The following is a 72,089-nucleotide window of genomic DNA, read 5'->3' as shown; positions in this document are numbered from 1 at the left end:
TTCATCAAAATTGGAAGAAGAGAAACTCAGGCTTTTGAGACCAGGCCTCACAAACTTATGCATATACAAGTTAAGCCACAGTTGTATTAGCCACCAGGGGCCACTGATAGTATGCACTGGTTCATTCTTCAGTAATTGAGCAGCCACCTGGTACATTAGATGATAAGTAGCTCCTAGCAGATATTTTCTAAGAGGGATATCCTTGCCTAATGTTAGGTGCTCCGTCATGAGTTTGTGATTGTAGGTTGGACCACAAGATGACCCATAGAAAATAAATTTTTCCATCCACATGCTTAGAAAAGCCACGTATTCCCTTTCGCTGATAGCTAATCCATCTTCAATGTGGTTCAGAATGTAACCGACCCATCCTATGTAGTCTGCTATTTTGGCTAATTTCTTGGAGCTAGCACTCAAGTACTCGTAAGGTTGCATTGATCTAGTTATTCTAAGGCCAGTCAACATGTAAACATCGGCCAGGGTGATGGTCATTGGGCCGTGACCAAAGATGAAAGCATTCAGGGTATTGGACCAAAAATAAGATGCAGCAATCAGAAGTGAGTCGTTCCTCTCCATCCCGAACAATGAAAGGGTCAAGCATTGATTCAGATCATAAAGTTCCCAATCTCCACCCTTTTTCTTGGACATCCTGCGGAACCAATTTTTCCATCTCTTAGGCATCTTTGGCCAATTTCTAAAGAGAGTTTTGGTATTCCAAGAGGACAAATTCACTGCAGAATGTTTGAAGGGGATTTGGTTGATTTCTTGGTGAATGAAATTGGATGGATCAGGACCACCCATAGGCCCAAGAAAATAAATATTGGGGGAAACGGCTGATGGAATCAGGATTTCGTTCCTCATTTCCTAAGAAATTGGACAAAATAAGTTTGAGAAGAAAAGAAATACAAGGTAGCGGCCGATAATTGGAGAATGGAAACTTGGAGACATACCATAGGGACATGGTCGATGGTTGCCATCATGGTCGAAAATTGGTTTAAATCTGGCAAGGATCGCTTGGATGACGGATTGTTAGAATAGATGGTTTGCTAGGGTTTGGGGCCTTGGTGATGATGGTGTCGACTGTTAAAGTTGGCTTGAGGAAGAAGGAGAAAGCGAACAGGCTGAGTAGGTTGCAAAAGATATTGTTGGGATGTTATATAAAACTCAGGCCAAAAAGTCAGGAGTCGTGCGTATATCTCGGGATAGTACAGTTACGGCATGGTAAACTAATGAACTGAAATTTTATTTTATCCTAAAATTAGGGGGCATGTGTTTACACCAAAATTTAGGAGAAGAGCATGAGAACTCATAGGCTTCCAAGATTATGCCAATCAAGGAGTCGATTGAGTAAGGATTGATATCTACTGGGTCGAATGCGATGCTGGGATTGGTTCTCTCCGAATGACGTCAGTAGATAACAATGATGAGATATGGTTGGCATCGAGAAGATACATATCGGACTCTACAAAAGGGTAAAGATTAGAGTCCAAGTTACCTTAAAATATGAATGTTTTCTTTGTACCAAAGATTGTACTGAGTCATACTCAAGTAGGATTCGTTTTTAAGCTTCGGGTATAAATACCAAACCCCGGCTATTGTAAAAGGACACACAATTAATCAAATACAAGTTATTTACTTTTTTGGCTCTGGCCACCCCTTAGGAGTAGGAGTAGAGTAGATCTCAGTGAGTTCTTCAACAAGTATGGCTGCATCAATCCGGTCGACCTCCACTACTTGTCTGTAAGTACCATCATGGCTTATACCTCTGTTCGTACGGCTGCATCGATCCGGTCGACCTCCACTGCAACTCTGGTATGAGTTAGTTATCGACTCTTGTCTAGTTCAAGTATGGCTACATCGATTCGGTCGACCTCCACTGCTCAAACTAGATTAAGGTCAAGTTATCAGCTCTATCTAAGGGTGGCGTTCCTTTAGATATATTCATTAAGCTACCGATATTGCTTATTGCTTCCATTGTTTATTTAATTACAACAATATCACTTCGCCCGATTAGGACTAATCTAGATTAGCCTTACATCTTTGTTAACCCATTGTTTGTTAATCTAAACTGATTTAATCTGCACTTTAAACAATGAGTTATGTTTTATCGGCTGTTTTGTGTCAATCTTGATCATGCATAGCGTGCGGTTAAGGCGTGTTTGATCTTGAGTAGATCTATTGGCTAGCAAAAACTATTCCATGGCCCGTTATCATGGCTTGTGTGATTCTACCTCACACCACAATGTTAGCACCATAGAGTGGGGATCATTATTTGGTAGATCTGTTCCTGAGAGAGCACGGCCTTAACTGTGTGTTATGCCTGAATCGGCTATTTTAGCCGATATCGAGCGCTTTCATGAACGGTTCGTATCATGAGATCATTGAAGTAGCGATAGGTTGAAAGATGTGTTACCCCATGATCTTATTATTGTATTACGGCCTGCATGATTCTGCCTCATGCCCCACTGATATTAGTAATAAGTTAGGGTCATCGAGTCTATTGTTTATGGCCTGCATGATTCTACCTCATGCCCCACTAGTCATAGCAAAAGATGAGATCTAACATGTTTATTAGATTTATCTCTATTAAATGGTTGAATGATGATGAATTGTTTCTTTCATAAAAAAGGGGTTCGGTTACTTACAGTTATTGGCTTAGCATAAACTAATCACTATTGATATCTTTTTGCCAGTGACCAGTATTTGTTTAAACAATGATATTCATAATGATAACCGATTCTTCTTACACAACCCCATGAGCTTTAACCGATTTATTCTTACGAATATGCTGGAATCAGCTATTTAGTCGATCTCCTTCCATATCGGCTCTCAGAGCCTCACATTCAGGACTGTCTAGCAACACCGGCATGTTCCGCCCTTAATTACTCATAAGCTTTCTCTCCTTGTCAATTACAGGGTCAAATTGACTGGCACGCCTCAGGAGGAGTACGTAGGATCGACCACCCTTGCATAGAAGCTAGGCGGATCTCCAGCTCCATCGAGTGGACCCTTCTGGCTTGCTACGTGTGTCCTCGGCATGGGACAAAATTCCGTGTCGACAAAAGCTTAAATTTGATGCACCTCGGAAGATGAAAATTGATGATAATCCTTTCCTAAGAGATTAGAACGTGGTTGATGCTAAGTTGCTCAAAGGGAAGACTAAAGTCATAACATCAAATAGGACCAAAGAAACTAGAACAGTCAATCCAGAGATACAAATATCGGCTGATGAATATAAAGAAATTGAGAGGCATTGTGACCAACAGAAGAGACGATATGAGCAGGGTGAGACATCGAGGAACGGGGCGATAAGGCCACGTGTCACATCTCGAATTTTGTTGAATAAATGGCAACGATAGAAGGAAAAGGATTATCAGCGTTGGTTAGAAGAGAAAGAATACCAACATCAACAAGAAGAAGAGAGGTATGAAAGAAAACAAGTTGAATCATATTGGAATTGTCCTTTCTTTAGACATTATTGGAATAAAGGTTTAAAATTGCCTACTAGAAATAATTGCCCAAAGTGCAGTGAGCAATATTGGGAGTTTAGGCAATCTCAAGCCAACCACCATTCTATCCATGCTCGAGATGAGTATCGTCATAATAATATGGATCAGCGCTTAAAAATAGAAGTGTTCATGATTGGCTTGGTAAGTGAGTTGTTGATCAAAATTAGGCTGATTATGAAGAAGAAGGTAATGAGGAAGAGTATGTTTGACAAGAAGCTAGAAAAGAAGGGTACAATGCCTAAGGAGAGAGCTAGAATAGGTTCAGGCATCTAGCAGACCTCAAGTATGGCGTGCTAAACAAATAGCCGATAGGGGTCAACCATCGGCTAATATTCAAATGGCTTTTCTGTTGTCGTCAGAATTTAGAGCTCCAGCAGACCAAGAAGTCTATTCAGATTTTTGATGAATCAGAGTATTAGGAGATAGTTGCCAAGTTGACAGTTATACAACAAGCTATATTCGATAAGTCGGTCAAGCATTGGCACTTAAAAGCTTTATACATAAAAGGTTTCGTTGACGGGAAGCTGATGAGCAAAATGTTGGTGGATGGAGGTGCTTCTGTTAATCTTATGCCTTATACTACTTTTTGCAAGCTTGGCAAGGGAGCAAGAGATTTGATTGAGACTGACATGATATTTAAGGATTTCAGAGGTAATGCATCCAAGACCAGGGGGTCAATAAACATTGAATTAACGATTGGAAGTAAGACTTTACTTACCACATTCTTTGTCATTGTTGGAAAGGGTTCATACAGTTTACTCCTTGGTCACGATTGGATTCATGCAAATTGTTGTGTACCATCGACTATGCATCAATGCTTGATTCAGTGGCATGGAGATGATGTTGAGCTGGTTCACGCTAATGATTCTGTAAGTATCGCAACAGCTGATCCAATATATTGGGAACTGGAAGACTTCGAGTGTTTTTCTAGCAAGCTATGGGAAGGAGGCTTCATTAAGATCAATGATGAAAGCCAACAGCCGATCCAAGCAGTCGGCTCTGAGAGTTTATTTTAATGGATAATCCAATAGATGGTACAGATGGTAAACTAGGACATGGCTTTACATTGGTCGATGAATTAGATGAGATAGATATTGGTCTAGGAGATAAACCTAGGTTGACATATGTAAGTGCTAAGTTGAATCCTGAGTATAAGCAAGAGTTGATAGATTTATTAAAGGAATTTAAAGATTATTTTGCTTGGGAATATTATGAGATGCCTAGTCTAGATCAATCAATTATTGAACATTGGTTGCCAATCAAACCTGGATATCGGCCATTTAAACAAGCTTTGAGGAGATTTAACCCAAATGTTCTTGATGATATCAAAAAGGAGACTAAAAGATTAATAGAAGTGAAATTTATTTGACCGTGCCGATATGCAGAGTGGATATCGAGTGTTGTTCCTACGTATAAGAAAAATGGGAAGTTAAGAGTTTGCATTGATTTCAGAGATCTGAACAAGGCTACCCCATGGATGGTTATCCGATGCCAATAGCTGATATGTTGGTGGATGCAGCAGCCGGGCATAAGGTTATTAGTTTTATGGACGGCAATGTAGGATATAATCATATTTTTTATGGCTGAGGAAGACATAGCAAAAACAACTTTTAGGTGCCCTAGCATAATCGGTCTATTTGAATGGGTTGTGATAACCTTTGGTTTGAAGAATACTGGTGCAACTTATCAGAGGCCGATGAATTATATTTTTCATAAGTTGATTGGTAGGATTGTTGAAATCTACATTGATGATGTGATGGTAAAATCTAAAGGGTATAAGGAACCTCTAGCTGATTTATGGGAGACTTTGGAGTGCACAAGAAAGCATGGTTTAAAGATGAATCCCAATAAATGTGCCTTTGGAGTATCAGCTGGACAATTTTTGGGTTTTATGGTCCACGAAAGAGGAATCAAAATTAGTCAAAAATGTATGAAAGCAATCGATGAGGCAGTGCCCTCGACTACTAAAACATAGCTACAGTCTTTGCTTCGAAAGATTAATTTTATCACGAGGTTTATTTCAAATTTGTCAGAAAAGGTTCTGTCATTTTTTTCCTTTGTTGAAGTTGAAAAATGATCAAGAATTTAAATGGGGTGACGTACAACAAAAGGCGTTTGAGGAGATAAAAGAATATATGAAATGTCCCCCCATGCTGGCCCCTCCTCAGCAAGGTAAGCCTTTTAAGTTGTACGTGTCGGTCGATAACCAAACAATTGGATCGGCCTTAATGCAAGAGTTTGAAGCAAGAGATCGAGTTGTTTTCTATCTAAGTAGAAGGGTTTTGGATCTAGAAACAAGATATTCTCCTATTGAAAGTTATGCTTGTGCTTATATTTCTCTTGCACTAAGTTGCGACATTACTTGTTATCGGCTGAGTGTACTAAGTTATATTTCTCTTGCACTAAGTTATGCTTGTGCTTATATTGAAAGTTTCTAAGGCTGATGTGATCAAACACATGCTATCAATGCCAATATTAAATAGGAGAATGGGGAAGTGGATCCTTGCATTGTCGAAATTTAACTTGAGGTACGAATCGGCTAAAGCAATCAAGGGGCAAGTAATAGCCGATTTTGTCACCCAACATCATAAGTCGAGTATTGGCTATGTAGAGCCGATACCTTGGACGTTATTCTTTGATGGATCATCATGCAAGCAAGGTGGTGGCATTGGTATCATTATTATTTCACCTCGGGGGGGGGGGGAGGTTTTGAGTTTGCTTTTCCAACTAAACCAATGACTACCAACAATCAAGCAGAATATGAAGCTATTATTAAGGGGCTTCAACTTCTTCATGAAGTAAAGGCCGAGGCAATTGAAGTATTTAGAGATTTATAGTTAATTATTAATCAGTTGATCGGCCTATATGAATGTAAAGATGATATTCTGAAGGGATACTATGATGAATGCTAGAGGTTACTCAAGGAGTTTCCTCATATTTCTCTTTAGCATATTCCAAGAGCGCAGAATCAAGTGGCTAATCGGTTAGCTCAAAGTGCGTCAGGTTATCGAGTGTTTCAAGAGATCCTAAGTAGTGAAACCTTAACTAATGATTGGAGAGTTGAAATAACTGATTACCTTAAGAATCCATCATAGAAGGTTACCAGGAAATTAAGGTATAAATCGACCAAGTATGTCTTGCTAGATGATCAGCTATATTACAAGACAGTCGATGGGGTGTTGCTTAAATGCTTAAATCAAGAAGAAGTTAAAGTGTTGATGGGTGAAGTACATGAAGGGATATGTGGAGCTCATCAATTGGCTTATAAGATGAAATAGATTATTCGTAGGACCAGATATTTCTAACCAACAATACTAGAAGATTGTTTTGAATATTATAAGGGGTGTCAGGAATGTTAATGTTTTGGTAATATTCAGAAATCGCCCACATCGGCTATGAATCCGATAATCAAACCATGGTTGTTTTGAGGTTGGGGAATTGATTTAATTGGCCAGATTTTTCAACCTTCAAGTAAAGGACATAAGTTTATATTGGTAGCAATAGATTACTTCACTAAGTGGGTTGAGGCAATTCCTTTGAAGATGGTAGCCTCAAAGAACATGGTTGATTTTGTCGAGGAGCATATTGTGTATTGTTTTGGGATTCCTCAAACTATCACTACTGATCAGGGGATAATGTTCACATCAAGACAGTTTAGATATTTTGCTGCTAGTATGGGAATTAAGTTATTAAATTCTTCTCCTTACTATGCTCAGGCTAATGGCCAGGCAGAGGCATCCAATCAAATTATGATTAAGTTGATCAAGAAAAAGATCAAAGAACAGCTAAGGAAGTGGTATTCAATGCTTAATGAGGCATTATGGGCATATAGGATGGCCTATCATGGATTGATTAAGGAGTCACCTTATGAACTTGTGTATGGTCATAATACAGTGCTTCCTTGGGAGATTCAAACTGGATCAAGGTGTATCACGTTACAAAATGATTTGTTAGCCGAAGTTTATAAGAATCTTATGATGAATGACTTAGAAGACTTAAGTTGCCATCGGCTACATGCTCTTGAGAATATCGAAGCCAATAAGCTAAGGATTGTTAAGTATTACAATAAGAAGGTCCAGAGTAAATAATTTTCTGAAGGAGACTTAGTGTGGAAGGTGAAATTACCGATCGAGTCAAGAGATAGCAAGTTCGGCAAGTGGTCGCCTAATTGGGAAGGACCTTATCAGATTAAACATTGTGCACCTAGCAATGCTTATATTTTAGAAACACTAGGAGCAAAATAGGAGTTTGATAGAGCAATCAATGGAAAGTATCTAAAGAAATATTATCCTAGTGTTTGGATTAATACTTGATAGCCTATTTTGTTAAGTCATCGGCTCTAATAGCCGATACCAGAAGGGTATCGCCTCTAGTTCAAAAATAGACCCGAAGGGGTAAAAGTCGATACGATATGTATCACCTATAGAGCAAAAACAAACACAAAAACAATCATGATGTACACAAAAATATTGCAGGAAGTTCACTGAGACACGATCACAGAAAAATGGGGGTTTCATTCATTGATCAGTTTGTACTAGTTACAAGCTAATCAAACACCCTGTTTACAATGTCCTGAGCTAAAACGGTGTCCACGATGGCCATTGTGGTGTCTTCAAAGTCCTCGATCTGGTCCTCATGTGTGCCGGAGTCATTGGCCATTGGAAAGCCCAACTCCATGGTGCAGAGATCATGCCTGGTCTCGACCTGTGCCGCTACCAGAGCTATCGCCGTGTCACAGTGTACGCCATGTAGGGCGATCTCCTGAACGCACGTCGAGACGTCCTGTAGGTGGTTGTTGAGTAGAGGGCCCCGGGCGTTGATGGCCATCGTAGCCACGTTGGCTGCCAGTTGGAGGTTCTCCAACTGCACCATCAAGGCTAGAAATCATAGAAACAAAGGAGCTATCAAGACAAAGACAGTGGAAATTGAAACAGAGGTTTTCTTGGAGTTCCTCTTACCCGCCACCATGGCATCAGACTTAGCCAACCATGCTCGAGCAACATTGGCTTCTTCCTCAGTGGTGAGGAGGGTAGCTTAAGAAGCCTCGAGGCAGCTCTCAAGCTGACCATTCTCCCGAGTTGCCTTAGAGTAACAGTCCTTGGTCGCCATCCACTCCTAGAGGAAAAGCCGGGCGTCATCGCCGTTGTAGGAATCAGAGGAGTTTGACGACGAGTCTGGCATGGCAGCAGCAGATGCGGTGGTAGAAGGCCCACCGGTCCTGAGAGGAAGCGGCTAGAGGCTGTCATTGAGGATGAGCCTACAAGTGTATTAGTAGATGATTCTTGCTATGGACGGGAGAGTCTAGTCTTACCTCATGCAGCAGAGCCGCTGGCTGACCAGGACCTCTTCCTCTAGGAGATCTTCCGCTACACGCTTGCCATGGTGATCTTCTCCTACCATGGATGCTAGCCTAGATCATGGAAGATGAAGGGAAACTGCTATGGGGTTTGTGAAGGCAAAGAAGTATATAGAGAAGAGGCGATTGTAGGTGTAGATGTGCTTGAAGCCAGAGTCCTTAGCCGGTGTTTTTAGCCATGGAGACAGGATGGTCGATATCTCGGGATATGCAAAGGCAAGCCCAATTAATGGAAGATAGAGCACCGTTCTACCAATACCAAGGAAAAAATGCAACGATTAATGTCCAGGGAGGAATTTGAAATGTTTTACCATGAGATCCATTTCAGATTTAATCAAGTCAGATCGAATCATAAGTTGAAATCGGCTAATCCAAAACAGCTATTCTACTGAGCCTTGAGGAAACACGCAATAGGCCTAATAACTGCTTACAAATTGGTACATGGAACATGAGTACAGGGCAAAAGAGGAGTCACTTAAAGCTTGGAAATTGTTTACTAGCTTCTCCTATTACAAACTAAGGGCCAGAGAACACTTTGTTCACTATGTCTTTGGCCTAGGAGTCGAGGGATATGGAGTTGGTTGTGTTGAAGAAGTCCTTGACTAGGTGCTCATGGTCCTTAGGGTGTTTAGTGGCTAGGAAACCATGGGGAAGAAGTCAAAGCTCATGACCAGAGCGAGCTTGCGCAACAACCAATGCCATGGCAGCACCATGATGAACACCATGAAGGGCAACTTCTCTGACGCGGTTTGGGACATCATACAGGCAAACCACCAGCGCGGCACCCCTAGTGTTGATGAATCCTGTCACATACTCTATAGCTGATCGAAGGCTTTCCAACTAGGCCAATAGGTCTAGAAAGATTCAAGGAAGGGATAATCAAGATTTTGAAGATAGCACTAAAGGAAACGGAGAATTGTGGTGAATATCTCAACTATAATTCTAGCCTCGGCCTTGGCTAGCCTCGCTTGAGTGGAGTTGGCCCCATGTTTTGAGATGATGAGAGCATCCTGTAGCGCATTCAGATAAAAGTCCATTCACCCAAGATCACGGGTTGCATTCTCCTGGTGATGAAGATGCTGGTGTGGTGGCACAGACTCGTCAAGGGCCTCTTCAGTAGGCCTCTTACCGCTCTCCATATCTTTGAGCCTATTAGAAAGCAAATTGCACCAAAGGCATAGAAGGTTTGGGACAAAGTAGGTTGTTTTTTGATCCACAACCATGGCCCGTATATATAGCCCGAGGGATGATAAGATAGACTTCATTAGGTGTATGGAATTAAAGTCAATTATGGAAATGGATCAACACTCTGGAAATTCAGGGAACGATTCATGGAAGCACAATGGATTCAGACTTATCGTTTCCCCAAAATTACAGATACCATGGGATTGATACAAAAGTTTACATTAACCAACGATCAACCCACTAAGACTTCCTTGGATTGAAGGGAGCCCGGATCCCCACAAGGCCAAAGGTCATCATGGACTGAGTCATATTGGCCCACTGATAGAAGTAGCATCAGGGGAGAGAAAAGGCCGCCTGCTAAGAAGATGCCCATATATCCAACTGATTTCATGGCATGAGCACTTGATAGAGTGAACAAGGGGAAGGTGTCCACACATTTGAGCCCTTGTAAACACTAGAATGACTCTATGCTGATGGTGAGAAAACTCAGGTGACATCACAAGAATTCTTCTAACCACAACAGTTGATTCTCTTGCTCGATAAGGTGCTGAAATGAGCGACACAATCACCCTATGCACAAGAATTCTTCTAACCACTCAAGACCCTCATAGTAAGGAATTAGACCATGGAGGGTCTAGCAGAGCTAAGGGCACTTGAGGAGGCAAGCAGAAGGGAAACATAACTGTGTCATTGGGTTGCTCTCGCTAGGGTTGGATAAGCATTCATAGTCGGAATGGAAGATTGAATCCAAGCACCCATGAAGCAATAGTGCTCTCATGAAGCTTTAAAGTATAGGCTCATAAGCAGGAAAGGACATTGGTAGGCCCTATATCAAGGTTCTCTACCCATGACTACGGACCCATCAGGGGTACAGACATGGTAATTTTGGAATAAAATTACTTTTATCCCAAAATTGGGGGGCATGTGTTTACACCAAAATTTGGGAAAGAAGAATGCAAGAACTCAAGGCTTATAAAATTGTATCATCATGGGATCGATCAGGTGTGAATCGAGGTCAGCTGGTTTTGATGTAGTGTTGGAATCGGCTATTTTATAGATGATGTCAGTAGACAATATTAATGGACTATGTACGGATGGCGTCGAGGGGGAAAACATGTCGGACTCTACAAAAAGGGAAAGTTTAGGATCCAAGTTATCTTAAGTTAGGAATGTTTTCTCTTATACCAAACATTGTAATAAATCGTACTTGAGTAGGATTCATGTTTAGGTTCTGTGTATAAATATTGGACCTCGGCTATTGTAAAAAAATCAATACCAATTACTTTTTTGGCTTCATGCCAACCCTTAGGAGTAGAAGTACTACAGATCTCGGTGAGTTCTTCAACAAGCAGGGCTACATCGATCTAGTCAACCTCTGGTTTATCTGTAAGTACCGTAATGGCTTAACTCTTGCTTGTAAGGCTGCATCGGTTCGGCCAACCTCTTATGAGCTCTAGTATAAGTTAGTTATCAATCCTTATCTAGTTCAAGTACGGTTGCATCGGTTGAGTTCGACCTCCACTGCTCGAATTAGATTAAGGTTAAGTTATTGGCTCTACCTAAGGGTGGCATCCTTTGGGTAGATTCATTAAGTTACCGATCTTGCTGATGTTCTTGTTGTCATTGGTTTTCAGCAATATCAACTTGCCTGATCGAGATTGATCTAGATCGGCCTCACATCCTTTTAGTCCATCATTTATTTTGTCATATTGCGATGATTCTTACTTTAAACAATGGATTATGTTTTATCGGCTGTTCTACTTCGATCTTGATTGTGCATAGTACGTGACTAAGGCATGTCTGATCTCGAGAAGGTTTACTAGCTAGTTGAATCTGGTCTATAGCTCGCTATTATGGCTATAACGATCCGGTCGATCCCCACTGATAGCACTTTAAATCGGAGTATGCTAGTTGTAGATTTGCTTTCGACCAGGCATGACCTTAGCTGTCTGCTATGCCCACATCGGCTAAATAGCCAATTGCTCGTACTTTAACGCTTATAGCTTGTCTTCATGATTCTGTTAAATATGAATAGGTCTATTTACTTTAAAGGTTTGATCTATTATCTTTATCATGGCTGCCATCTATTCGGTCGAACCCCACTGTTAAGGATAACCGGTTAGATTTGATGAGTTTATAGATCTGTCCGTATTAAACAGTCGATTGTTCACTTGCGGTAATCCATTTTCCACTTGAATCGGCTATTTTAGCCGATTCGCCTGTGCTTTCACAAATATGGCACACTTTCATGAACCTGTTGAAGTATGGTTGGTTCTATGGATTTTCTGGTTCTAGACTATCATCACCATCATAGCTGCATTGATCCGGTCGAACCTCACTGTTGATGGTAATAGGTTAGATCTAGATGGTTCGTAGGTCTGTCTATATCAAACAGTCGATTGTTTGCGTGGCATATCTCTTTTCACCAGATTCATTGGCTCTACACCACGTATTGATCAAATCTAATTTAACTAGTGATGTATCTTCGACGCATACATGTTAATAGCTTAAGGTAAAAGATCATTAAAACTAGGTGTATTGTATTCGTAACTATAAAATCAATCATGACTTGCGAGCTTTATAGTTCTCAATGGCCGATTTCTTCTCGTATCGGCTATTTAGTCGATTTTTCCTGTCTGGCTGCTCCCGAAGCGGCATACTTGGAACTATCTGGGCAAAACCAGCATGTTCCACCCTAAATTACTGATAAACTTTCTCTCCTTATCAATTGTAGGTCAAATTGACTACACGCCCTTGGGAATTCATAGGATCGACTGGTCCTACATTGAAGACAGGTAGATCTCCTTATCATTTCAGCTTGCTGCATGTCCACCCGGCGCGGCTACCACGTTTCTATGCCAACAACGTCCCCTTGATGGACGTTCTACATGTACCTTCCTACGCCAAATACATCAAGGACGTCATCAACAACAAGCGACCACTACCATCTATGGAGGTCTTCAAGCTGACAGAAGAGTGTAGCGCTGCTATACTCGACTTCCCTAAAAAGAAGAAGGATCTTGGGTGCCCCACAATCTCATGTTCCATTGGGATCCAGTATTTTGACCAAGCCTTGTGTGACCTTGGGGTTAGCATAAGCATTATGCCTAAGGCTATCTTTGACAAGTTGAACCTCATGCAATTGATGCCAACACCGACGATGATTTAGCTGGTCGATTCAACGGTCCGTTACCCGGCAGGAATAACCAAAAATATTATGGTGAAAATCCAAGATTGGTACATCCCTATCGACTTCATGATGCTCGACATGGAGGTCACAAAAGAATCAACCCTCATCCTTGGGAGACCCTTCTTGAGCACTACAGGAGCCTAAATTGATGTTGGAGCCGGAGAAATCCACTTCAATATCCATGGTAATGAAGAAAATCACCTTCTGACCCAGGAAAGAGCAATGCTCCATGATTCATATCAAGTATGGGCCAAACCCACAAGGCCTAAGGGAGGTTCATATCCAACCTCAATTGGTGGATGGTATGGTGAAAAAGAACAAAGAAATAAAAAAGAAGTCAGAGCAAAAGAAGGTTAAACAAATGACAAAAGAAAAGACCCCAAAAGTCATTCCCACACCACCAAAGAAGAACAAACTGGTGTGGAAACCAAAAGAAGCAGCTCCAAAGTCCACCACCACGCCACCGAGAACAAACAAGATGGTGTGGAGGCCAAAGAAAGAGCAGCCCTTTGCATCCACTTCTTCGAGATCGGGCGCTTCATCAAGCAAGAACTGAACGGGGAAGGGTCCTACTCATTGGACCTTAAAAGGTGTGTCCTTGCCAAAGGTAAATTGGTAGTTATCGTTATAATCATACTAAAATTTTGAATTTCTAGTTTATACGTTAATAAAGGACGATACAATAATACTAATAAAAGGGTTTGCCTAAAAATTGCCTCTTCCCATTTTTATACAAAGCATGTTTTAGTTTGGGTATGATTTTCATTTGCAATCATACTTTCATAGGCTTTTTAAATTATGTATGGTACTTAGATTATTTAGCCTACCTTGATTAAATGTTTAATCAATGAATCAAAAACTGCTAAGTATAGACATTGGAAGAGTAAACAACATAAAAATTTTGGCAACCCATATAAAACAAATAACCCACCTAAAATTTACCTTTCAATAAATCTTGGTCATCTACCAATGTTCAACAAAGTATATTTTGGTTTGAGGTGTGATTACACTGGCAATCATACTCTCATAGATTTTTTAAATTAAGCATGGGGCTTAGGTTAACCAGTCTACCTTAATCAAACGAAACACAAAGTCAAGTTTAATCATTGTACCAAAATTACTAAGCATGAACATTAGTTGATACACTAAATAACATACCTCGGAGTCTTCACGTGGCGACGAGCTAGCTTGGGGGAGGACCCCCGCAGAGGTAAGTAGTATCTTTTATTTTTTGCATTTTAATTTTTGTATTATTTATTTTCTACATTTGATTATTAGCACTTAAAAATCAAAAAATATAAATGAAATATGATAAAACAACAAAAATAATTATTCCACTCTCATATGTGATTTAAGAATGCTTTAGTTTCTCCTATGATAGAAATGATGAATAGTTGCTCTATCTATAATTCATCTGTGCCTAGGCTATAACTTAGTATTCCCCAAGATTTAAGTTTGTTGGCCAAAATATCTCATCCTAAAACTTGAAACTTGTGGGTTGCAAAAGCATGATCCTTTTCTAAGTTGTTGCAAGTTATGATATGGTAAATAAAATATGTTATGACCTTATTCTAAGAGAAATTTGACATCATGAGTTTTTTCATTTTAAAAATGCTAAAATCCAAAGTTCCTCAATGGTTATGAATTCCTACCATGGCCATATGACATGATTCAATTCAAAATCTTAGTCATATGCTACTTATATTCACATTGAGTTTTGTCAAATTATTGTGACCCTTGTAGAGATTCTAGTCATGCACCATGATCAAGATTCATGAACACTCACAAATAAAATGCTAACTCTTACACTAAGAGTTACGCAAAAACATGCTTTTATTTCCATTCACCAAATAAAAACTCCATTCATTTATCATGAGTCTTTCTCTCCAAAGTTTTCATATGCCAAAAGGAAGTATGGGGCTATGCTAAAAAAGAAAGAGACACATGAAGCTCTCAAAATAGCAAAAGAAAAGAAAAAATATGGAACACATAAAGGTTCCAAAGTATTGAAAAAAGAGAGAGATAGCCCTATACTTCCAAGGCAATTATCAAAAAGTGAGAAAGTCATGATCAAAAGGAGTACAAAAAAATTAGAATTAGGGAAATGTTCAACACACTTGCACATCTTGATCAAAGTGTATGACGTGCATCTCCTTGGATCCGGTTTTTGACTTAGCAATATATGTGATGTAAGTATGCCTATCATACATACCTACCTAAAACTCCACTCAAAGCCTTTTAGAGATAGATGAAAAGAAGGCAAAACAATCAAATGCCTTAGTGAGGATCATACACATTGATTGATCAAGTGAATCATTTGAGAAACTTATGTTCTATTTTGCAAAACTCATAAAACCTCCGGATAGAAGGTTGATCAAAGAATGAATGGTTGGTAATTCTGTTAAAACTATTCTATCTTGCAACCACCTAAGACTTGGAAAAGCAATAAGCCCCACAGGGATTAAGTTAAAAGGGTGGATAGAAAGCCAAACTTATTTAAATTGAGGAAGAATACTTTGCTATAGGCATAGCACTTGTGAATTATATCCGGCATAGTAGCAACTCCTGATCAACAACCAATAACTTAGCTATTTGCTCAAAATGAGCAAAGGTTAAGCTTGGGGGATCTTGTTGGTGGTCATTAACGATCAAATCCGACCGTCAACTAAGGTACAAAAAGAAGAGAAATTGGCAATCTTAAAACACATATGCATTTACTATTAACCAAGTTCCACATGTATTTGGAGAACGTTATTTTGCAGGTCACAAACACAAATACATGGAGAAATTCACCGAAAGGCGCTTTCCAACGCTGATTTACACAGGAACAAGGGAGACGCCATCAACTTAGTGCAAATCCGGCAAAGCACCACCAGGCTCTGATCTAGGTCTAGCCTAGAGCCTACCACGCAAAGGTGGTGGCGAGGTGGCTTAGTCAGGTCGGCGCTGCTCAGCCACCCCTTCGACAGGCCATGGCATGCTCCCATGCAGAGGCAGTGGAGCTCCTATTTCGCGCCAAGTATAGCTCATAACACCACCTTGAGCCCTGTATAAATAGAGGGGTACCCCCTCCCTCAACTACACTCACATTGAGAAACACCTCACTCCCTCACTCTCTAGTAGTAGCTTTACTTTCTTTTAGTAGCTTAGAGCAAGGCAAAGCTACCTTAGAGAGCTTGGCTCCTTGGAAAAAGTGACTCTTGGGTATGAATAGAATTATGAGTTCTTCCAAAATTATGCTCTCGTCTTACATTTATAGTCATACTTATGAACTAGAGTATAGTTATTGTGTTATAATCTTGATATATGAACTAGTCTATAGTTTATGTGTCATGAGAGTAGCACACTTAACTTTATGTTTAAACACTCATATAACTTATATAATCGAGATTAGAGCTAAGTTGAGGTGGTGGTTCATCGTGCCGTCAGGTGTACCCAAGTTCTTTACCTGTCGATCTGTAGGGTCTAGGACCTCAAGGGATTTGGGTAGTTTCTGTATACGCAAGTGTGGTGCTTGGGTATGAAAAGACAGGTGAATGCATTGTCCCTTTCCATAGTTGAGGGGTAGGCGACAGGTGGTGACAGCCATGTTTGTTCCTTGTAATTCCCCATGTTCAATTAGGGTGTAGGAGTCTAAATTATCACATAAGGTTGTTGGCTGACCAGTACTCGGTGGCTTCCCAACCTGCTTCACACTTAGCCCTAAAACTAATTATGTAATTTGTATGATCATTAACTAATCTTTGTATGACTATACTAGACCAATGCCTGCTCGACGTAGGATTATTCTTTTATTCTTTCTTTTCTATTTTATCCTTTGAAGAATGCCAAGTGTGTGTCCACTATCTTGAAATCACCATTTTTACCCCTACTATAACATTGGTGTACTTGCAAGCATTATTATTCAAGTTCATATCCATACTAGACTCTTAATCAAATGCCTTCCTATGGGAAAAATATAAATAATGATACCCTGAATACTTCCAGGTGAAATGCTACAATGATAGCTCCGTGCACTTGCGGATAAATATCTAAAATTGTTAACGAGCTATCAAAGCTATTACTTAGTGGCATTGTTAATCATTAGTGATGACCCTAAGAAATACCAACAAGCACTTCTGTCGCAGTTGCCGGGGATACAAACCTAGTAGCTACGCTAAGAAGTGTCAACAATGATCTTGGACTTTTTGGAAAGCTAATGAAGAGCTCTTTAACTCTGAACTAGTGTCATGTAAATTTGAGCTGATCCAAAATCACAAGATAGCTCCAATTCATTCACATATTTGTCTCGGCTTCGGTGACTTCAATTTTGTTCATGTCTTGGTCCGGGCTTCTTAATCTTTGTGTCTTGGACTTCTAGCTTCACTTCTATATTGATCACACATCCTCTTAGTGTCCTCCTTAAAGTGTTGATCAATTCTTCATATTCCACTCTCGGTCCAAGTCTGCTATGCAGCCTACTGGACTACAAAACATACACTTGCAAACACATTAGTCCAACTTGGTTGTGTTGATCATCAAACACCAAAATTCAAATTAAATGCGACTAGGGTCCATTTTCCTTACAATCTCCCCCTTTTGGTGATTGGTGACAACACGGCCAAAGCAAGCTAACAATAATAGATGTAAAAATTTAAAAAGTATCTACTTGCTAGGATGCAATGCAAAGGCAAGTTTATATGATGCTAAAAGATGACACTTGTGAAAAATCTTTGGAAACATGTATTGCCCTTGTAAATGTCCCCAAGTGACATTATGGACTTAAGCCTCCCCTTAACTCCATAATCCACTATTCTCCTTTTCTCAGACCATTACCACTTGTAAAATTGTTATGATCGGGCTTGCCTTTGGCCCTACAATTTCTCCCCCTTTTGAATCAAACACTAAGAAGGAAGACACTAGTGGCACAAGGGAGGGTCAAATTTTGTGATCCTTTGTAGGTGAAGTGGAATAGATCACAAAACTTGACTCTCACATTACAGACTAAGATCCCCCTAAAAATATGCATACATATGGTGGAAGGTGAATTATATGTGTAATTAGCAAATTAATGCACAAGGGAGTTTAATCTATATAATGCATGGAGAAAGCGTATAAATACCAAATTAAAAATGACACAATGATATTGGTTTAGAAATACCACGTGTAGAAATTAATTGGATTATCACCACTCGTTATGATATCACTTGTAATTGGTGGTGGATTAAGAAAGCATGATGTTTATCTCCGGGGACTCCATTTTCCTTGCAATGAGACTACTACATCCATGATATGCTTGAAAAGATATTAGTCTCAAAGCATCCAACTTGTAGAATAACCTACCCCAAAATTTGTGCATACAAGAATAGAATACTTGTAGGAGACATGCACATTGACTTTTGAGGTCAAAAATATCACTTGAAAGATGACATCGCATGAATGTGAAAAATCATTTTTTAAGATGATATTCGGGGAAAATTATCTGCAATTTGGACTTTGGCAGATATTAGATATAAACTTGTAAAAAAATAAACTACTTATAAGACAAGCTATGTGTCGTGCTCCTAAACATTTTAAGCCCATGTAGGTTTGCTCCAAGGGTAAGAGTGATAACGAGCAAGCCTACCATAAGAAATGCCTAGTGCATGCATGACAAAAGATTTAAACATGCAAATACAAACCAGGGCATGAAAAGGAACTAGATGCTAATTGAAATTGCAAAAATTTAAATCTAGTTACCTAACAAGGGAAGGAAAATTTGGGTCCAAAGTATTTACTAACCCACTTGGCAATGACTATGTCCATCATGATGCACCCCATGAATTGCACCCAAACTTTGCCAAGTCTCCAAATTCCCCAAATTCCATTGGACTTCTTACTTTCCCTTCGGGACACAAACCTTCTTGGTGCTCTTCATGTTAGAAATAATCTCCTTTGGCACCCAAATGTGTTTGGCCCCTTTGTTGGTTGCTTGTTCACCTTGATGGCCACCACCTTATCATTCTTTTTCTTCTTCAAGAGGTAAGGTGTGGAGACATTCTTGTCCACCTTGTTGGTGTAGGTGTTGGAGAGCTTGCTTGTTTGCTTTTTATTTTTCTCTTTCTTCTTAGCTCCTCTCCCATTCTTCACCTTACACTCATAGGACATGTGGCCTTCCTTGTGGCACATGTAGCAAACCATGGTTTGTCCTTCATCAAGCTTCTTCACTTCCTTGACGGTGTTATCTTGATGAAGTTCAGTTTGCTCTGCCTTGCCTTGCACTTGAGTCAAGTCCTTGGTGAGGCAAGCCACTTCTTGCTTGAGTTGCTCATTCTCCAATGCAACCTCTTGTGTACATGTTTCTACAACAACTTTCTCAAAACAAACTTGGTCATAAAAGGGTGAGTCTAAAACACATAAATCATTGCAAGAAGTAGAGGCATCCTTTTTAATTATTTCATTTGATTCATCAATTTTAGGATCCTTGGGGGTGCTACCGATAGCTTCAAGTTTGCCAGTGAAAGCATCTAGGCCCCTAGTTGGGTTTCGGTGATTAATAACTGTAAGGAAAATGGACCCTAAGACCATTTACTTTGGATTTTGGTGTTTGATGACCAACACAACCAAATTGGACTAATGAATTTGCAAGTGTTTGTTTTGTAGTTCAATAGGGTGCAAGACGTGACTTGGACGAAGGCGACGTGGTGATCCGATGATCAACACCTCAAGCAAGACCTTAGGAGCACAAGAGAAGACCCAAGAGATCAAGCAAAGTCCAAGCATGAAGATAGGAACCAAGCCGTACGCAAGATCGTGAAGAAACGAGCTCACAGAGGCGACTGGACGCTGGACCGGACGCTGGCGGCAACCGACCGGACATAGGGCATCAGTGTTCGATCGAGTACAAAGAGGTTCCAGGCACGCGAAACTATGACCAGATGCGTCCGGTGGTAGGCGACCGGACGCTGGCAGCGTCCGATCGGTGGTTCACGGCTGCAACGGTCGGGACGACCGGACACGTCCGGTCAGGACGATTCAGCGTCCGGTCAGTAGCAGAATTGCGGGAGTTCGACCCCAACGGCTACTTTCTCAGTGGGGCTTATAAATACAACCCCCAACCGGCCATTTAAGAGGTGTGGAGCTGAGGAAACATACCAAGGGTGTTGATACACCATTTTAGTGATCTCCACATGCATAAGTGCTTAGTGTCTTATTAGGTGATTAGCATAAGTGCTTTGCGAAGTGCTTAGGTTGATTAGGCCACCACTCATGCGCTTGCTCTAGGTGTTTGCCTAGTGTTTAGTGAGGTTTGCATACCTCTTGCCACCCCGTGCTTGCGAGCACAAGTGTTGTACATCGGAGGGGCTTGAAGTCTTGCGAGATCACACCAACCGCATTTGTGGTGTGGCCGCCACCGTGTACTGGAGGGAACAAGGCCCGCGGCGTTTTGGCCAGAAGCTTGATAGTGAAGACGGCGGGGAGCATCCGGGAGAGGCTTGCCGAGAGGCACATCGGAGACCCACTTGCGCGTGGGGAAGGCCCGAGGCTATCCACGGAGTTACCCGACTGGGAGCTTGGCCCTTGCGAGGGATTCCTTGCGAGGGGCTCCAACGAGGACTAGGGGGAAGCTTGCGCGCTTCTTGATACCTCGGTAAAAATACCGGAGTCATCGATGGGAGTTTGCATATCTCTACCTTGCTCTTTAGCTTCCACATTTACATTGATTACTTTACTACGTTTGCGGTAGAGATAGCAACATATTAGCAAAACCATAGTTGCACATCTAGATAGCTTATCTATTGCATAGGTTTTGCTAGGGTTAGGAAAAGAGGCCATAGTTTAGAGTGAGAAATTTAAGTTGCCTAATTCACCCCCCCCCCCTCTTAGGCGTCATGGTCCCTTCAATTGGTATCAGAGCCGGTTGGCTCATATTTGGACCTTTGGCTTAACCGCCATTGAGCCGACGCTATTGTAGAGTGGTTGGGATGGATACCGCTAGGCCTCCACAATTTGACGGCACTAACTTCCCATACTATAAAGCTAGAATGGCTTGCCACCTTGAGGCGGTTGATTTGGGTGTATAGAGAGTCACTCGTGACGGGATGAAACCCATCAAGAATCCTGAAAAACCCACAAAGAGTGATGAAAAAGAAATGCATTTCAATGCAAGAGCTAAGAATTGCTTGTTTGAATCCTTTAGCATGGATGTGTTTAACCAAGTGTTCACCTTAAATACGGCACATGAAATTTGGTTAAAACTCCAAGAGCTCCATGACGGCACAAGTAATGTCCATGAGCAAAAACATTGTCTAGCTAAGCAAAATTATGATTCCTTTGCTATGAATGATGATAAGCTTGTTCGTGATATGTATTCTCGATTGAATCTAATTATCAATGAGCTCCATTCAATAGGATTATTAAAGCTAGATGATGCGGACATCGTAAGGAAGATCATCTCCGTTCTACCACAAAAGAAATATGCAAGCATCATCACCATCCTTCACAACATGGAGAACTTGAGCACCATGACCCCGGGTAATGTCATTGGTAAGCTAGTGGCATTTGAAATGTCATGTAAGATGGGTCAAGGAGAAGCATCTTCATCAAGCACAGGCAAAGCTCTCGCTTGTAGCGAGAAGAAAAAGATGAAGGGCAAGAAAGTTGAGTCAAGCTCAAGCTCAAGCTCCTCAAGTGAAGAAGAAGATGAGGATGATGATGATGATGAACAAGAATCAAGTGATGATGATCAATCTTCCTCCTCCACCTCCGACCTTGATGAAGAATCAATCAAATTACTCAACAAGGTGGAGAAGATGATCCAAAGGCTCAATGTCAAGGGTGTGCCCATCCAAATTCAAGACCTCATTTTCACTAATCAAAGAAACGAGCAAAGAAAGAGGGGATGCTATGGATGCGGTGAGTTGGGGCACTTTGTGGAAGTTTGTCCAAACAAGTCCACACCCAAGACAAAGAAGAAGGCGTGCAAGAACAAAGCCCTCACATCAATAAGGTCATGGGATGATTCTTCAAGTGAAGAAGATCATCACAAGAGGCAAGGGTGCAAGCACTCATCATCAAACTCTTCTCGTGTGTGCCTTAAGGCACAAGGTAATGAAAGCTCATCCTCTAGTGAGAGCGATAGTGATGATGATTTGCCTTCTTATAATACAATTGTGCAACAAAATCTTAAATATGCTAAAGTTTGCACTAGTCAACAGAAGAAGCTCAAATTTTTAAAAGAAGAGCTAGATAGTTCACAAGAAGCATACAAGAATTTGCTTGAACAATATGAAAACTTTGCAAATCTCAATGTTGAACTATCTACTAAAATTGAGCAACTTGAGGCTAGTGCAACAACAAGTGCATGCACAATTAATGATAAGCAACTTTAAAAAAAATGAAAAATTAAAAGAAAAGTTAGCTAGCTCACAAAATGATTATCAAAGTTTGCTTGCTAAAATGGAAATCATGTGCAAACATTGTGATGAGCTAACGAATAAAGTTGCTAATCTTGAGGCCGTCAAAAATACCCCCACCAAGGCATCTAAAAGAAATGACATAATTAAAAAGGATGCATCTACCTCTTGCAATGATTTATGTTTAGACTCACCTTTGTGCAACCAAGCTTGTGTTGAGAAAGTGATTGTAGATACATGCACACATGAGGTTGCAAAAGAAAATGAGCAACTCAAGCAAGAAGTAGCTCGCCTCACCAAGGACTTGACTCAAGTGAAAGGCAAGGCGAAGCAAACCCAACTTCATCAAGATAACACCGTCAAGGGAGTGAAGAAGCTTGATGAAGGACAAACCATGGTTTGCTATGTGTGCCACAAAGAAGGCCACAAGTCCTATGAGTGCAAGGTGAAGAATGGGGGAGGAGCAAAGAAGAAGGAGAAAAAGCAAACAAGCAAGCTCTCCAACACCTACACCAACAAGGTGGACAAGAAGGCCTCCACACCTTATCTCTTGAAGAAGAAGAAAAATGACAAGGTGGTGGCCATCAAGGTGAACAAGCAAGCAAACAATGGGGTCAAATGTTTTTGGGTGCCAAAGGAAATCATTTCCAACATGAAGAGCACCAAGAAGGTTTGGATCCCGAAAGGGAAGTGAGAAGTCCGTCAGACCATGGGGAATTTGGAAACTTGGCAAAGTTTGGGTGCATTACATGGGGTGCATCATGAAGGACAAGGTCATTGCCAAGTAGGTTAGTGAATACTATGGACCCAAATTCCTCTTCCCATGTTAGGTAACTAGATGTCATTACTTTCAATTAGCAGTTATTTCAATTGGTATTGTCTTTCAATTGGTATACTCTTAAAGCATCTAGTTATCTTTTATGCCTAATGTTTGCATTCACATGCTTAAATATTTTGTCATGCATTCAATAGGTATATCATATGGTAGGCTTGCTCGGTTTCATTATCAACCCTTGGAGCAAACCTACATGGTTTTAAATTGTTTAGGAGCACGACACATAGCTTGTTTTACAATTAATTATCTAATATGTGCCAAAGTCGAAATTATAGATAATCTCTCCCAAATATCATCTTTCAAATGGTATTTTGACACTTAAATCAATGTGCACAAATTTTACAAGTATTCAACACTTGTGTGCACAAATTTAGGGGGAACTTAATCTACAACTTGGATGCTTTGAGACTAACACTTTTTCAAATGGTATCAAATTTTCAAACCTATGTGTAGTAGTCTCATTGTAAGGAAATTGGAGTCCCCGGAGTTAAGCATCATTCCTTAATTGGCATCATCATGTTGTTTTCATTTCATATTTATATGCTTTCTTCATGCATTATATAGATTAAATTCTCTTGTGCAATAAGTTGCTAATTATGCATATGCTTTGCTTTCTACCATATGTATGCATACATTTAGGGGGAGCTTAGTCTATATAATGTGAGAGTCAAATTTTGTGATCCATTTCATTCTATACACAAAGGATCACGAAATTTGACCCTCCCTTGTGCTACTAATGTCTTCCTTTTCGGTGTTTGATGCCAAAGGGGGAGAATTTGAAGGACCAAAGGCAAGCATCAAGTTGATGTCTACAAGCGGTAATGGTCCAAGAAAGGGAGGAAAGTGGATTATGGATTAGACTAAGTAATGATAAAATTTGTAGGAATCCATAATGACACATAGGGACTTTTGTAAGGGCAAGATGGTCTTTGATTGGTATCTAAGTAGGATTTTCTAGCATCATATAATCTTGCCCTTTGCATTGCATCCTAGCAAGTAGGCAGTTTTTAAATTTCAAAATCTCTATCATTTGCTTGCTTTGGTCGTGTTGTCATCAATCACCAAAAAGGGGGAGATTGTAAGGAAAATGGACCCTAAGCCCATTTACTTTGGATTTTGGTGTTTGATGACCAACACAACCAAATTGGACTAATGAATTTGCAAGTGTTTGTTTTGTAGTTCAATAGGGTGCAAGACGTGACTTGGACAAACGCGACATGGTGATCCGATGATCAACACCTCAAGCAAGACCTTAGGAGCACAAGAGAAGACCCAAGAGATCAAGCAAAGTCCAAGCATGAAGATAGGAACCAAGCCGTATGCAAGATCACGAAGAAATGAGCTCACAGAGGCGACCGGACGCTAGACCGGACGCTAGCGACAACCGACCGAACGCAGGGCATCAGCGTCCGATCGAGTATAGAGAGGTTCTAGGCGCGCGAAACTGCGACCGGACACGTCCGGTGGCAGGCGATCGGACGCTGGCAGCGTCCGATCGGTGGTTCGCGGCTGCAACGGTCGAGATGACCAGACGCGTCCAGTCAGGATGATTCAGTGTCCGGTCAGTAGCAGAATTGCGGGAGTTCGACCCCAACGGCTACTTTCTCAGTGGGGCTTATAAATACAACCCCCAACCAGCCATTTGAGAGGTGTGGAGCTGAGGAAACACACCAAGAGTGTTGATACACCATTTTAGTGATCTCCACATGCATAAGTGCTTAGTGTCTTATTAGGTGATTAGCATAAGTGCTTTGCGAAGTGCTTAGGTTGATTAGGCCACCACTCATGCGCTTGCTCTAGGTGTTTGCCTAGTGTTTAGTGAGGTTTGCATACCTCTTGCCACCCCGTGCTTGCGAGCACAAGTGTTGTACATCGGAGGGGCTTGAAGTCTTGCGAGATCACACCAACCGCGTTTGTGGTGTGGCCGCCACCGTGTACCGGAGGGAACAAGGCCCGCGGCGTTTCGGCCGGAAGCTTGATAGTGAAGACGGCAGGGAGCATCCGGGAGAGGCTTGCCGAGAGGCACATCGGAGACCCACTTGCACGTGGGGAAGGCCTGAGGCTATCCACGGAGTTACCTGACCGGGAGCTTGGCCCTTGCAAGGGATTCCTTGCGAGGGGCTCCAACGAGGACTAGGGGGAAGCTTGCGCGCTTCTCGATACCTCAGTAAAAATACCGGAGTCATCAACAGGAGTTTGCATATCTCTACCTTGCTCTTTAGCTTCCGCATTTACATTGATTACTTTACTACGTTTGCGGTAGAGATAGCAACACATTAGCAAAACCATAGTTGCACATCTAGATAGCTTATCTATTGCATAGGTTTTGCTAGGGTTAGGAAAAGAGGCCATAGTTTAGAGTGAGAAATTTAAGTTGCCTAATTCACCCCCCCCCCCTCCTAGGCATCACGGTCCCTTCAATAACAATGCGTGATTACTATGACTAACGTGTGTTTTGCAGAAGCAATTAAGTTAGGTCATGGTAATGGAGATCAATTGGGCTATCATGGTGGTCATGCCCCTACGATGGAAATCATTTTGGTTTTCAAAGGATGGATGACAAGGTTAAGGATGGACTAGTTCTAAGTGTCGATTGGAGTTGAAGAGACACTTAGAATAGTTTATGACTTTGTTTTTCCTTTGGCCATACTATTAAGAGGGATATGGACGGGTAGCTTGACCTAGGTGAGTCTAGTGGGTTAGGTGCGGTGCACACTTGCTAAACCTAGCACTAGGTAGCTCCTAAAAAGCCCTTAGATCCATTGGAGCAAACTTCATTCACGTATGATCGAAAGTTGGAAGTGAATGGAGGGTCAAATATTGACCGGACGCTGACTTCGGTGTGACTAGACGCTGGCGCAGAGTCCGGTCAGTTCATTTGATCAAGGTGAAGTCATCTGGAAGTGACCGGACGCTGAGGGCCAACGTCCGGTCGACTCCAGTAAGGTTCTAGAGAGGGAAAATCATGACCAAACGCTTCCGGCCAGTGCTGACCGGACGCTGGCCAGCATCTAGTCACACTTTAAACACTGGAGTTTAGGGGGAACTGACCGGTGCATCCGGTCAACATGACCGGAGCATTCAGTCACCCCGCAGAGGCACATAATGGTTCGTTTTTCAGCCCATGTTATAAATACTTCCTCCATTCGTGTGTGGGGGTACTTTTGCTCATTTCATCAGCTGAGAAACACCTTTGAGAGTGCCAAGAAGAGTAAGGTCCTAGTGAGGTGATTGAGATTTGAGAATCCCAAAGAGAGCCCTCATTAGTGAGATCAAGAGTAGCAAAGTGTGCATCCACCCTTCTCATTAGGCTTGTCGTGGTCAAGTGAGAGTTTGTGCTTGTTACTCTTGGTGATCACCATCACCTAGATGGCTTGGTGGTGATTGGGAGCTTGGTGATCATCCGATGGAGCTTGTGGATGACCCAACTCAAGTTGTGAGCGGTTGTGGGTGATTCACCACGACAGAGTGTTGAAGAATCAACCCATAGAGAGCACTTGATCCTTGCAAGGATCAAGGGGGACCTACACCCTTGCGCAAGTGCTCCAACAAGGACTAGTGGGGAGTGGCAACTCTCTGATACCTCGGCAAAACATCACCGCGTTCCTTCTTCTCTCGTTACTTTGAGCATTTACTTTGAGTAATTCAATACTTGTCTTTACATTCATAGAATTGCCATGCTAGAGTAGGATTGAAACTTAGGTTGCAAGACTTATTGTGCGATAGAACTTTAGAAACACTTTCTAGGCACAAGGGGTTACTTGGGCAAACAATAGGATTTAATTATTGCAAAGAAATTTAGAATTAGCCCAATTCACCCCCCCCCTCCCTCTTGGGCATCTTGATCCTTTCAGCCAGCTAGCTCATTATTTTGTTCCTCAAGAATTTTTATTTTAATGAGAAAATTTTCATGAACATTTTGTGAACTAGCTAACTTTGATTTTAGATCATCAATAAGCTCTTTATCTGTAGTGTTGTCACAATTCTTTAATTTTAACTTAGTGTACTTATCCTTAAGTTCACTAATTTGTTTTCTTTGTTGTATGCAAACTTCATTAAAGAATTGGACTTGCTTCTTAAGCTCATCATTAGAGGGTTCTTCATCATCATATTCATCGCTATCACTCTCACGAGAGGAGAATGAGCTTTCGTTACCTTCTGCCATCAGGCATGTGTGAGAGGAACTTGATGATGAGTACTTGTCACCGTGCCTCTTGTGTTGGGCTTCATCCTCACTTGATGAATCATCCCAAGTCTTGATTGTGGTGAGGGCTTGGTGTTTTGCCTTTCTTGCCTTCTTCTTTGTCTTGGGTGTAGGCATATTTGGACAAACTTTCACAAAGTGCCCCAACTTGCCGCATCCATAGCATCCTTTCTTTCTTTGCTCATTTCTTTGATTGGGAAGATGAAATCTTGAATTTGGATGGGCACACCCTTGACATTGAGCCTTTGGATCATCTTCTCCACCTTGTTGTTAAGTTTGATTGATTCTTCATCAAGGTCGGAGGTGGAGGAGGAAGATTGATCATCATCACTTGATTCATCATCATCATCATCATCATCATCATCATCATCATCATCTTCTTCTTCATCTTCACTTGAGGAGCTTGAGCTTAAGCTTGTGTTTCAACTTGCTTGCCCTTCATCTTCTTTTTCTCACTACATGCGAGAGCTTTGCCTTTGCTTGAGGAAGAGGCTTCTTCTTGACCCATCTTGCATGACATTTCAAATGCCACTATCTTGCCAATGACTATGTTCGGGGTCATGGTGCTCAAGTCCTCCATGTTGTGAAGGATGATGATGATGCTTGTATATTTCTTTTGTGGTAGCACAGAGATGATCTTCCTCATGATGTCCGCATCACCTAGCTTTGTTAATTCTATAGAATTGAGCTCATTGATAATTGGATTCAAATGAGAATACATATCACAAACAAGCTCATTTTCATTCATTTCAAAAGAATCATAACTTTGTTTTGCTAGGCAATGTTTTTGCTCATGGACATTACTTGTTGAAAGCTCTAGTTTGGTTTTGGTGAATTGATGAAACCCTAAGTGCTAACCTAGTTTATCAAGTGATCATAAGATAGGTAGCACATTCCAAGTGATGAAGCAAATGAAGATCATGACATGATAATGGTGATGCCATGGTGATGATAAAGTGCTTGGACTTGAAAAGAAGAAAGAGAAAAACAAAAGGCTCAAGGCAAAGGTATAAATGGTAGGAGCCATTTTATTTTGGTGATCGAGACACTTAGTGAGTGTGATCACATTTAGGATCAATAGCCATACTATTAAGAGGGGTGAAACTTGTATCAAAATACGGTTATCAAAGTGCCACTAGATGCTCTAACTCATTGCATATGCATTTAGGATCTAGTGGAGTGCTAACACCCTTGAAAATGTTTGTGGAAATATGCTAACACATGTGCACAAGGTGATACACTTGGTGGTTGGCACATTTGAGCAAGGGTAAGAAACTTCACCAGCGGAGTGTCCGCTCGTAGAGTGCGGACAGTCCGACAGTGCCACCAGCGCTCTATACAAAAAAGATGGAGGTCACTATAAGTGACCGGACGCTAGTCTTGGTATGACCAGCGTGTCCGGTCAGTGGATGTGTGAAGACGCTGGCATCGGTCCATGACCAGATGCTGGGTCACTTAGTGACCGGACGCTGATGGGGTGCGTCTGTCCTATTGATGTGGCAGCGCACAGAGGAGACGGTGAGTGACCGAACACTGGGTGAGTCCGGTCGAGCATGACCAGACGCGTCCGGTCATGATTTTTCGCTTTTGGATGCTTACTAGAAATGATCAGATGTTGAGGTCCTGTGTCCGGTCACTTCACAGCAGCACGTCCGATCATCACCTGACCGTTGAGATCGGGCGCTCAGTATTTGAAGAGAGGGGACATGTGGTGTGCATCGCATGATCAGACACTGGGGTCCTACGTCTGGTCGATATGATCGGAGCATCTGGTCACCCCATGTTGTGCCTAGTGAAGAGGTACAATGGCTCTATTTCGTGGGGGCTTCTATTTAAGCCCCATGGTTGACTCAAGCTCACTCTCTTGGCCATTTGCATTGACATAGCAACCTTGTGAGTTTAGCCAAAGCCCTCCCACTCATCTCCATCATAGATTCAACATCTTTGTGAGATTAGGAGTGAATCCAAGTGCATTGCTTGAGTGTTTGCATCTAGAGGCACTTGGTGTTCGTGTTTTGCTACAGGGTCCGCTTGTTACTCTTGGTGGTTGCCACCACCTAGATGGCTTGGAGCAGTGAGGATCGTTGAGTGGAGGTTGGTGATTATCTCTAGCACTGATCGTGGTGATTGTGAGGGGTTCTTGACCTTTCTTCGGCAGAGAGCCAAAAGGTACTCTAGTGGATTGCTCGTGGCTTCTGTGATCCTCATCTTATGTTGGTTGTGCGGAACCCTATTGAGGGTTTGGCATGTGATGTCAATTAGCACGTGAACCTCCAAGTGAGTGAATTGCTACAATGAGGACTAGCTTGCCGGCAAGCAAGTGAACCTCGGTAAAAAAAATCATTGTGTCATTATTTGATTCTGAGGTGATTGGTCTTCATTGTTATTCATTCTTGTGATTGATTGGCTCCTTCCTTGACACGGCGGTATAACCTTCTTGCTCACTCTCTTACATTACCGTAAACTAGTTGTCAAGCTCTTTAGTGTAGCTAGTTGTGAGAGCTTGTTAGTTTGGTTAGTGTGGCTCTTTAGTTAGCTTTTGAGAGCACACTAACTTAGTGTAGTGTTATAGTTATTGTGCGGATAGAAACTATATAAACTAGAATTATGGTAGGTGGCTTGCTATTTTAGTAGGCTAGCGCAACACTTGCTTCATCTTATAATTGTCTAACCGGTTTGTTAAGTGTTGTTGTAGAAATTTTTTAATAGGCTATTCACCCCCCTCTAGCCATTAGGACCTTTCAAGTGGTATCAGAGCCAAGGTCACCGTGATTTGAGGCTTAACAACCTTCGGTGTAAAAATGGCTCAAATCAACAACACCAAGAAGCCACCCTAATTTGATGACACAAATTATCCGTATTGGAAATCAAAGATGACCACACATATCAAGTCAATCAATACAAAAGTGTGGAAGGTGGTAGAAACCAAAATTGAGATTGGTGATCTGGAGAATCCCACCACGGCCGAAGAAGTGCTTCTCTAAAACAATGACATTGCTCTAAGTGCCATTCATGATGCAATTGATGAGAGAACATTTGAGAAAATCAAGAATATTGAGATGGCTCATGAGGCTTGGAAGAAGTTGAAAGAATCATTTGAGGGCACTCAAGCCATGAAGGGTGCAAAGGCATACATTCTCAAAGAGAAGTCTGTAGGCTTCAAGATGAAGGAGGATGAGAGTGTGCCGAAGATGTTTCATAGGCTTCAAGTGCTTGTCAATGATCTCAAAGCACTTGGAGAAGAGGTGAAGGACAAGGACTTCTCCCACAAGTTCTTGAGATGCTTGCCTTCAAGATTTGGCACATTGGTCACTATTCTAGTGAGGAGTGGTTTGGACACCATGACACCAAACCAAGTGTTGGAAGATATCATGACCGATGATACATATAGAGATGATGATGAGAAGAAAGAAAAGGAGAAGAAAGATGAGAAGAAGGATGAGAAGAAGAAGAGTGTGGCATTCAAGGCCACATCATCCAAGGGCAAGGCAAAGCAAGAAACATCAAGTGAAGATGATGGTTCATGGCATGATGACGATGATGAGAAGATGGCGTTCTTTGTCAAGAAATTTGGCAAATTCATGATAAACAAAGTGTACCATGCTAGAAGAAAGAAATCTTCATCCAAGAACAAGGAAGAGTCAAGAAGGTTCTTCAAATGTGGAAGCAAAGATCATCTTGTTGCTCAATGTCCATACAATAGCGACAATGATGATGACAACAAGAAGAACAAGGACAAGAAGGAAAAGAAAGAGAAGAAGGACAAGATGACCTTCAAGAAGAAGAAGGGTGGTTCATATGTGGTCACTTGGGATAGTGATGCTTCCTCAAGTGATGATGATGACAGTGATGATGACAAGACCACCAAGAAGAAGGCACTTGCAAGCATTGCAATCAATGAGAAGCCTTCTCTCTTCAACACTCCATCATGCTTCATGGCTAAGGCCACTAAGGTACAAATTTGTGATGATAGAAGTGATGAGGAACATGATAATGAAAATGAAAATGAAAGTGATAGTGATGATGATGAACCTACTAAGGATGAACTATTTGACATGCTAGAAGATGCTAAAGAACACTTTGACATCAAGAGAAGGGAATGCAAAAGCTTGCGTAAGGAACTAAAAGCCCTTAAGCAAGCCTTTGATGAGCTCAATGTATCTCATGAGAGGCTAGAGGAAGCCCATGAGAAGCTTGGCAAGGCTTACAAAAAGCTTGAAAAGGCTCATTCCTCTTTGCTTGATGAGCAAAATAAAAAGAAGCATGTTGAAACTTGCAATATAGGCTTAACTTGTGATATAATTGATGAATCATTATCTATGCCTATCATTGTTGCTCCTGCTAACCCTTCTTGTAGTACCTCTATTTCCACCTCATCTAGTAGTGATGGTCTCACTTGTGATGCCTCACTAATGGTTGAGAATGAGAACCTCAAGAAGGAGGTCAATAAGCTCACTCACACCTTGGCTAAGGCCTATGGTGGTGAGGACTGCTTGCTTATGTGCTTGGGTAGCTAATGAGCGTCTCTCTACAAAGAGGGATTGGGCTATACCCCCAAGAAATGCAAGGCGGCTTTTGCTCCTCACAAGACTAGTTTTGTAAAGAACAATGGTCGATTTTGCACTAGTAGCAAGCAAGTTGGTCATAAAGAGCATGAATGCAAAAATAAGAGCAAAAATGCAAATGTATCCTCCATTAAGCTTGATTCTTTCTATATGCTTACCAAGGGTGCAAATGGTGTAAAGGCTAAGTTCATTGGTAAACCATGGATGGGCTCAAAGAAGAAAGTCATTTGGGTACCAAAGAGCTTAGTGACTAACCTTTAAGGACCCAAGCAAGTTTGGGTACCTAAAAAGAATTGATCTTCTTTTGTAGGTTAATTACAAAGCCAGAGGAAGGCATTGGGTTCTTGATAGTGGGTGCACTCAACACATGATTGGTGATGCAAGAATGTTCAACTCAATCAACACCAATGGCAATGATGGTTATGATAGTATCACATTTGGTGACAATGGCAAAGGCAAGGTTAAAGGGCTTGGTAAGATTACAATATCCAATGACATGAGCATATCCAATGTGTTGCTAGTAGAGAGCTTGAACTTCAATTTGCTATCTATGGCTCAATTGTGTGATCTTGAATTCAAATGCATATTTGGGGTAGATGATGTAGAGATCATAAGTGTAGTTGGCTCTAACTTGATCTTCAAAGGCTTTAGATATGAGAATCTATACTTGGTTGATTTCAATGCTAGTGAAGCTAAATTATCTACATGTTTATTCACTAAGTCTAGCATGGGTTGGTTATGGCATAGAAGGCTTGGTCATGTTGGAATGAAACAATTGAATAGATTGGTTAAGCATGACTTGGTTAGAGGCTTGAAAGATGTTGTATTTGAGAAGGATAAGTTTTGGAGCTCTTGTCAAGCCGGCAAACAAGTTGAAAACACCCATCCTAAGAAAAGCATGATGAGCACTAATAAAGCATTTGAGTTATTGCACATGGACTTTTTTAGGCCAACACAATACACTAGCATCAGTGGTAACAAATATGGCTTTGTGATAGTGGATGATTATACTAGATACACATGGGTATTCTTTCTAGTGGACAAAAGTGATGTGTTTGCAGTATTCAAATCATTTGTCAAGGGCATTCACAATGAGTTTGAAACAACCATCAAGAGAGTTAGAAATGACAATGGTAGTGAATTCAAGAACACTAGAATTGATGAGTTGTGTGATGAATTTGGAATTAGACATCAATTCTCGGCCAAGTACACTCCACAATCAAATGGCCTTGTTGAGAGCTAAAATAGAACACTCATTGATATGGCAAGTTCTATGCTTAGTGAGTACAATGTGAGTCAATCTTTTTGGGCCAAAGCAATCAACATGGCTTACTATTGTAGCAACCGCCTCTATTGTCATCCATTGAAAAAGAAGACACCATATGAGCTCTTGAATGGTAGAAAGCCCAACATTGCATATTTTCAGGTCTTTGGTTGCAAGTGCTATATCTTGAAGAGAGGCACTAGATTGGGAAAGTTTGACAAGAAATGCGATGAAGGATTCCTACTTGGTTACTCCACTACAAGCAAAGCATATAGAGTTTGAAATTTGGATAGTGGTACTCTTAAGGAAGTTCATGATGTTGAATTTGATGAAACCAAGGGTTCACAAGTAGAGAATAAGAACTTAGAAGATGTTAGAGGCATTCAACTTTCAAATGCCATGAAGAACATGGATATTGGTGAATTGAGGCCAAGGCAAGTGAATGATGATGAAGATGATCAAGTACAAGTGCTCTCTAACTCAAATATGCAAGATGATACAAATCAAGTTAGTACAAGTGGCTCTCATGATAATGAACAAGATCAAGTGGCTAGTACATCATGTCAATCCAATGATCAAGTAAATACAAGCGATCAAGTTCCAATGCTCCAACCAACCAATATTGCAAGGGATCATCCATTGGACACTATCATTGGTGATATTTCAAGAGGTGTGCAAACTAGATCAAGATTGGCTTCATTTTATGAGCATTTCTCATTTGTGTCATCCATTGAACCAAAAAAGATAGATGAAGCATTGAAAGATGTTGATTGGGTGAATGCTATGCATGAAGAATTGAATAACTTCACAAGAAATCAAGTATGGGAATTAGTAGAGAGACCAAAGGGACACAATGTGATTGGAACCAAATGGGTCTTTAGAAACAAGCAAGATCAAGATAGGATAGTAGTAAGGAACAAAGCAACATTGGTAGCACAAGGATATACACAAGTTGAAGGTCTTGACTTTAGAGAAACATATGCCCCGGTTGCTAGATTGGAAGCAATTAGAATCTTGCTAGCCTATGTTTGTGCCCACAAGATCAAGCTCTATCAAATGGATGTAAAGAGTGCATTTCTAAATTGTTACATCAATGAAGAAGTATATGTTGAGCAACCTCCCAGTTTTGAAGATGACAAAAAGCCCGACCATGTGTACAAGTTGAAGAAGGCATTGTATGGCTTGAAGCAAGCACCTAGAGCATGGTATGAGAGATTAAGGGTCTTCCTACTCTCTAAAGTGTTCATGATGGGCAAGGTTGACACCACTCTTTTCATCAAGAAGATTGGAAAAGATTTATTTGTGTTGCAAATCTATGTTGATGACATTATATTTGGATCAACCAATCAAGACTTTTGTGATGAGTTTGGAAAGATGATGGCTAATGAGTTTGAGATGTCCATGATTGGAGAGTTAAGTTACTTCGTTGGTCTTCAAATCAAGCAATTGAAGAATGGTACTTTTGTGAGTCAAGGCAAGTATATCAAGGACATGATCAAGAAGTTTGGCATGAGTGATAGTAAAGCCATTAGTACACCAATGGGAACAAATGGCAACTTGGATAATGATGCAAGTGAAAATATGGTGGATCAAAAATTGTATCGGTCTATGATTAGAAGCCTACTCTATGTGACCGCATCAAGGCCGGATGTCATGTTTAGTGTATGCATGTGTGCAAGATTTTAAACCTCGCCAACAGAAAGTCATTTGAAGGCTACAAAGAGAATATTGAGGTAGAATTGTGGTAGGTGGCTTGCCATTCTAGTAGGCTAGCGCAACACTTGCTTCGCCTCATAATTGTCTAACCGGTTTGTTAAGTGTTGTTGTAGAAATTTTTTAATAGGCTATTCACCCCCCCCCTCTAGCCATTAGGACCTTTCACTTGTGCCATCATGGAGTTTTAACTAAATTTCATGTGTTGTATTTAAAGTGAATACTTGGTTAAACACATCCATACTAAAAGATTCAAACAAGTAATTTTTAGCTCTAGCATTGAAATGTATTTCTTTTTCTTCACTCTTTGTGGGTTTAATACCACTTGTAAGGGACCATGATGCCTAAGAGAGGGGTGAATTAGGAAACTTAAAAATCTACTTCTAACTATGGCCTCTAATTCCACCTAGTCAAAACCTATGCAAGAAAGTAATCTATCTAAATGTGCAACTAAGATTTTGCTAGGTGTGTTGCTATCTCTACCGCAAAAGAGTTATGCAACTGTTGGTATATTTAACACACACAGATAAATCCGCAAGTGCAGGGATATCACTATAGCTTTCACCTGAAGGTATTTCAAGTATCGTATCCATAGGGAAATGTGTGAGACTAACTACGGTCTAACTTAACTAAGGGTAGCAACAAGGTTAGGATAAATAGGAGCATAGAGAGAATAACTAAAGTTCTCTAGTTCTAACTTGGATAAGCTTATGCCTTCTACTATTCAACTAGGGACATTACTAGGGAAAGACACCAGCAGGGGATGCTTTCCTTCGCAACCGCGTCCTACATGCGCCTATAGACGGGAGGTGGACTACAAAGGATCAACGAAGCTATACAGTACAGGCTATATAGAACTTATGTCACTCATGCGATCTACCATCTTTCAGAATGCAGGGTGTATCCACGATTAACCTAAGTCTAAGCACCATGCTTACACTTACGATTAATACTCTACTCCCCCTAGGAAGAGAATAAAGCACTCAAAAGAGAGTTGTGAACCTAAAGAACAATATAAACAAGATGCTTACTTGAATCAGAAGTTCATTACTAGAGAAATCTTCGACGCAAGCTCAGATAGAACTTGAATCCACCAAGGTACAAGCCATAGAGAGAGCACTGATAGGCCAGCACCTCCTCCAAACTCTTCCCTCACTCTCTATCTCACTATTATTTATAAGACTAGATCATATGGAGGACTAATCTTCTCTTTATAGCTGGCTCTGATCCTCATGATATGAATTTGGGTTTTAGGATGGCTCTAGTGAGGGTGCCAGGGGCTGGTATATATAGGCTGGAGCATCCAATGTGAACCCTTAGATCAAACCAACTTAAAGGACAGCATAGATGCAACCTAGGAGGCGGTGGAGAACCAACATAACAACGGGAGGCTGACATGGGGGCCCATAGGTCGGGCAGCCTCTAGGTGGGGCCAGCCAGCCCATGTCAGAGACACAGGTTCTGCTTCGGTGATTCGCCTTCTGGAGTCTTCTAAAGTCTTCCCACGTCAATTACACGGTGGAATTCCATAATTTCCTTTCATGAATAGGTCCCCCTTGATGGTTTTCTAGATAAACCCTGCTGAAAACACATATTCACCAAAACTCAAGGAATTTATTAGTTTAAACCCCTATACCTATGTTTGGTGATGGAATTAAGTATAAATACAGGTTATGTTGATGGTTTATAATTGATGTTAGTGACCATCAATAAGTTCCCCCAAGCTTAACCATTGTTAGTCCTTAAGAAAAGCTAAACTCAGTAATGGATCAGGAGTTGCTACAATGTTTTCACACCTCAAAAGTACACAGGTGTTCAATAAAAAAATTCTCCTCTGGATTAGAATAAACGGATCTGACTTTCAAACTTACCCATATCACCTTTAGTCATGGGGCTTCTCCGCCTTCACTTGATTCTTGAGCAATTGAAAGACAGAATGATCAAGTCAAGCACTATGTCTCAAGTTCTTTGTTCCACCATTATTTTAGAGTTTTTATAAGTTTTTAAAATAAAACTCAGAGATTCCATTGTATGACACTCTCAAGTCTCTCAATATATGTGGTATTTGTGAATCCTCACCAAGGCAATAAAGATGTTATGCCTTTTTCTCTTTCTACAACTAAGGCTTATGTGGAGTTCATAGGTAGGGAGAAAGCTAGAGCATACTTGCAATGCATATATTGTAAAGTCAAACAATGGATCCAAAGAGAGTTGAGTCATACAATCAAATCAAGATATCATGTGTGTGGATATATGGTGGATATATATGGTGGCTAACCTAATTCTACAATGCTCCTTAAAAACATATCTCTCCTATAAAACTTGGAAACATTTGCTAGAGAGCAGGGGCTATCTTATTCATCTCTCTTTCTCTTCTCTTTTTTCAAGCGGGCATCTAAGTACCCACTATTTTAGATATCTCGAACACTTGTTCATTTTTTCTCATCTCTTTTTTTCTTCTTTCTAATTTTATGAAAAACTTGCATAGCCCATGTCGCTTTTCTACAACAAAACTTTTGAGAGATAGCAACAAGAACTTAGAGCATTTATTTGGTGGATGGGAAACTTAACAAGCATGTTTTTGTGTTCACTCCCAGTGTAAGAGTAGAACATTTTTGGGTGGATCTAAATGGAAAGCATATTCTTGCGCCTACCTCTAGTGTAGGAGTAGTGCATATTTGGGTGATGTGTACGTGATCTTGATTTTAAGAGCATAACAAACCACTCATAAGGGTCAACAAAGCTTGACAAAACTCAATGCAAAAGCAAGCAACATATATGTGGAAGTTTTCCTAGCCTAAATAACATATATGGCTCTGGTAGGAATTCAAGCTTTGTCATATAAGAACTCATCATGTAGCATTTTTGTGTTTTTCTAAAGATAAATCTCTAGAACTTTAGTGTCACTTGGAACAAGATAAACAGTAGCTTAGACCTTCTCATATCATATCCGTCAATTACCTAGACTTAGATCAAGCATATGCTAAAAACGAATTTCAAGTTTAGAGTAAATCCTTATATCAAATCAGTCGTATCCAAAACTCGAGAGAATTCAAGGCTGAAAATTAGATACTTGAAAGGAATTACAACAGAGCAACTATTCATCATTTCCATTTAAGAGATTATTATGAGTCCTCTTTATTTTATTCAGCTCTTAAAAACAAATTAAAGCAAACTAGACACATCTTTTATTTTGTTTTCAATTTTACCATTTTCTTAACTATTTAAAAGAAACTAGAACTAGAACAAAGGGAAAGCATACTTACCTAGATACACGGGAGTGCTTCTCCCCCAAGCTAGCTCTTTCGGTGAGGGTTTGGTGTTTTAAGTCCTTCGAACCTGACTTCTCCTTGTGAAGTTTATTGACCAAATACCTCGGTTTGCTTTGAAGAGGAGGATTCTTGTGGTGGTGCCTCTAATGGTGATGTCACCTCCTTCTGCCACACCCGTCTTGGTTTTGAGTTTGGACTTTGGTTTGACAGGTTTAGAACACTTGTAGAAATTGGGGAGTCGACTGTCTCCCCCCACACTTTGCTTGAAGTGTGTCCTACTCATAAAGACAAGGTAGAGATCAAGTGCATGGGCTCTGTTGGTGGGAAAACACCAACAGAACCAAAATTTTATTCATTCCTCTCTAAGCTTAGCCACTTTGAATATGATGAAGTTGATGTTTATGTGCTTTGTTCAATTATGTCATGGGTGATAAGATCAGAAGATTAAGCATGCATGTAGCATTTAAGTTCATTTGTCCAAAAGGGTTGAGTTTCTTAACCCTTGGAAGGATTGTCTATCTTTACATAATGTATTGAACTTTATATGATTATGACTATCATTTCCCAGAGATATGATGTGTAATATTTTATCTCATTTGGTTAAAACTATGAGATCAAGAAAGTGGTGCTAGGAACAAGCTTAAAGAACAAGACATGTTCAGCTAATCAGGTCTGATCAGGTAAATTGTAACTCAAACATATTTTGTTTATTATTTATGTGACTACCAAAATCAAGGTGCTTACACCAAAATTTAGGAGAAGAGCGCGGGAACTCATAGGCATCCAAGATTGTGCCAATCAAGGAGTCGATTGTGTAAGGATTGATATCTACTGGATCGGATGCGATACTAGGATCGTTTATCTTTAAATGACGTCAGCAGATAACGATGGTGAGATATGATTGGCATCAAGAAGATACATATCGGACTCTACAAAAGAGGAAAGATTAGAGTCCAAGTTATCTTAAAATAGGAATGTTTTCTTTGTACCAAAGATTGTACTGAGTCGTACTCGAGTAGGATTCGTTTTTAGGCTTCGGGTATAAATATCAAACCCCGGCTATTGTAAAAGAACACACAATCAATCAAATACAAGTTATTTACTTTTTTTGGCTCTAGGCACCCCTTAGGAGTAGGAGTAGAGTAGATCTCAGTGAGTTCTTCAGCGAGTACAGTTACATCGATCCGGTCGACCTCCACTGCTTGTATGTAAGTACCGTCATGGCTTATACCTCTGTTCGTACTGCTGTATCGTTCTAATCGACCTCCACTGTGACTCTGGTATAAGTTAGTTATCGACTCTTGTCTAGTTCAAGTATGGCTACATCGATCCGGTCGACCTCCACTGCTCGAACTAGATTAAGGTTAAGTTATCGTCTCTATCTAAGGGTGGCATTCCTTCGGATAGATTCATTAAGTTACCGATATTGCTTATTACTTTCATTATTTATTTAATTACAGCAATATCACTTTGTCTGATTGGGATTGATCTAGATCGGCCTTATATCTTTTTTAACCCATCATTTGTTAATCTAAACTGATCCAATCTGCACTTTAAACGATGAGTTATGTTTTATCGGCTGTTTTATATCAATCTTGATCGTGCATAGCGTGCGGTTAAGGTATGTTTGATCTTGAGTAGATCTATTGGCTAGCAAAAATTGTTCCATGGCCCGTTATCATGGCCTGTGTGATTCTACCTCACACCCCACTGTTAGCACCATGGAGTGGGGGTCGTTATTTGGTAGATCTGTTTCTGAGAGGACATGACCTTAACTGTGCGCTATGTCTGAATCGACTGTTTTATCCAATATCGAGCGCTTTCACGAACAGTTCGCATCACGAGATCGTTGAAGTAGCGATAGGTTGAAAGATATGTTAGCCCCATGATCTTATTATTGTATTACGACCTGCATGATTCTACCTCATGCTCCACTGATTCTGCCTACATGATTCTGCCTCATGCCCCACTGGTCATAGCGATAGATGAGATCTAATATGTTCATTAGATTTATCTGTATTAAATGGTTGAATGATGATGAACTATTTCTTTCATAAAAAGGGGTTCGATTACTTGCGGCCATTGGCTTAGCATGAACTAATTATTGTTGATATCCTTTTTCTAGTGACCAATATTTATCTAAACAATGATATTCATCCAGGATGATAACTGATTCTTCTTGCATAACCCCATGAGCTTTAACTAATTTATTCTTATGAATATGTTGGAATCGACTATTTAGTTGATCTCCTTTCATATCGGCTCTCAGAGCCGTACATTCGGGACTGTCTGACAACACCGGCATGTTTCGCCCTTAATTACTGATAAACTTTCTCTCCTTGTCAATTACAGGGTCTAATTGACTAGCATATCTTAGGAGGAGTGCGCAGGATCGACCATCCCTGCGCTGAAGCTAGGCGGATCCTCAGCTCCATCGAGTGGACCCTTCCGGCTTGCTCATGTGTCCTCGGCATGGGACGAAATTCCATATCGACACATGTTTCTAGGTATGACCATTTACCTTAGGATGTTACCTTTAGTATTGGAGCATAATGTCACCATATGATGAAGGGTAGATGACTCGTGATGGTCCTTCCCTTTTGCTTGAAGTTTTCCTTGTTCGGCTAGTCTCGCAACTTGAGTTGTTCATGAGCTTCTTGTTTCCTAAATTGCACCCTTTCTTTCTCATCCTTTTGTCATGCCATCTTTCTACTCTTAGATCTTTTGACACCTTGTTAGACCTTTTGCCTCACTAATTGTTTTATACCTGTAAAGGATTAGTGGACAACACATACCCGAAGAAATATATAATTTTGAAACATGGGTTGTTTGTCCAAAATTTTGTAATTTCCCTCTATGCTAATGAAAAGATGGTTTTTGGATTACTTTAGTATAGAGATCATGTTTTATACAAGCATGGCTCAAGGCAAAGGTAACTTGCAGCAAAAGACAAAGTGAATGAACTTTGGTACTTACAGTTCTTTCATCCATGTTGAATGAGGTATGTAGTTCTTACATCTATAATGAATGAGTTGTGTCTTGCTTCATCTCCGATTTGAATTTATCTCGTGACTTACCAATATTGAATTAAAAGTTTCCTACATAGGGTTAGTCCAACAAAATATCCAGTATCTACTAAGTCATACTATCGGATCAAAAATCAACCTAGACACCATGTCTAATTTGATTTAGGAAGGCATTTTAACATAAGCACCACGCTTAATTTAAAAAGCCTTTGGAAGTAAGATCAACACACCTCTTGGTTCAAGAATCAAACTAAACACCATGTCTAATTTAATTTAGAAAAACAGTTTAAACTAAGCACCATGCCTAATTTAAAAGGTGTATGAAAATACTTCAAAACCTATGCATACTATAGTAAACAAAGGTAGCATGGAAGTATTATAGAGATTTATTCAAATAGAGATGAATGAACATGATTGTTGTTTAGCAAGTTGAGCATGATTTAAAGGTAGAGACAACCAAGATGAATTAGCAACATGGCATAAGATTTTTCAAAGAAGCCCATCCCCCAGGCTTGAATTTTGCAAGGTAAAGTCAAGTTTGGATGGATGTGATTCAGTGTTGCATAATGATTGGTTGGACATACCTTGAATCATCATCCTTCATTCTATTTGCTTCAAACCTGGAATGGTTAGTGACAAAAATACCTGAAGGAATATTTTCATAATTATGTTTCTATGCTCACTTCACAAGGGCATTACAGCAAAAAGTGAAAGCTCATGTTATCTCCCTAAAGTGCTTGCTTTAGGACTAAAGCTCATCCTTGGGAAACCTTCTAATTGTATTCAAGTTGGTGAAGTGGTTTACACTCCAACATCAACCTTTGTGTACCTACCTTAAGATTCACACAACGAGATCTGCAATATTTATGATAAACATATGCATCTACAACCACCCTTTCAAAGTTTTTATGAACAATGAGAATGAGGGGGTTAAAGATCTCGTGTGTAGCAATGTTGGAGAGACCAATTAATTCAGGAGATTTCTCATATGATCATGGATTTGATAAGGTGTTCATGAAATAACTTCCATGCTCGTTGATGTTATCTTCCTTTTCAAGCTCTAAGGGTGTTTCTTTATGAATGTCTATAGGTAGAAATATTGTCCCCATTATTTCATGCCTATAACATTCATTGGACGTTTTATTATCTAAGATTTCCCATTAATTGGTGGCTCTCGGGTTGATCTCATCTAAGGTCTCCTCCAAACTCAGATGAGTCATGTTTATTAAAAAGATTGATTTAAGCTCACCGTTTGGATCTAAGCCAAGTTTGGATTCTACCCATAAGGCTTCGTTCTTGTCCATCCATTCTTTAGCAACAACATACAAGTTCTTAATACATTCCAGCCATTGGCGTTGCTCTTTTTGGTCATCCTTGTGGCCTTCATGATTCCTATGCTTTGGTTGTCTTAGTGGATTTCTAGGGTCATCATAAGACATAGGAGAGAGAGCATAAGAGGGATCATCAGGGTCAAGGATGGGTTGAAAGATGGGTTCAGATGAGACATCTAATGTGGACATAGAAGGGGAGATGGTAGGAATGGCTTCTAGATGGCTCAGCTCTCCTTCTATGGCATTACTTGAAATGCCATCCTTGAATTCTTTCCAATATCCTATATGGGAATAAGGACACTTTCTAAGAGATCCCTTCTTGAGAGGATTTGAATTATATTCGCTCAAAGGTCTCTTATGAAGATGAGAATTTAATGTTCTCCCAAAATTAGCACCAAAGAGATCATCCTTAATTTCAACAGAACTTCCAAAGGTGGAATTCCTTCTTCTCTTAGAGGATTTTGGGGTATTGGTGGTTCAGGATTGATAGCTAAATCTTGGGATTGAAGTGGTTGTGATTTGGCTATTAGAACTTTCTCTTCTTGATCGGGAGATGGTTTCTTCTCTTTCTCGGGGAGTTTATTATGAATGCTACTGCAGGAAGTCTTTCCACTAATTCTATCAAGCATAGCCCTTGATTCACTAGTAGACAAATGAAGGAAAGCTCCTCTAGAGGCTGCATTAAGGGATTCCATAGAATCCTTGCTAAGACCCATGTAAAAATGTTAAAGAAGTATAGGGTCTTGAATAGCAAGGTCTGGACCAGTGATGATGAGTTCATTAAAATGATCCCACGATGTACTAAGAGATTCTTCTTCTAGTTGTCTAAAATTTAGAACCTCTTTTCGAAGGCTGACTACTTTAGAGATAGAAAAGAAACGTAAATAAAATTTAGAGCATAACGTTTCCCAATCTCCTTTCATACTTTCTACGGTTTGACTGTACCATTGTTTAGCTCTTCTCGTCAAAGAGAACAGAAACAACCTCCATCTTACAATTTTGTCAGACATGCCAGCGATACACAAGCATACGCAGGTCTATTCAAACTCTTGTAGGTGTGAGTATAGGTTTTCATCGCCTTCTCCCAAGAAGGATTTATCCCGAATCAATTTTATAAAACACAGGCGCAATTCATAGCCAGGTGTTAGCATGGGCTCTGAAGATTTTGGTGGCTCTAGGCTTGCGCTCGTGGGTTTAGCATATTGATAGATATGAGTGGAATCCATGCTAAACAAAAAAGTAAAAGAAAGAATAAAAGATAAAAGGTTAAGCTAGGCTTATAGTTAATTCAGCAACTATTTTTTTGGCAATGGCGCCAGAAAGCTTGTTGGTATATTTAACACACACAGATAAATCCATAAGCGCATGGATACCACTGTAGCTTTCACCCAGAGGTATTCCAAGTATCGTATCCACAAGGAAACGTGTGAGACTAACTATGGTCTAACTTAACTAAGGGTAGCAACAAGATTAGGATAAATAGAAGCATAGAGAGGATAACTAAAGGACGGCGTAGATATAACCTAGGAGGCGGTGGAGAACCGACATAACAATAGGAGGTTGACATAGGGGCCCACAGGTCGAGCGGCCTCTAGGTGGGGCTGGCTAGCCCCACATTTTAGAGACACGGGCTCCGCTTCGGTGATTCGCCCTCTAGAGTCTTCTAGAGTCTTCCCACGTCGATTACACGATGGAATTCCGTAATTTCCTTTGACGAATACGTCCCTCTTGATGGTTTTCTGGATAAACCCTGCTTAAAACACAAATTCACAAAAACTCATAGAATTTATTAGTTTAAACCCCTATACCTATGTTTGATGATTGAATTAAGTATAAATACAGGTTATGTTGACGGTTTATAATTGATGTTAGTGACCATCAACAGCAACCTAGGTTCCAATCCTATCAACTAAGCTAGGAAGGGTAAAGCACACAACCATGGTAGCAATATAAATGCAAAAGGTAAATATGAGGTAGAGATGCAAACTCTCGTCGACGACTCCGGTATTTTTACCGAGATATCGAGAAGCGTTCAAGCTTTTCCCTAGTCCTTATTGGAACCCCTCGCAAGGGCCAAGCTCCCAATCAGGTAACTCCGTGGATAGCCCCGTGCCTTCCCCACGCGCAAGTGGGTCTCCGGTGTGCCTTTCGGCAAGCCTCTCCCAGACCGCTCCCCGCCGTCTTCACTATCAAGCTTCCAGCCAAAACGCCACAGGCCTTGTTCTCTTCGATACACGGTGGCAACCACACCATAAACATGGTTGGTGTGATCTCGCAAGACTGCAAGTCCCTCCGATGTATAATAATGGTGCGCGCAAGCACCGAGTGATAAGAGGTGTGCAAACCTCACTAAACACTAGGCCTAAACCTAGAGCAAGCGCATAAGCGACGGTCTAATCAACCTAAGCACTTCGCAAAGCACCTACGCTAATCATCTAATATTTCGCTAAGCACTTTGGTGACTAGAGCAACTAAATTTGAGTCTTAACTCATATACCAATTCCTTAGGCTCTCACACACCTCATTTCGTCGGCCATGGGGGTATTATATAGGCTTATAATAAAATAGAGCCGTTGGACCCATTGGAGAACTTTACTGCGTCACTCCGGACCAGACTATCTTGGGGGGTCCAGACCATCTCACCAGGGTCCGCTTGTCCACACGTTCAAATCCGACTGTTGCCGCGCTCTAATGACTCTTTTCCATGCTCCGGACCAATGTGCACCTCGGTCGTGAGCTGTACAGAAACTACACCGAGAGGTATTTTTGCTCTAGACCATGCACCACGGGTCCGGTGCGTTTTGCCTTCCGAATAGCTATTTTGGAAGCTCTGAACTGTGCTCCGGACCCATGCTCTGGACTACTACAGTGACAGTCCTGAGCATGACACACTTTTGTATTTTGGACATAATTTTTAGCTCCGAACTTCGATTTTGATCATCTTAGATTTTTTGGAAATCTAATGAAGAACTCTTCATCTCTGAACTGGTGTCATATCAATTTGAGTTGATCCAAAATCACGAGACAGTTTCAATTCATTCACATCTTTGTCTTGGCTTCGGTGACTTCAATTTTGTTCGTGTCTTGGTCCGGGCTTCTTAATCTTTGCGTCTTAGACTCCTAGCTTCACTTCTAGATTGGTCACGCATCCTCTTAGTGTCCTCCTTAAAGTGTTGATCAATTCTTCATGTTCTACTCTCGATCTAAGTTCGCTATGCAACCTACTGGACTATAAAACATACACCTGCTAACACATTATTCCAACTTAGTTGTATTGATCATCAAACATCAAAATCCAAACTAAATGGTACTAGGCTCCATTTTTCTTACAACCGTCATTATCGACGATATCCTACACCTAGCACACATTATCATACAAGGCTAACCACCACACAGGCCGCTACAAGCCATGTAGCCGGGCCTCCGCTTATGCCGCCTATCGATCCTTGCACTAGATTTACACATGCCATGCAGGGATAGCTGCCACGTGCCACTGCAAAGCCGTGTAGGCATCACACCATCACCTCCGTTTGCGTTGTATATTGACGTTGTCTCGCACCGAACTAACTCGTGCCATGCAGTGCTAAACGGCCGTAGGCTGCCGCAAGCCGTTTAACCGTCACGCCATCGTCTCTGCTTACACGTTGCTTGTCGACACATTGAACTCACTCATGCCATGCAAGGATAACCATCACAGACAGCTGTAAGTTATGTAGCCGTCACACCACCACCTTCGCTTGGTCTCAACATTGTCCCGCATCATGCGTCGCCTATTGATGGCCTACAGATTATCTCTCATCAGCATCAAACTTTGGTATGAGCAGCTTCATTGCTAATTGACTCGTCTCTTATACTCCTAGTTTAGTACTCAAACGTCGTGACCAAACCCATGGCTTTGAGAAATTCAGTGACCGAGGCCCTTGCTTGCCGTGAAAGACATAGCACATAATTCTTTTTTCAGCCGGAACAGTATTTTTCTCTCACAACATTTCAATCGGAATAGTATTTTTCAGCCAAGTTTCAGTAAGCCGAACTTTTTTCTTTACTGGAAAACACTAAAAAATAAGGAAAAAATCCCATATACTTCATGACATGTCCCCACGCAAAAATTGGGCGAAACGAACAACGATACCGACATCTATACACCAATTTATTTATTCTCCCTAACAAGATGCACATATCTGTATTCTGACAAATCTTAGAATTGACAGAGATTAGGTAACGGATAATCCTGTCCCGGGTATATAATCAATCAATCAATCATCACAAGTAAACAATAGAGTAGATTGACAGCTCGACGCCGATGAGCTGAGCGCCCTTCCTTCCTGGCGCGCACGTTCAGGCGCTTCTCTTCGGCGGTTCGGCCTTCCCATAACGGCTTTTAACTAATTCCTCCTGTCCCCCCGATCGGCCGATCCAGCTAGCCTGACCTCCCACCCTCCCCTTCCCCCCTCTTGAATCCGCTCAAGTTCCCGATCTCCCACCTCGTCCTCCAGCTCGATCGCGTTCGCGGACCCCCACTCCGTGCTCCCGAAATAAGTAGCCGGCGGTTTCCTCGCCCCAGGTTTTGCGGTTGCTGGGGTGTGGGAATTCGTTCGGCTCCGGTCTGGCCAATGCTCCTGCGGTTTCTTGGAGAGGCCGCTGAGATTGGGATCCAAGCCGCGTTAGGCGAGCAGCAGCAGTAGCCGCATCGAGATTCACCGTCCTTGTCCGAGGGATTCTCCGTTTTCTTGGGCGGGGAATTCGGTTGCGGCGGGGGGAAAAAGAATTCTTTCGTCGGATTGGCCCAAGTCCCTCGTTGATCCGTTACAAAGCTCCCCCACTGTATGCTGTAGTAGCCTTTTTCCACGCGTTTCTTTCCTCGCCCCAGATCCGTCTCCCCGCCCGATTCTTTGGGGGAATTGGCGGCGGATCGGGGGCGGAGGGATTTGGAGGCCTGAGCTCCGATGGAGGTGCACGCCGACGTCGATGGGTCCGGTGTGCCCCTGGCCGTGCTCCTCAAGCGGGAGCTGTGGAACCAGAAGGTGGAGAGGCCGGACATCCTGTTCGGGGAGGCCAACAAGAGCAAGAAAGGGGAGGACTTCACGCTCCTCATGCCTAGGTGCCACCGCACCACGGGCGAAGGCGGCAGCAGTGGCAGCGGCGGCGAGAATGCAGGCGACGACGACACCATTTCCGTGTTTGCGGTAATGATTCAGTGACCCTCTTCTTATTTTTGGCCTGTGTTTACTGCATTCATTTAGCATTTCTGTGCCATGTACAGTTTGCCGCCTGATTGTTACTGGTAATTGGTCATGTGGCTTGATGGACTAAAAGTATGGTAGGAATCTCGTTCTTGTAGCATATAACCAGAAGTTTCATCTATGCTTCTGAGCCTGGATTTTATGGAGGCTTATTTACTCCTTATAATGTGTTTAGTGTAATAGCACCATTTCTAAGATTTCGTGATTGTTTTCCATCATGGAACTAGTGCTTCCTGTGGTGTCATGGTCTCATACAGTTTGTCTTTTGCATAGAGTAGTAGCATGATTGACAGGCCTAATTTTGCGGTGCGCTGGCATCAAGGCACATGGGGACATATGTCAGCTAGTATTTTACTGCTCTTGATTGTCTTGACTCTATCATTTCGGTGGTCAGAAGACCACTGGTTTGGGAATATTCAAACTGTTTGGGATCTTTCAGGCTTCCAGTAGTTGGCAATTAGTTTGGTCCTACAAATTTTCCTATATCCAACACTCTCTATCAACACAAAATAGAGCAGTGTAATGGCAAAGTCAACCCATGTCGGAATACTCTTGTGATAATTCAGTTCTACACTATGAATGGAGAGTATTATATTTTCTATATTGAAACTTTCCTTATACCAACTAAAGTGATTGCTAATCTCACTCAAACTATTCATTCTGGTTTCTCGCATCAGATTTTTGATGGACACAATGGCTCTACAGCTGCCATATTCACCCGGGAGAATCTAATAAACAATGTGTTGGCTGCTATACCTCCAAATCTCACAAGTGAGGAGTGGACAGCTGCGTTGCCAAGGGCACTAGTTGCTGGTTTTGTAAAAACAGACAAAGACTTCCAAACAAAAGGTATTATAAATGGAATGTCAGGTCTGCCTGTCTTCTTACCATTCAAAAGCAAATTATTTCTCAGTGGGTGTGCAATGTTTACAGGAGCATACACATTTGCTGTTTACTGTGGATAGCATGGTTTTAGCCTCCTATATATCATGGGATCCTCAGACTGTTTTACTGCGATGTAAACTGACTGTTACAATGTTTTCAGCTGCACGTTCAGGGACCACTGTGACATTTGTTATAATAGATGGATGGGTTGTCACTGTAGCATCAGTTGGCGATTCACGATGTATTCTAGAATCTGCTGAGGGTTCAGTATATTTTTTATCAGCAGATCATCGCCTGGATGCTAATGAAGAGGAGTATGTCCTTACGTCCAAGTCCAATGACTACAATATCGTTAGACTTATGACTAACCCAAGCTCCATAACTGCAGGGTGGAGCGTGTAACAGCAAGTGGTGGTGAAGTTGGGAGAATAAATATTGCTGGGTGTGCTGGGGTAAGTTACTTTTCTTTTATGTATGTTGTCAGTTACCAAGTTGATTATTTGTTTCACCCTCCCCACCCAAGTACACAATGCTGTATTCATGTGAGTGGACAGGTTGTAATTTTAAGGACAATTTCTTTGCGGTCATTACTCAGATTGGTCCACTCAGATGCTGGCCAGGTGGATTGTGTCTATCAAGGTCAATTGGTGATATCGATGTCGGGGAATTTATAGTTCCTGTCCCACACGTGAAGCAAGTAAAGGTGCATAAAACATATGAACTATTTATATAAGTGCAGTGGTTTTCTTCTTAGGGTTTTTTCGATTCAGACCATTACAATTCTCTAAGTTTTGAGAAACGCCATTACAATTCGCCTATTTGGAGATCTGGCATTATAATTTCATGTCTCCTCCATTCATGTCATTTTCTACACCTTTTACGTATATGGACCCACTGGCAGATGCATATGCGTAAAGGAACTGCCTCCTCCGTTACACTGAGGCCACGCCGCCGTCGCTCTCTGTTTCTCCCGTCCCCGTTCCCCTTCTTCCCTCTGCGACGATTGAATGCGGCGGCACCTCGGCCTTGGGCCGCATCCAGGACACCAACGAGCAAACGCAGGACAGCGCAGCAGGCCATCTCTGGCAACACGGTGAGCAGCGTGGCCGGCGGTGCTCGCGAACTGCGGCAATGGCGAGCGCGCGGTGCACTGCGGCAATAGCGAGAGCACGACAGGCTGCGGGTCGACGAGCACAGCCTGCGCAGCCAGCAGCACGACTGCCGACACGACACGGGAGTCCGCATGCGAGACGGACGCAGGTGGGAGGCCGGAGGCCACGTGCAAGATGGACGGACGTGGCCGCTGGACTCGCTAACGGACGCCAGGTGGGTCCTCCATTCGTCCCTGGTGGCGCGGCCCAGGATACGGCCCCACTTATTGGTCATGTGGTGCTCCCCGTGGTGGTCGTCGTGGCAGAGCTCGCGCATGGAGCGGCAGACGGTGGCCATGCTCCGCAGCTCCGCCGGCGGGGGAGCGAGCTGCCGCTGCCGTAGCTTGCGAGCGTCACCGGCCACGCTGCTCGCCGCGTCCTTGCAGGAGCCGCCTGCCGGAGGTGCTCGCCCCTGCCTCGCCACGTCCGCCGGCACAAACTCGCCGCCGCCATTGAGCCACCGGACGGAACTCGCGTACAAGCCACCGCTCGGGATGGAACTCAAGGTCACGCTCCGCCAGGTCGCAGGTGACGCGTACGCGAGCGCCGACCGCGTTGCCGCCGCCGAGGGCGCGCTTCGAGATGCGCGGCGCGGCCGCCGGGGCGGAGGAGGGCGCGGCGGAGGGCGTCTTCTTCGCCTGGCCGTGGCGAGAAGGCCGACGGCAAGGCATAGGGCCCACATGCCCATCTCCATCGCCCACCTCACCGTCTCCATCTCAACCTGCTGCATACATCCACGCTGCTCTGCGAGGCCGTCGCGCGGCGCCTCTTCCCCAACGGCTCCGCGCCCGAGCTCGCCGCGGACCTCGAGGTCTTCATCTCGGCGCGCGCGTGGGAGACGGTCGTGTACACCCGCATCGTCTCCGTGGCCATGAAGAACTACAAGGAGCTCTTCCTCAAGCACGACGCCGACTGCTTGAATGCCTACGTCGCCGACGTCAAGTCTGGGAAGAAGCGGATTGCCATGGGCGTGCTGCTCCCGCACGAGAATGGTGGCGGCGTGGCCGACCTGCAGTGGCAGCGAATGGTCACGACATGCGGGCGCTCGGCAAGCTGAGCAACTACGTCGCCATGTGTTCAGGAGCATGTCCGCCCTACCCATGGACGTGTGCATGGCCCTGGGCGTTTGGAGATCCTGACGCTGCCGATGAGCACGCAGTCTCCGATCTTGGGGTGCCGGTCGCCGGCGGTGCCGCCTAGCGTCACGTGGTGGAGGATGGAGATGTTGTTGCCCACGACGGTTGTCTCTCTGATGACAACGCCCGTGGCGTGGTCGAGCAGGATCCCCTTGCCGACGGTGGCGTTCGAGTGGATGTCCGACGGCGAAGACGTGGGACTAGAGCGCCAGCGCCAGCGCGCGGTGGCTTTGCACCCAGAGCACGTGCGTGATGCGGTGCACCTGCACAGCGACCCAGGCGAGCACGCTGGGTATGGTGACGAGCGCATGGGGCCGGCGAGCGCGAGGACCGGCGGCAATAGCTGCGACTGCGTCGGCATTGCCACATCTGCATGGAGGCCAGCAGCCGGGGCCTTGGCAGGCTCCTCCGTGCGTGTCTGAGGCGTCCGCAAACGGGACCAGCTGAGCCAGTGTAGCTGTTCCACGAACAAGCTAACCCAGCTGCTCCATGTCCTAAGGCATGGCCTCCGCGGCGACCTGCAACAGCGCTCGCGCTTGCTGGCGCGGATGGCGGTGGCTACAGCCTACGAAGCCAGTGCTTGTGTTCCGTTCGCGCGCGCAGGCCGCCGAGGGCGAGCGCCGCCGCTCTGGCTCGCGCGTTGGCCGCGCGGGCAAGCGCTCCTCCATCGCAGGCGAGCTCGTTCTAACGGAGCAGCCGGATCCTTAACGCCTATACGCGTCCATGTATGCATATACGTCTGACAGTGGGCCTATATACGTGGCTGGTGTAGAAAATGGCATGAATAAAGCAGAGATGAAATTATAATGGCAAATCTCCGAATAGGCAAATTGTAATGGCGTTTCTCGGAACTTCCAGAATTGTAATGGCCTGAATAAAAAAAACCCTTCTTCTTAATATAATGATGCGCAGCTGTCCTGCGTGTTTGAGAAAAAAAAAAGTATAAGTGCAGTGGTGGAAAATATTCTTCATGTTATTAGATAGTAGCGGAGATGAGTCATAAAGATCAATGGTATCTTAGCGTAAGGTCACTAATCTAAATGAATTGATCTGAGGTTTGATGCCTACATTATTGCAGTTGTCCAATGCTGGTGGACGGCTTGTCATTGCCAGTGACGGTGTGTGGGATGCCCTGCGTTTTCAAGAGGCTCTGAACTACACCAGGGGTCTGCCAGCTGAAGCTGCAGCTAATCGAATTGTTAAGGTACTTCTATCTATTTTCTTCCCCCCTTGTCGATAAGGCATGCTTTATGGTTTTATCTGTACTCATAGGTTTTGTTATGCAGGAAGCTGTCACTTCAAAGGGATTAAGAGATGACACTACTTGCATAGTAGTTGACATACTACCTCCAGAAAAGTTAAGCCCCCCACTAAAGAGGCATGGAAAAGGAGTCATCAAAGCTCTGTTCCGTCGGAGGCCCTCTGATGAAATGTCTGAAGACCAGATGGACAGAGGATGTTTGGAACCTGATGTTGTGGAGGAAATATACGAGGAGGGTTCTGCAATGCTTGCTCGAAGGTCAGCATTCCTTTTTCTTTGTGCTGGATACATTTTATACTTTGTAATTAAAGGATGTGTGGTGGGAGCATGCATCGGTCAGCATTCGTTTTTCTTTGTGCTGGATACATTTTATACTTTGTAATTAAAGAATATGTGGTGGGAGCATGCATCTGCATAAGAGGTTTGGACAATAGATGCATTTATCACAACTACATTTGAACATGAAGTATACATATCCATGTGCGATTTGGCCTAAGCACTTTTATCTTGTCCACAGGTTGAATATAAATTATCCAGCAGGAAATATGTTCAAGCTGCATGCTTGTGCTGTCTGCCAATTGGAGATGAAACCTGGTGAGGGCACCTCTGTTCATGGTAACATGCCCAAGCATTCAAGAGTTGACCCCTGGGGTGGTCCTTTTCTCTGTTCCTCCTGTCAAGTGAAAAAGGAGGCCATGGAAGGGAAGCTACATTCAAGAAGTATGGATGTCTTTACCCAGAAGCTATAACCTTTTTTTTCTTTTTGCACTGGACAATAACATGTGCTGAATCCTTAGTTACCCTCTTTTTGCAGATTCCCAATCTGCTGTCCAACCTGTGCCTAAGTAGGCCTTCCCTGACGGTTTCTATACATTGGTTCATACACAGTAACTATCACTAACAACAGCATTAGCATATAGATCTAGCTGCTTGATGAGTGACCATAAAGACTATGCGTTTTCCAGTCTCAGTCACTCAATGCCTCCTCCCTTGTTAATCCTCTCACCACGTGTATTTTCTTTTTTTATTCTTTGCCATGTGTATAGTCATGAGGCACATCAGTACATCACATGGACTACTCTTTTTTTTTTTGTATTTACACCATAATTCTGCAGTTGTACCACTGTACTCACAGTTTTCTAACAAATATTTATTCCTTTTGTTTTTTGAACTTTTGCTTCTATGTACTTGAAATGGTGTTGCTGAATTTGAATATATTTCTAAGGTTTATGAATGTAATTTGGTACCTATAAATCTTGTTCTGGCAAAGAGGAAACGTTCCAAATTTGTTGCATATAGATCTAGCTTAACTGTAATCTGTAGGGAAAAATTCATAAACACAACGGAGCTTAGTTCCACCTTTCATTTAATATTTATCTGAAACAGAAGCAGGGTGACAATGATCGCTTCCTCTTCCATTTCGAGTGAGGTAGCCATTGTTTTCTGCTGCAAGGATGAGCTCATTGAACTGCCAGGCAATAATTTTGATGCATAGGAACTTTTTGGCCTAGGCCATTCGCTGGTCTGAAACTTGGCCCTTGTTTAGTTCTTCAAAAGTGCACTATGCAAAAAGAAGATTCCCCGTCACATCAAACTTGCGGTACATGCATGGAGTACTAAATGTAGACGAAATCAAAAATCAATTGCACAGTTTGCTTTAACTTTGCAAGATGAATTTTTTGAGCCTAATTAGTCAATGTTTGGACAATAATTCACAAATACAAATGAAATGCTACAGTAAAGAATCGTGCACTATGCTGCAAACTTTGCCGAACTAAACGCGCAGTTGGCTGAAAAACACTGTTCTGAATTGTTGTGAGAGAAAAACACCGTTCTGACTAAAAAAACCGAACAAGCCGAATATGGGTAAGCCGAACATGGCCGGGAGCCATTTGTATAGCCGCTACTAATTTCTTACTCTTGTCATCCTCATGAAAGAACCCATACAGATACAGTCTTCCACCATGAGTTGAAGCCAATTGCACTACTGGGTTACTTTTTACTCAGATGCATGAAGTTTAGAATAAAACGTAGATGTTAATGCATAGACATAAGACATGGCATGATATTCTTAGCATCAGTTTTCAGAAAACCTGCTGTATGATTGGCCCTGCCTACTGAATATGCCAGCCATTTCAGCAGCTTTCTGCCACTTAACTGTAAAAAAAATCACAATCAACCTGTTCGCTTGTTGGTTTCAGCCAGCCAACAGCCAACAGTGTTTTCCTCTCACAGCAAACCAGCACCAGCCAGTTCAAATCAGCCCAGAAACCAACCAGCGAACAGGCCGAATCTGCTGAATCTTGACTCCCTTCAGCAGTTCAGCTAATTTGCTATCGGAAGCCAGATCTAACACGAAGAAGGATGCCCCCAACTTGTTTAGACATATTAACTGAGAACACCTGGCCTGTTTAGTCCTCTTAATTAGCATCCGAACGTCCGATGTGACAGGGACTAAACTTTAGTCCTTGATCCAAACATCCCGAGCTAATTATAAAACTAAGTGCACAGATAAAGACTAATTTGCAAGACGAATCTATTAAACCTAATTAATTCATAATTTGATAATGTGGTGCTACAAATAGAGACTAATTTGCGAGACGAATCTATTAAGTTTAATTAATTCATCATTAGCACCACATTATCAAATCATGAACTAATTAGGCTTAATAGATTCGTCTCGCAAATTAGTCTCCATCTGTGCAATTAATTTTATAATTAGCCTATGTTTAATACTCCAAATTAGTATCAAACATCTGATGTGACGGGGCTAAAAATTAATCTTTGGAACCAAACGGGCCCGTGTATTTTACAGCTCGCAGCGCAGTCGCACAAAATCTGTGTGTTCATAAGCAACTTGATAAATGGACACACAAATTCCTCCGAGGTTTTCGATGCAAAGAAGAAAAAAAATGGGCAGAGATAGGGTGTAAAGCAAAGAAAGATTTGGGTAACAGCATCCTCCCCAAAAACATTATACAAATACATACACTCGTACAGTCTTCAAGTGTGAAACAATTTACAAGAGCATGGACAAAAACTAAATTTAAGCCATTTACATTTTACAAAGATACATAAACTCTTTTTTTAGAACAATCACTCTTATGTTTGTGTCTGTGCCTTTCTAGACAAAAGTGTGGACATCTGGTGGAAGAACGACTTCTTTTTTCGCAATTTCTCGTCCGAAACAAATTGATCCATACTACCAGTTGACTTGTGCAACTTCGGATCTGTGAGATGTTCATTTTCTTCCTGATAAGAGCCCTTCTGCTCGACAAACATCCTCGGTGGAGTTCTCACAGGACTAACTGCATGTTGTGCAGCCTCATGGGCTTTCCGGCGCTGCACATGTTCAGCTCTCCATCTTCTCAGCTCCTGCTCAGCACCAAGCTTCCCCTCATTTGCCCTCTCAGCCCTCTCCAGTGCGATTTGAAGATCACTCTTCTTTTCGTCCATGTCCCTGGATGCCTCTTGCAACCTCTCTAGGTTCCTTGATTCAGACTCTTTTGCCAACTCTATTTGTGCCAACGCGGCTGCCACCCTCTCATTTGCATGTTCTTCGGCCTCATGAACCCTCTTGCTAAGAGCATGATACTCACTTATAGGAAGTGTTACTCCTCGAGGAGAAGCGTCAATGCTTCCTGTCTCCTTGCTCTCTTGCATAGCTTGAGCTGACACTATGGCTAGCCTTTCAGATTCTTTAGACGCCTCTATTTCTTTCAAAACTGCACGCAACCTGGTATCTGCAGTTGTCACAGAAGCCTTGGTTTGCTCAGCTTCTTCCTTGGCCTTTCTCAGTTCTTCTTGTGCCAAATGAGCTGCCATCTTGGCAACTTCTTCCTCCTGGGCTGCTTGCTGCAACATCCTTGGAAGCTCCGCCATTTTTTCCCTAGTTTCTGCTTCTTTCTTATGTACCATTTCTATCTCTTGCTTTGTCCTATCGAGCTCAGCTTCTAGAGAAGAAACTGTGATGGATGCCATACCCTCGCTCTGCTGCAATGTAGCAAGTAACGCTTTCTCCCTATCAAGCTCTGAACTGAGTGATTCTGCAATAACTCTTACTAAATTGGCTTCATTTCTTGCGTTTTCTAATTTCCCTTTAAATTCAGCAAGCTCCTTCCTTTTTGAAGCTAGAGCTTCCTTGATTGACCTACTAATTTCTTTTGCTTCGTCAGAACCTTGCTCCTGAACCATTCCAGCCTCTTCATTCAATTTGTTTTCCACATAGGCAGCTAGCGCACTTTTCAGGCTAAGTAGTTTGCGCTCGTTTTCATCAGCTTCGGACTCCACATTCATTTTGGATGCAATTTGTTCGTTGAGCTGGTGTAGCTCCGCTTGTGCCTCTTGTAGCTCTTTCTCCCAAGCCAGGAAATCCTGCTCTTTCGCCAAAGCTGCCCCAAGTCTGTGCTCTTCAGCTTCATGGTGTGAAGCGTGGGCTAACTCAAGAGACTCTTTGGATGCAATAAGTTCTAAAGTGAGTTCCTCTACTTGCTTCTCAGTATCCTTAGCAGCACAAACAACTTCCTCGGCCCTTTTAATGGCTACATCCCTTTCAGTGGCTAATACATCATACTGTTCATGTGTTGATCTTAACTCCTCTTTCAGCAATTTCAGTTCCTCAACAGCCTTTTCATGTCTTTCTTTGGCAACTGCCAACTGTGTTTGGGCTATTACACTAGCTTCATCATCAATCCCTTGCTCCATCTCTTGTGCCCTAAGCAGGGCAAGCTCAGAATCTTGCTTTGCTTGGTCCACTTCAAGCTGTGCCCTCTCCAGTTTATGCTTCAGCTCGTCGACAAGTCTATTAGTTCTCTCTAGCTCCTCAATGACGTGTGACTTGGCCACCTCAGCAGTTTCCCAGTCTTCTTTGAATTGTGGAATCTCCTGCTGAACCTTTTCAAGTTCAAGTTGCATCACCCTGCGTCTCTGCATATAAACAATTTTTACTTTGTAAAATATTATAAGACAATAGTTTCAAGGAAGTATGTGGCTGACCATGATCCACATTTGGTGTGAAACAAAGAGACATTACCTCTAATGATTGAGCCCTGTAGGCCTTCCAATCAACAATTCCTCCAAACTTGGTGACAGCCTCTTTAACAGACTCAAATGGCGCACTAGTGTCAACAAGACCTGTGTATGAGCCTTCAGATCCCTTTGCTGATTCTACTTTCTTTTTGGGGGTGACAGCAATGTTCTCATGATGATACATATTGTCTTCTTCAGATTTCATTTCAGCTGTTGGCATAATACTCGCAACAGTAAAACCATTTTCAGATGTGATTTTCACTTCATCCTTATTTGTTAGAGTAACATGATCTCCCTCGTCTTTTGACGAAACATCAGATGCCTGAGCTGGTTCTATGTGGGAGAGAATTTTTGGTGACAAACTCCCAGCGTGGCCTACAGGGGACCCCAGTTCTTCCTGGTGCTCTGCCAAATTGTGAGGTAACTTTTCTTGGATTTCCAAGGATGTATCTGGACTCTTAACAGAAACTGGTGCAATATTTTCAGCATTCTGTGCGCTTGTTTCCCCGTGACCATTACTATCAAGAAGTTCCATGAAATCAGGAAAAGATGAGTAAAAAATTTTCTGTTATTCAGCAGAAGTTGTCAACTCCATTCCCAAAGCTTAGCGTTCGCAGTTTTTTACTCCTACAAACAAAAGTTCAGGAAAAAATTGATCAGCTTATAGAAAATAAACTGCACATATTATTACAAGTAAACTAAGCAGAATGTGGGTGATATTTTATTATTATCACTACCACTCATACAGTATGGAAAATTTAAAAACTACAGCCATTTATGAATCACCCCGTTTCATGTGCATGTATTATGGAACCATCCATAAACACTCTCGTGTGCAGTAAAGATGATAGCAGCCAGCACAAGAGAAGTGTGATCTAGTGCTATAAGCATGAATCATTGCCACTAACTGACATGAAGTCATGAACCAACTCAGCAATTACTACTCGATCGGCAGCTGTTCCACACTTCCACCTAACCTCTTTCCGTCCGTGTAGCCAAATAGTCTTTCCAACACATAAAAAGCAAACAGTTTTCTAGAAACTTTTAACTTTTAATAAAATCCAAAGCAAAGCAAGAACATCATGATCAAACAAGATGATGACTGAGATTGGGCCAGCTAGCTCAAAGTTCATGTTCCTGTTCTACCACCACCTCTAATCCATGGAGTCGCTGGATTCTCCAAACTGTTTAGATTAATTTCCTTGGAGAACTATGTAGCTTATGCCCTATGGGCATCAAGCGCTTGAGATTATCTTATCATGTGCTTGTCCGCAAGCAGCACGCAGGCAAGACTTAGTTGCTGAGCTATTCATCGAAGCTATGACCGGGGAAAGGCATGACAGCTGAACAGGGCAAGAGGTACTCTTGCGGTGGGCTTGTGAATTCGTCCTCACCTCCCAATTCGAACTCGTATAGCAGAGGAGCTCAAGTCAAATCCTCTGCGCCGAATACTACCATGTACAGACCCCGATGCCTATCAAACGGCAGAAATCAATCCTTGCGCCAGGCGACGTTAAACAGGAATCACTCACTGGTACACAGCCAACTCCCAACTCCCAAACCAGGAAAGCTCCAAACCCCCGACCAAAATCCCCCACGACAAGAGCAAAAACCTCCGAACCGAGGCAGGCCACAGAACCCAACGCATCCATCAGACGGAAGGACCAAGAACCCGTCAAATTCACCCACCGAAACCAGCTTCGACCAAGCTAGCTCCACCATAACCAAATTAAGCTCACGAAATTGCAGCAAAAAGGAATGAGCTTTACCCGGTGGCCAAGAGGGGCACGGATATGCCTTGCGGGCGAAGCGACCGGGGCCCTTCGATTGGGGTCTCCGCCGGCGACTCTTTCCGTCTTCCGAGCCTCTCCCTGGGTCGTCCGCCTGCCTTTTCCTTATGTGTGCCGTGCTGTGCTGTGCCTGTGTGCGCAGCGCGTGTTCTTTGCGGGAGCCGGGAGGGAGGGAGGGAGGGAGGGAGTAGGAGTGGGTGCGTGTCAAAGCTTTGTTTGTCTCTTGCGCTCGCGTCAGCGTCACCGCGCACTCGTCGTCGTCGCCACTCGCCAGGCCGGGGGGATTGATTGGAGGGGCCGAGACCTCAGCGCACCGCAGCTCAGCTCGGGATTAGCGATAAGCTCCGGGGTGTTGCTGGATTAGGATACGTAGCTCACTTTTGTAAATAAAGCCCCCGTGCTTTATTGATCTCCGAGGACAAACCTTTCCGTTAGTTAATTAATTTCTAGAAACGGAGCGGCAAGAGCTGGCTGATGGGATTCGGGAATCGGGGATTAGGTGAGTGTGACGTCTCGCCAACGGAGTCAGTCATCGGATTCGTTTGAAAATTGAAACCGCCGAGCTACTCCAACACGTCGGCTTCTCTGGCCACACCACTCCAACTACAGTTGTTTTTATTATCGTCCTCACCCAATGGATACTTCAGCCGTTTCCGTTTAGCGTGAAAAAAACATACTTCGATTTGTTTGGAACGCGAGGATCTCATAAGCATTAGATAATTCTCGTGCTGCTGTATAAAGAGTAGGGGTTTTCTCCTTTCTTTAGGGTAAAGGTAGATGGTCTTAGGAGATCCCTTAAATGTTATAGGTATAATATATATGAGATGAGCTAGAAGATCCATTGCAACAAATTTGTCTCTTAAATGCTAGTTTTAAGATACAGGAGATTGGATGGGAGATCCAGAAGAGACGTTGTAGCTTCCTTGTTTTCTTTCTCATATACACATGGCTGCTAAGCAAAGATAGTCCTCCAATGGTCTCTCGCCGTCAGCTTTCTTTGTAGCAATTTTTTTATGTCGTGTCAAGACCAGGTCTCATACTTTTGAAGACCAATAAAACTGGTGTTGTAGCGTATAGGGTCGCCTTTTAAAAAGAAACCCGACTGACTAGGCCTTAAGATCTCCAAACTTAGCTATAAAAAAAGGGTCTCTAAATTTTCAGCAAACTTATATGGGTGCCTAAGTCTACGGAGGAGACTTTACTGTTCCTCCGTGTAAAGGTGTCAAATGATGAGTGTTAATGAGTGGCAGAGTTCTCAATGTCCCACACACTAGCAAGTCCCAACTAAAACCACATTAGTTTTAAGAAATTGTAAACCTTTTTTCACATTGCAAACCTTCCACTTGTTGCTATCTTTTTCCATACCTGCTTCTTTTTCTCTTCTCGTGGCTTCCGTCCTTTTCCAAATAGATGCCGAAAACCATATTGATTTTAAACAATAAATATTGTGCAGCTTTCTTAAACTTCAGAATTTACTCTTCTACTTGCATTAATGATTTGTAGCTAATAGGTCAACGGTATGCATCTCTATCCATTACAAAGTATGCGCTCCAAAATATAAGGAGTCTAAGAAGAGGTTTCCTCATGTATTTTTTTTCTATGTTTAAATCTTAATTAACAATTCCCTCTGCTCCCTAGTCGTTCATTGATGAATCATAGACCGTCTCTTGTTGTTTAGGGGGTATTCGGTACACTCTTCACCTCCTAAATCTAGTCCTATTTAGTCACTTTTTACCTAAATACTTTAACTAAATGAGACTAAATGGACTTTAGCCAACTAATCACTCAGATGTTGCTAAATAGGACTAAACATCAGCTTTTAGTCTGGTTGCCTCACTTTTTAGTCACTTTAGAGCCAAACACCCTGACTCTTTTAGTCCATTTTAGTCCACCAAACCAAACAGAAAGTGACTAAAGTTTATGAGCTGGAGCGAGCGTTAGCTTGAGTGGTTCCGTCCCCGTCGTGGGAAGGCCCCGGTTGGGAGTTCGACTCCTGGCCGCCGCGGGCATAGCTACGGTAATACGCAGTTTGTGCAGAAAAAACCCCTTCGCCTGTCCCGCGTCCCAAAGCATAGGTAAGGTGGTTTCGGTCCAGTCACAGGGCTATGGCCCCTGTGTGAGGGCGGGGCATGGGGTTTAGAGGTTTTCTCGGCCTGCGTGAGAGATCTTCTTCCTAGCGTAAAAAACTATGGGCGCTATCTATCCACCGCGGGCCAAGTTTTTTTTAGCTAGTTTAGATGACTAAATTTTAGAAGGTACAAACCAAACGCGCCCTTACCATTGTCCTATCTTTCTCGTCAACTCATCGTTGCAAGAGGAAGGCATGGGAATGGCTCTTTTAATAGTCATCGCCAAGTGGTGAGTGGTAGCACAAATGTGTGGGCCAAGGTACCTTTGTCATCTTCTAGACTTATTAAGAAGTTGACCTTTGATGAACTTGTTGTACTCCTCGGAGTCCATTTCAATATTAGCCGAGCATAGTTAAATTTATCATTTCCACTTTCTTTTCCGTGAGTATAGGCTTATGTTTGAGAACTAAATAATACTCGCTCCACTGTAAATTATATGCCACTTAGTCTTTTACTCTAAGTCAAGTTGTTTAAGTTTAGCCATTTTCTAGAAAAATATATTAACATCCATGTGTTCAAATAAATGCACTATCATGACATATTTCATGAATAATCTAAAACAACTATCATCAATGGACAGTAAATGTGGTTGTGCCTAGGGATGACAGCAGGTTGAGTAAGTTGCGGATGGAGTAAATACCTAAAGGATCTTGATATCGTCTAAATGAGAATGAATAGGTGAAAGGATCTATTTGCTTTATTCACCCTATCGAGACACCCTCAAGTCACACTATATCTTGAGATAACATTAAGCATTCATTTGAAGTTCCATATCAACATTGTCCGTATCCAAGTCATATCAAATATTGTCCATCTTACATGACTTAGCTCATCCTCGTTTGAGTCCATACCTTGACATGTATGAATCAATATCAATATGGTCCCAATTCACGATTCTTATTTCCTCTCCAGTTTGCCTTGACATACTTAATCTTCACTTCTATATCTATTTCTATTTCTATAATAGCATCACTCTAATTTCCTTCTTCATTCTTCCAACTTGATCAAAGTCATTCTACAATCAATCCCTTCTTGTTCATGCAAAGCAAGCAACCTATATGAGACCAAACCATATCTATTTCTCTTATGTCTCATTTGCCATCTGTCAAATATGCTTGCTGAAAGCATCTAGGCCCCTAGTTGGGTTTCGGTGATTAATGACAATATAAGATTACTATGACTAACGTGTGTTTTGCAGAGGCAATTAAGTTAGGTCATGGTAATGGAGATCGATTGGACAATCGAGGTGGTCATGCCCCTACGATGGAAATCATTTTGGTTTTCAAAGGATGGACGACAAGGTTAAGGATGGACTAGTTCTAAGTGTCGATTGGAGTTGAAAGGACACTTAGAGTAGTTTAGGACTTTGTTTTTCCTTTGGCCGTACTATTAAGGGAGGTATGGATGGGTAGCTTGACCTAGGTGAGTCTAGTGAGTTAGGTATGGTGCACACTTGTTAAAACTAGCGCTAGGTAGCTCTTACATATGCCTAAGATCCAATGGAGCAAACTTCATTCACATATGTTCGAGAGTTGGAAGTGAATGGAGGGTCAAATACTGACCGGACACTGGCTCCGGTGTGATCGGACACTGGCTCAGGGTCCAGTCAGTTCATTTGACCAAGGTGATTGCGTCTGGTTTGACCGGACGCTGAGAGGTCAAGTGACCGGACGTTGAGAGGTAGCGTTCGGTTGACTCCAGTAAGGTTCCAGAGAGGGAAAATCATGACTAGACGCTCCGGTCAGTGCTGACCGGATGCTGACAGCGTTTGGTCACACTGTAAACACTAGAGTTCAGGGTATACTGACCGGAGCGTCCGATCAACAAGACCGGAGCATCCGGTCACCCCGCAGAGGCACATAACAGTTTGTTTTTCAGCCGGTGTTATAAATACAACCTCCGCTCGTGTGTGGGGGTACTTTTGCTTATTCCAACAGCTGAGAAACACCTTAGAGAGTGCCAAGAAGAGCAAGGTCCTAGTGAGGTGATTGAGATTTGAGAATCTCAAAGAGAGCCCTCATTAGTGAAGATCAAGAGTAGCAAAGTGTGCATCCACCTTCTCATTAGGCTTGTCGTGGTCAAGTGAGAGTTCGTGCTTGTTACTCTTGGTGATCGCCATCACCTAGATGGCTTAGTGGTGATTGGGAGTTTGGTGATCACCTGGCGGAGCTTGTGGGTGACCCAACTCATGTTGTGAGCGGTTGTGGGTGATTCACCGCGACGGAGTGTCGAAGAATCAACCCATAGACAGCACTTGATCCTTGCACGGATCAAGGGGGAGCTACACCCTTGAGCGGGTGCTCCAACGAGGACTAGTGGGGAGTGGCGACTCTCCGATACCTTGGCAAAACATCGTCGTGTCATTTCCTCTCTATTTACTTTGAGCATTTACTTTGAGCAATTCAATTCATGTCTTTACTTTCTTAGAATTGCCATGCTAGAGTAGGATTAGAACTTAGGTTGCAAGTCTTTTGTGTGGTAGAACAATTAAGAACACTTTCTAGGCACAAGGGGTTAATTGGGCTATCCATAGGAATTAATTATTGCAAAGAAATTTAGAATTAGCCCAATTCACCTCCCCTCTTGGGCATCTTGATCCTTTCAATTGGTATCAGAGCCTTGTGCTCACGTTTTTAGGCTTAACCGCCTAGAGCAAGATGTCTCACCAGGATGGACCTCCTCCTATCTTTGAGGGAGATGACTTTCCTTATTGGAAAATTTGCATGGAGGCGTATCTTGAGGCTCTAGATGTTGGTATACTTAGAGCCACCTCACAAGGCTTTCTAAAACCTTAGGATGCTACTAACCTACAAGGTGATGAGGTGAACTATGAGAAGTGGAATGCAAAGGCTCAAAACACTATCTTTAGAGGTCTTTGTAAAGATATGTTTAATCGAGTGAGGAACCACAATGACGCCCATGTACTATGGTCGGACGTTTGTGTACTCCATGAGGGAACTAAGAGTGAGCGTGAGGAATGCTATCATCTTGTCATAAAAAAGCTCAACTCTTTTGAAATGCTTCCTAAAGAAAGTGCTAATGAAATATATTCACGTTTGAATGTTCTTGTAGAGGAAGTCAATGGGCTTGGACTTACTCAAATGCAACCATCCAATGTTGTAAGAAAGATCTTGAGTGTCCTCCCTATTGACAAATATGGGCATATTGTGACCGTGCTATATCAAGATGATCTTTCCACCGCTATACAAATATAAATCTTAGGAAAGATCAATGTTCATGAGATGTATATGCACATCACACCTCAAGATGGCTCATCCTCTACAAAGAAGAAAGAAAAAGACTTAGCATTCAAAGCTAGCCAAGAGAAAGGCAAAGCAAGGCTTGAGTATGAGGGCTCAAGTGATGATGAAGTTGATGATGAAAGTCTTGCTCTCATGGTGAAGAAAGCCGCCAAGATGCTAAAGAAGCTCAACAAGAGTAGCATCAAGTTCGATGGCAAGAAGAAGAAGTTCTTCACAAGCTCAAGAAGAAAGCCAATCTCCGAGATGGATTGCTACAATTGTGGCGAACTTGGTCATCTAGCTCACTAATGTACAAAACCCATGAAAGACAAGTTCAAGAACAAGAACAAGGGCAAGAAAGATGACTCAAGCAATGAAGATGAAGATGAGAAGAAAAAGAACAAGCCATACAAGAAGAGAGATGGCAAAAAGAAGGACTTCCACAAGAAGAAGAAGAGTGGAAAGGCTTACATTGTAGGTGATTGGCTCACGGACATTGATTCATCTAGTGGATCATCCGATGATGACGGTGATGACAAGAAGGTGGCCGCTATTGCTATTGACTCATCATCTTTACCGCCACCACCGCCATCATCCTCTACTCACCTATGCCTTATGGCCAAGGGTGAACGCAAGGTATCACATGATGATGATAGTAGTGGTGATGATCATGCTCATAATGATGATAGTGATAGTGATAGCGATGATGAATATGAGTCACCTATTTATGATGATCTTGCTAAATTGCTAAAGAAATACACTAAGATCATTATAAAGACTAGAGCTAAAAATGAAAAGCTTGAGATTAAGAATGATTCTCTTTTAGCTAAATGTGACATAGCCAAAAACACTAGTGTTGAGTTTAGAGAAGCAAATGATGCTATGACATCCAAACTCAAGGAGCTCAAATCTTCTAAGAAAGAGCTTAAAGATAAACATGATAAACTTGAGTAGGTGCACAAAGAGCTCATCACTAGCCATAACAAGCTAAAAGATGAATATACTACTATCAAGATTAATCATGATAATCTTGTTATTGCTCAAGAATTTTTACCCAATGAGCCACATGATGCTACTAATAATGTTGTTAAGATTGATATAGCTACATCATGTGATGATTTAATTGATGAGAGCATTGAGCAAGGATCTAGTGGCAAAGGCAAGCAAGTGGTTGAGTGCAATGACTATGATGAGTATATCAAGCTCAAGCATGACAATGAGAAGCTCAAGAAAGAATTTGAAGAGTTCAAAATCTACAGCACCATTATGCTAGAAACTCTTGATCATGATGGTGACTTGGTCCTTGAGAATGAGAAGCTAAAAGAAGAAAACAAGAAGCTCAAGGAAGAGAGGAACAAGGTCGCACTTAAGGAAGATAAAAGTAGTGATACACTCAAGGAAGAGAATAAAAAGCTCAAGTTGGAAAAAGAGCATCTCAAGATTGGATTGAGCAAGTTCACAAGAGGCAAGCACCTTCAAAGTGAGCTCTTAATGAACACCATCATGAAGATGGATAGAAGTGGCATTAGATATGTGGCAAATATAGAGAAGAAGAAGGATCAAGTTTAACAACAACAATCAAAGCCAAAGCCAAAGCCAAAGAGATGCTTTGAGTGTGGACAAGAAGTCTACTTTGCTCATGAGTGCCAAACTCCACCGCCACAACCCTTGCCCAAGCATGTTAGACCATTTGCCTTCAATGCTCACTACATACTTAGAAAGGATTCTAGTGGAAAGATGAAAGTGATGTTCTTAAACCTTCCAACAAGAATAGACCTAAGAAAATTTGGGTTGCAAAGTCACTTGTTGAGAAGGTGAAGGGCCCTCAACAAGTTTGGGTTCCTAAAGCTTGATCTCTTATGTGTAGGGCAACACCTAGGGAAGTTTCAAAGATGTTGTGATATTGGTTTTCTTGTTGGTTACTCATCAAAGTCCAAAGCATATAGAGTATTTAATCATGCCACCGGCTTGGTTGAAGAAACATATGATGTGGAATTTGATGAATCTAACGGCTCCCAAGGAGCACATGAGAATCTTGATGATGTAGGTGATGAACCATTGAGGGATGCTATGAAGTGCATTCTGGTTAGAGACATCAAGCCTAAAGATGATGTATAAGTGATTGATCCACCTTCTTTATCAAATATGCCACAAGATGATGAAAAAGATGGGAGAGTAGAAAATGAAGATACTCATGTCTCCCATGAGGAAATGGTGGTACAAGCATAAGATGTTGATGCTCCACAACCTCCTCCTCAAGTGGTCAATAGAAGAAATACACCTCTACTATAAGATCATCCAAAAGATCTCATCATAGGGAGTCCATCAAAGGATGTAATGAATCACTCACAAAAACTTGCTTCATTTATTGCTCATCACTCTTTTGTCTCTTGTTTTGAGCCTACTAAGGTTGAAGAAGCTCTTCAAGATCTAGATTGGATAAATGCCATGCATAAAAAGTTGAACAACTTCACTCACAATGAAGTGTGGACTCTTGAAGAACGGTGAAAGGTCCTTGTTGGTTTTGGTAATTGAGTGACAACTTAGGTGGACTAATTGTGTTTATGTGAGATACACAGGTGATTAGTCCACAGGTACATGTGTGTGAGCAACATATGCCATGAAGGTGAAAATGGCTTGGAGATGTTGCAAAGCTCACACATGTGATGATGAAGGAGCTTATTGCACATGAGACATGACATTGAGTCATGTGATCAAGGTGGAGAAGATCAAGACATGACTTGGCTTGATGGACCGGTTGCAAGCGTGAAGGGCAAGTCGAAGGCTTTGGAGTGATGGACCGCGTGGCGGTGAAGCTTGAGCAAGACTTGGCGCCGATGGACGATGGCAACGGTGAAGAGCAAGTAGAGTCAAGATCGATGAACCAATATGATCATGTGATGATATGAAGTGGATCATATCATTGTTGATCGTGTTGGTGCATGTGTTGCATCGACATTGAAGGAGATGGAATGGAATGCGCAAGGCAAAGGTATAACCTAGGGCATTTCATTTCACCGGTCATAGGTGTGTAGAGAAGTTTATGACCGGGTTTAGGATAGATGGCCGTACTATCAAGAGGGGCAAACTTGTTTGCATATCGGTCATCTAGTGCCACTCGAGTGATCTAACTTTGCATTGTCGCTAGGATCGAGTGGCGTGGCAAGTTGAGTGGCTAACATCCTTTGGGAAATGATTGTGAAAATGCTAACACACTTACACATGGTGGTGTACACTTGGTAGTGTTGGCACATTTACAAAGGCGGTGGTGTTTGCAGGGTTGAGATGGGTTTGGGTCCCTCTCTTCCTCCCGCCGAGCTTGCGAGGCGGGATTCGGCGCTTTTGGGAAAATGGAATGCCTATTTTCTATTATGCCGGATGCAAACTCTTGGTGGTTAGCACATTGGACCAAGGGTGAAGAAGTTAGAGGAGAAAGGGATTCGGTCTCACTGTTTAACAGTGACCGGACGCTGAGTCCGAAACGACCGGACGCTGAAGTGGTGTGTCCGGTCAGGCTGTCGGTCGGCACAGTGCTTAGGGTTAAGCACCGGACGCTGGGCTGTGTCCGGTCGAGTTGACCGGACGCGTCCGGTCATACTCGGGACCTTACTGGAAACGACCGGACGCTGAGGGTCCAGCGTCCGGTCAGTTGAAGTGCTGCGTCCGGTCGGCAGATGACCGTTGGGATCAGAAGATGACCGTTGAACGCAGGGGACACGTGGCGAGTATCGCGTGACCGGACGCTGAGGTCCAGCGTCCGGTCGATCGGACCGGAGCGTCCGGTCGGCCCGACCGTTGCCCAGTGAAGGGGTAACGGCTAGTTTAGCCCTTGGGGCTATAAATAGAAGTGGCCTTCGGCCATGGCTGTAGCTGAGCACACTAGAGCCTTGGTGGCTTGTGTAGTAGTGCTTGGGAGCCCTCCATCCCACACATACATGATAGTGTTCATCCGATAGTGTGAGAGAGCGATTCTAGTGCGATTGCATCGTGAGGTTGCATCGAGTGGCACTAGGTGATCGTGTTGCAAGCCGGTGGTGCTTGTTACTCTTGGAGGTTGCCACCTCCTAGACGGCTTGGTGGTGGTCTCCGTCGAAGCCCGCAAGAAGATTGTGCGGAGCTCCGGAGAAGAGCTTGTGAGGGGTACTTGTGCTCGCCCCGCGGGAGCCGCAAAGAGCAACTCTAGTAAAGCGAGACGCGAAGGGCGACAAGTGGTCCGGCCGGGTCAAGTGCTAGAGCTTGTGGTAAGCACTCCACGTGGGAGAGTGTGACTTGCGAGTCACCACTAGCAAGAGGACCGGCGGCAACCTTGAAGCTTGTCTCAACGGGGACTAGCGTGTTGGCAAACACGTGAACCTCGGGAGAAAAAATCATCGTGTCAACCTTGTTCTTCCCGTTGGTTTGCATCCCCATTACACAAGCTTGCAATTACTTTTATACATTGTGCTTGTGTAGTTGCTCTTGTAATTAGTTAGCTTGTGTAGCTCACTAGTTACCTTCTAGCTTGTGTAGCATAGAAGTAACTCCTTTGAGTGGCTAATTTGGTTTTAGTAACCTTGTTAGTCACATTGCTTAGTTTGTGTAGCTAAGTATTTGCGCTCTCTAATTAGGCGTTGGTTGCCTTGTTATTGAGCTTTGCTAGTGAGCTTAGTTGGCTTTGTGCTTTTGCTTACTAGCATGTGTAGGAGCTCCCTTGTTGCTTAAAGTACTAGTGGCATAGGTTTGTGTGACCTTGCTCCTAGAATTGTTTAGGAGAGCTCTAACTAGCCCGGCACCTTTGTTGCATAATTGTTATCTTTGCAAGGTGCTAGTGAACATATATAGTGGGGTATAGTCTTGGCTAGACCGATAGTTTTAATTCCGCATTTGTATCGGTTAGCCGACGCGATTAAGTTTTAGAAAAGACTATTCACCCCCCCCTCTAGTCGCCATCTCGACCCTTCAAACGGCCAAAAGGAGCAAGAGTCATTGGAATAAAGTGGGTGTTCCAAAACAAGCAAGATGATCAAGGTGTTGTTGTGAGGAACAAGGCAAGACTAGTTGCAAAGGGGTTCTCTCAAATTGAAGGTTTGGATTTTAGAAAGACCTTTGCACCGGTTGCAAGATTAGAATCCATTCGTATCCTCCTTGCATATGCATCACATCATGAAATAAAATTATATCAAATGGATGTGAAAAGTGCTTTTTTAAATGGCTTTATTAATGAACTAGTCTATGTTGATCAACCTCTCGGGTTTGAAGACCCTAGATATCCTAATCATATTTATAGGTTGTCCAAGGCACTATATGGGCTTAAGCAAGCCCCAAGAGCTTGGTATGAGCGTCTTCGGGACTTCCTCATTGAGAAAGGCTTTATAATTGGAAAGGTCAACACCACACTATTCACCAAGAAGCTTGATAGGCATATCTTCATTTGTCAAGTGTATGTTAATGATATCATCTTTGAATCATCAAATGAAGACTATTGCAAAGAATTTGGTGAATTGATGTCGAATGAGTTTGAGATGTCCATGATTGGTGAGCTTACATTCTTTCTTGGTTTTCAAGTCAAGCAAATGAGAGAAGGGATCTTCATCTCTCAAGAGAAATATACAAAAGATCTCCTCAAGAGATTCAAGATGCATGAATGTAAGCCAATCAAGACACCAATGCCAACCAATGGACATCTCAACCTAGATGAGGGAGGTAACAAGGTTGATCAAACTCTCTACCATTCTATGATTGGTAGCTTGTTATATTTAACCATATCTAGGCCCGACATCATGTTTAGTGTGTGTATGTGTGCTAGATTTCAAGCTAAACCTAAGGAATCACATTTAATTGCCATAAAAAGAATCCTTAGGTATCTTAAGCACACACCAAGCATTAGCCTTTGGTATCCCAAAGAAGCTAGATTTGAATTAATTGGTTATTTTGATTCGGATTATGCTGGGTGCAAAGTTGATAGAAAAAGCACATCTAGAGGGTGTCATTTGCTTGGTAGATCACTTGTGTCTTGGTCCTCCAAGAAATAAAATAGTATGGCTTTGTCCACCGCTGAAGTGGAATACATTGCCGCGGGTGCTTGTTGTGCACAAATACTTTATATGAAACAAACTTTGCTAGACTATGGTGTAGTTCTAGATAAAGTATCTCTTTTGTGTGACAATGAAAGTGCGGTAAAACTTGCAAATAATCCAGTTCAACACTCTCGCACCAAGCACATAGATATCTGCCGTCACTTTCTAAGAGATCATGTGGCTAAAAATGATATATCACTAGAAGGTGTAAGGACCGAGGATCAATTAGCGGATATCTTTACTAAACCGCTAGATGAGGCAATATTTTGTAGATTGCGGAATGAACTAAATGTGCTTGATTTTAGTAACTTCACTAAAAATTGAGCTTGTGTTGTCTCTTGCATTGCATTGTAATATACAACATGTTTAATGCTTTATAATACATATAGGGCTTGTCTAACATGGTTAAGATAACCGCCGAAAAACGTGTGAAGAAGCTTATCCTTGGATCAAACTTGACAAGCAACTAGATTTATCTTTAAGTATTGCATTGCATATGCATAATTGTTGTTTGCCGTTTGTCTTCAAATTGCCCTCTTATTGCTTATTTTCTTAAAAAGAAATATAGCCTAAGGCAAAATATTTTGAAAAACTTGAGGGTTTGAGATAGGTCACTTATATCAATCCTAATTGATGTTTATTTGGATCTTATTGGAGTTGGGACTTGATTGGGAATATGCAGCGTGAAGGAATTTGAAGATTCGCTGAAGAAGGAGTGATCGGACGCTGCACCAGACTCTGTTGTCCAGCGTCCGGTTAGTTCACAGGAGATGAACCTGCTGCCGAAGGAGTGACTGGATGCTGAAATAGTGTTTTCCAGCGTCCGGTCAGAAGGTGCTTCAGTGTCCAGTCGATCATGAAGACATCAAGGCTAGGTGATCGGACTCTGGCTGCGTCCGGTCGGTGTCCACCGGACACGTCCGGTCGTGATTCCAGAGGAATTGAACCTCTCTAGAATCGACCGGACGCTGGGTGGTAGCGTTCGATCGCTACCACCGGAGCGTCCGGTCAGTAGAAAACGTACGGCATCAGATCTCTTTTCTTGTTTCCTTCTCTGATTCGGGGGGGCACCTTATTTAATCCAACTACCAGTGTTGACATATCCTATTCCTCTCCATCGCCCCCTCCCATGCCCGTGTGTCGAGCCGCCGCCTCTAGTGCTCGCTGCCATTGTTCCACGCCGCCGTCGCAGCCGCGCCTAGTCGCCGGATCCGTCGCCCCGCCTGTGCGCCGTCACCGCAAGCCCATGCACCGCCGCTCCTTGCACCGCTCGCCCACACACCACCACTTCCCCATGCTCCCAAGCCACCGCAGCTCACCTGCTCCTGCACCACTCCACCATGCCGT

General features: G+C 42.4%; 2 protein-coding genes across 2 annotated transcripts; one reads left to right on the top strand and one right to left on the bottom strand.

Moving 5' to 3' along the window:
* Positions 1-47,121: 47,121 nt before the first annotated feature.
* On the top strand, positions 47,122-53,687 carry LOC136530545 (probable protein phosphatase 2C 12). Its single transcript, XM_066523278.1, has 9 exons — positions 47,122-48,007; positions 48,742-48,913; positions 49,110-49,263; positions 49,338-49,401; positions 49,545-49,652; positions 52,315-52,440; positions 52,523-52,755; positions 53,015-53,217; positions 53,312-53,687. Exons 1-9 carry the CDS (start codon positions 47,768-47,770, stop codon positions 53,344-53,346), a joined length of 1,335 nt encoding a protein of 444 aa, XP_066379375.1. The 5' UTR covers positions 47,122-47,767; the 3' UTR covers positions 53,347-53,687.
* Positions 53,688-55,427: 1,740 nt separating this feature from the next.
* Positions 55,428-59,473, bottom strand: LOC136530535 (protein WEAK CHLOROPLAST MOVEMENT UNDER BLUE LIGHT 1-like). The gene is made up of 3 exons (XM_066523269.1): positions 59,295-59,473; positions 57,530-58,152; positions 55,428-57,423 (listed from the first exon to the last, which is right to left on the bottom strand). Exons 2-3 carry the CDS (start codon positions 58,058-58,060, stop codon positions 55,600-55,602), a joined length of 2,355 nt encoding a protein of 784 aa, XP_066379366.1. The 5' UTR covers positions 58,061-58,152; positions 59,295-59,473; the 3' UTR covers positions 55,428-55,599.
* Positions 59,474-72,089: the final 12,616 nt, after the last annotated feature.

Source organism: Miscanthus floridulus, chromosome 2, assembly GCF_019320115.1.
Source record: "Miscanthus floridulus cultivar M001 chromosome 2, ASM1932011v1, whole genome shotgun sequence".
Taxonomy (NCBI): domain Eukaryota; kingdom Viridiplantae; phylum Streptophyta; class Magnoliopsida; order Poales; family Poaceae; genus Miscanthus; species Miscanthus floridulus.
This window is presented reverse-complemented; position numbering and strand designations above follow the sequence as displayed.

What these genes read in the sequence shown, in the direction of transcription:
- LOC136530535 (XM_066523269.1), bottom strand. Translation starts at nt 58,060, where the DNA reads ATGGAACTTCTTGATAGTAATGGTCACGGGGAAACAAGCGCACAGAAT. An exon ending in ACAGGGCTCAATCATTAGAG is followed by an intron (nt 57,424 to 57,529) that starts GTAATGTCTCTT and finishes GTTTATATGCAG; the next exon opens with AGACGCAGGGTGATGCAACT.
- LOC136530545 (XM_066523278.1), top strand. Translation starts at nt 47,768, where the DNA reads ATGGAGGTGCACGCCGACGTCGATGGGTCCGGTGTGCCCCTGGCCGTG. An exon ending in CAAAGACTTCCAAACAAAAG is followed by an intron (nt 48,914 to 49,109) that starts GTATTATAAATG and finishes CAATGTTTTCAG; the next exon opens with CTGCACGTTCAGGGACCACT. An exon ending in AGGGAAGCTACATTCAAGAA is followed by an intron (nt 53,218 to 53,311) that starts GTATGGATGTCT and finishes CTCTTTTTGCAG; the next exon opens with ATTCCCAATCTGCTGTCCAA.